This window comes from Dermacentor variabilis, unplaced genomic scaffold, assembly GCF_050947875.1.
Source record: "Dermacentor variabilis isolate Ectoservices unplaced genomic scaffold, ASM5094787v1 scaffold_18, whole genome shotgun sequence".
NCBI lineage: Eukaryota > Metazoa > Arthropoda > Arachnida > Ixodida > Ixodidae > Dermacentor > Dermacentor variabilis.
In genome coordinates, this window is record NW_027460346.1 from 7,112,157 (window position 1) to 7,178,825 (window position 66,669).

Here is a 66,669-nt window from a genome sequence, read left to right on the forward strand (position 1 = left end):
AAAACGTCTATTTCGAGGGTGTTTTCTGTCGCCTCCCTTCAAAATCGCGACGATCACTGTGACTGCCTTGACGGTGGTACCAAATGACGGCGGAGCCTATGTAGCGGGGAGCTGAGGCCATCGTGTCAGTGGCAGAGCAACGCAAATCGCTGCGTTGTTGACTGAAAATCGCGCCACGTTAGACAGCCTTGACGCAGGGCCCGCCGCTTCGCTCCGAGATGGACCTCGGATCTACGGGAAGCCATGACTCCTAGCGTCGATCCCAAAGTTAAGCCCACACGGAGAAGGTGTATTTATCTGCTCTGATCAGACACGTTTAACGACTGAATGCACCATTGTGTAAGGATGACCGACCCCTGCCTTCTTTATTTATGTTGTCTATGTATTCTATGCCTTTTACGACTCGCTGTAGCATATTTAAATGTTTGTCTGTCGCAATAGTGAGTCAGCTGACAGGCAGCGCAGCAAGTCGTTTTCCATGTGCTTTCACCTGTGTTTATTTCTTTAGCGCAGTTGCCGCCTGAAAATGAATGAGCAACTAGCCGATGATATCACGTTATTTAACCATATATAGCCGTTTCTACCGCAATGTACAGGGTGTGCCCACTCTCATGCACCAAGATTCAAATATATGCAAATACTACATAGCTGGACCAAAACATGGTAATGTAGTACGCGCGTCGCTTTCCGAAGGCCACACCACTGCGCCATGACTGCGCGTTCGCGGTCGCCATGGAGGTCGCGGAGAGCGGCGGGCAGTCGAGAGTTCTCGCCCTTTCTCGAGATGCCTCGGGAGCCCGCGAGAATTCCCGCGCGTTTCAGTCGTTGTTCCGCCCCGGCTGCTAGGGTGCCTCGATGCGCGCTACCGGCTGCTGGGAGACAGCGCGCGCGCCGGTCGGGCTCGCCGGCGAGAGCATTGACCTCACCGCCCACGTGACGACTTCGGCGCCTGTGATTGGCTTGCTCGGGTTTGCGGAAACGTGACGCCGCGAAAAAAATGGGTTCGGGAACCATCCTCGCGCGGCAGAGAATTTTTGACGCGAAAGCGCCTGTCGCGGCGCGCGTTTATTTCGGCAAGTGAGGACGTACAGGCGCCGACAAAAGTGGTATACTCCACGCAGCGGGAGCCGGAGCAGCGGCCCACATTGAGGGGCTTTACGGCCCACTGCATCGCGACGCCATCTACATTGACACGAGTCAAGCGACATTAAAGGGCACCCATTGGCTGTCTCGATCCGAGATGCTGCCTGTAGATGGCGTTGCGATGCAGTTTGCCGTAGAGTTACTGTGTGGGCTACCGCAGGTAGCACATACAGTAACTCGGTAGCATATGCATACGGTAGCATATACGGTAACATACGGTAACATATACAGTAACTCTAGTTTGCCATTGCTCCGGCTCCCGCTGCGTGGAGCATACCACTTTCGTCGGCGCCAGTACCTCAACGCGCAGCTAGACGAGGACTTCAGCGTAGCAGAGGGGAAGGCGGCACTGCACAAGCTCAACAGAAAATCGGCGTCGTGCCCGGACTGGATAAACAATCAAAACGCTCCGTAACTTGGACGACGAATCGATAGAACGGCTGACGGATTACATGAGCGGCTGCTGGAGCGCGGGCGCGATACCGAGCTCGTGGTAAACGGCGCGCATAATTATGATCCCCAAACCGGGCAAACGGGCACAGCTCGACACTCTTCGACCAATATCCCTGACGTCCTGCGTCGGCAAGGTTATGGAACACGGGGCTCCCGCTGGCCTTACCAACTACCTCGAGGACCGAGACATACTACCGCACACGATGCTGGGGCTCCGTAGCGGCCTTTCCATGCAGGACGTCACGATTCAACTCAAACACCAAATTGTAGAGAACCCCCCGCGATCCACAAAAGTGATACCAGGGGTCGAACTCAATAAGGCGTTCGACAACGTAAAACATGACGCGATACTTGAAGACATACGAGCATTGGAACTGGGTGAGAGAACGTACGACTACGTACGGGACCTCCTTACTGGTCGCCTGGCCCGCATAGCGATCGGCGGACTGGAAATCGCGAGACAACAGACATAGGTTGCACGGGCACGCCGCAGGGCTCGGTCATCTCGCCCATGCTCTTTAACCTCGTGCTTCTCTAGTTACCCCGGAAACTAGCCCAGATAGAAGGCCTCTACCATAGCTTGTATGATGATGACATCACGCTCTGGTTTGCCGAGGGAAATTATTATTATTATTATTATTATTATTATTATTATTATTATTATTATTATTATTATTATTATTATTATTATTATTATTATTATGAGGATCTCACACTATAGGGCCCGCACCGACACTGAGGGATTAGCCAAGAATTGCGCGTGAACTTTTACTTAATGCTGTGAAGTATTACATATTCCATTGAAGAAAAAACAACAAGAAACAATAAAACAAGAAAGAACATTCAGAAGATTACTCGTTTAGTTGATCTTATGTAACCGCAAACGGCATCAAACACGTCCCTGTTGCTAAAACCCAGAACTGACGCGCCCAATGTTAGCATTATTTCTGATTGTAAAATTAACCCTAATTTACAAAGCGGAATTTCTAGAAGTCTTCTTCCTAATAATTTGTACCGGTGCCATAACAACAACAACAAAAAAAAGTAAGGCCAGTTCCACCCACGCAATGAAAGCTGTCAAAACAGCGAAGCTTGTAGTCTATTTCTTAAATTTGAACTCGTGTTAGCGCGATTTTCATTAGTCTTTTGTCTCGTCATCGTTTTGCTAGATTAGAGCTTCGGTTCCGGATGGCGCACACTCCTCATTTGTGTGAGGTTGTGACCAAACCGCAGTGTATCCCACACCTTGCAGCTGTGGCCGCACTCACAGTCGAGTGCGGCCACAGCTGAACCCTATATCGGCACGCCCCGCGGGAGGAACCTCACTGCCATCGACATCTCTACTCGGCCTCCTACTCTCGAAGTTGGGGGTTAGCTTCCCTCCGGAGGCGCTTTGCTTGCGCTTCTCGCTCTCGAAGCTCGGCATTTACGCGACGTCGGCGCTGCCGCTCTCGCGCGAGCTCCGGCATTTACTGTGGACTTCATCATCTGTATATTATCATCATCATGTCATGTTCATGTCACGTTCGTTAATTCACAGAGCTAATCAAAAGCTCAGGCGTATCAGCACTGACCACGCTTATCCGGCAGTAGACACGATGAGTCTCACTACATTTACATGCATGTAAACTGTGTACACGTTTGCTGTTTCGGAGAACAACGCGTGCATTACCTCGCCTAGAGCAAAAGCAGTTCTAGATTTGAAATAAAGACATCGCTCGCATCGATTGGGAGACTAGAACGAAAGTAGCGTGGAAACAGGCACGCATTCATGCGAAAGGTCAATGTCTGGCTTTTTATAATATTCCTCTCCACACCCTGCTGTGATCACGTAGTACATATTCCTTACGTTAATGTTCTGTAGAAATCTCTCCTTACGGTGAAGTAACTCACCCGCTTGAACGACGACAATGCAGAGAACTTCACCAGCCATCTCAGTGAGTAAATGAAGTCAAACCTAAGAACTCAGTGGCAACAGAGGAAGTAACGGTTCGGTGTCTGTTTCAAAAAAGGAACGAAAAGCTTCCTTATTTATGGTGCACAATGTGAGTACATAAAGAAAGGAAAAAAAAACAAGGGAATTAACGCGGCTGTGTGGTTATACTTTATCTTAGTCGTTTGCTGAGGAATTTCCACCACGACTTGATTCTTTGCCTTCAGTCGAGGTTTTACTTCACTATTGACTCAGTGTCATCTGGGGCACTGAATATAAGGATTCCCGTGGAAGCATTATAGAGACTGCCGCAGAAAAAAGTAATCTGGTCGTGTTAAATGACAGCTCTCCAACGTTCTTGCGGGGGTTTCGTTACTCAAGCAGTATAGATGTCACGCTCTGCTCACAAGACCTTCTTGATGGCGTTGAATGGACAACAGACATAGAAACGCACGGTAGTGATCATTTTCCGATCCTGGTAAAACATCACCTCATACGGAGTGAGGGGACCCGGCGCTACTCAAAATATACTAATTGGCAAAGTTTTCGGCACCATTTAAGTAACTCATTGGGCGAAAATCCGAACTTTCAAAGTTTTGCAAATATATTGTGTGAGTCTTACAAGATGTGCACAAAGCAAGTCATTGTTCCGAATGAATACGCTGCAGTCGACGGGGAATATGAATGCCTAAGGGCAATTCGAAGACGCGCAGAACGGGCTTACCGCCGCAGTGGAAAGCTGGATGACTACAAGATGGCGCAGAAAGTTCAGTCAACTTCGCGCAGACGCTTACAAAAATTAGGTACGAGAAGATGGCGAGAATACTGCGCGTCGTTGTCTCCGTTTACTCCAGTTCCCAGAATATGGTCCATTGTCCGATCTTTTAGTGGTCCAGTTACCCAGAGCCATCCCTTCCGAGCCCTTGCCGTAGCTCTAAGCACTCCGGAAATATATGTTGCTGACGAATTCTGTCAACTTATATCCAGACCAGGAATTCCGTTTACTTGCCTAGAATTCGCAAATTCGACAACACTAGCAGAACAGAAGGTTCGTGCGTGCTTTATGTCACAGCATCCTCAGCTTGACTCTGAGTTTAGTTTAAATGAATTGAAAAGTGCTCTTTCGTCATGCCGTACAAAAACAACCGCAGGCCCAGATGGTGTTACGTATGTGATGTTAAAGAACCTAGGTCCAGTAGGAAGAATGACTCTTTTGGAGATATTTAATGATATCTGGATAAGAGAGACCCTTCCGGATTCATGGAAATTAGCTCGGGTAATTCAAGTGCTAAAACCAGGAAAGACTCCACTTTGTCTTGACTCCTACCGACCCGTCAGTCTCACAAGCTGTTTTTCCAAACTAATGTAGAAGATGATAGACAGTCGACTGCAGTGGTGGTGCGAACACACATATGTGTTTTCCGACCACATGACCGGTTTTCGACAAAATCGGTGTACAATGGATGCAGTATTAGACATTGTCACATGCGTCGAACATCAACGAATTTGCGGAAATGTGACAGTAGCAGTATTCTTAGACATTCAAAGAGCATTCGACACTGCAAGTCACATACACGTCCTTGCTGGTATGTTAGAGCTTGGCCTACACGGTCGAACGCTGCGATGGGTATCAAATTTTTTGAAAGATAGAAAAATATTTATGGAAACAATAGAAGGAGAAAGTAATTATCACAGCATCACGCAGGGCGTTCCGCAGGGCAGTGTTCTCAGTCCGTTTTTATTCAACTGTGTCATGGCAGCTTTGCCACAAGAACTCCCGCCTGGTCTACAGTATTCTCTGTACGCAGATGACATCTGCATATGGGCCTCTGGATCTCATATACAAGACATTAAAACTACGCTGCAAGAGGGTCTTGATAGTATCGATACTTTTTTAAAAGAAAGAGGCATGAGTCTTTCATACGCAAAGACAGCCGTACGTACTTCCTTTCACTAGACGACAGCTAAATAATTTCCAACTTACACTTAATGGGCAAAGTTTGATGTTTGTGAAAGAACATAAATTTCTTGGAGTTATTCTTGACCGCCAGCTAACATGGGCACCACACGTCCGCGCAATTGAAAAGCAGACCAATGCAGTAATAAATGTACTTCGGCGACTCGTTGGCACAACGTGGGGGGGGGGGGGGATCAGTCTCTTCGCTACTACAAGTTCATAACGCACTCATAAAACAAAAAATTGCTTACTCGGCCCCTATTCTCCATGGTTTATCGCAAAATTCTGAGGAACGTCTTCAACGTTTACTGGCGAAAGGGCTACGAGTGTGTCTTGGGGTTCCGCAGGCTACCTCGAGTTCTTTAGTAATTGCTGAAGCTCGTCATCCCCCATTTCCAGTCATACGAACGGTTGAAACATGCCGACATATTTATCGCATCTTAACCCAACACGAGAAGCATCCATTAACCCTCGCGCTCACCGAAAGAAACAAAAGCAAAATTCACGATGTTGTTCGAGAACATAAAGCGTTATTACCAAGATTTGAATTATGCAAAGTGGATGTTAGTTACCGTCCCTGGATGTTAACATGCCCTAAAATAGAATTATCGGTTGACGGGATTATATCAAAGAGAGACATGTTCATAGTAGCCGCACAGCAACTGGCACTCTTCCAAATTTACTCATTATATCCCCAGTACATCCACGTTTATGCAGATGGTCCGTGTCATAAAAATTCCTCGACTTCAGCATTCGTCATTCCACATTTAGCGCTAGAGCAAACATTTCAATTATCCCGGGAGACATCTTCCACCATGGCAGAACTATTTGCAATCCTGTGCGCTTTGCGTTTCATAACGTCAGAAAAACATTCGCAAAAATGGGTTATCTTTAGCGATTCGCAAGCCGCTCTCACATTACTGCAGAGCAATAAGAAAAATTCATTGAACACTTCGCTATTGTATGAGACACTCAAAGAACTTACAAAAGCAAGCGCAATGAACCACGTAATTGCATTTCAGTGGATACCTGGGCACTGCAATATTCCTGGTAATACTGCAGCGGACGCAGCTGCGAATCGAGCGCACAATAACGCAGAGGCAACCAATCTTCCACTATTGCGTAGTGAAGTCCGTCTGATCCTTAGACAGATTTCTTGTCGCCTCAGCGAAAATACCTGGTTTGACCAGCAAACTAAAAACTCGGAGTTATACTCTATAGACGCATGTATAAACTTATCAATGCCGGAAGCTCTAAGAGACAACAGAAAATTTGAAACATTGGTACACCGGCTGCCTCTTGGTACTGCATTTACGAAACACTTCTTGTACAGGATAAAACGTATCTCTAGTCCGCAATGTTCTTGTGGCCATCCAGACGAAGATGTGCATCATCTTCTTCTCGAATTTACGAGATACGATACACAAAGAACGTTACTGCAAGCTAATTTGTTTATATTAGACAGAAGACCATCCACTTTTAAAAAGATACTTGGCCCATGGCCAACTGCGGGCCTTCAAAAAAGAGCACTTCTTGCTCTGAAAAAAGTTTTTAGAGCAGACCAACATTTTGGGAAAATATTAAGTATCAGATGATCCGAATACGTTAATGAGTTACATAAACGTTGTTCGTGGTTCATAATTGGGTTATGGGGTGATCGCATCTTTTACGCAACATGTATAATTCTGTTCTATACTTGTAGTGTATTACATGTGTTGTGTGTTTTGCCTGTTCAAAACATCTGACTTTATATATGCGTACGTGGACTGAACTAGTGCACAGAACTTTGCGACTCATGTACTGCTGGACTGTATATTTTTTATTGATCCGGTGTTCTATTGAGTGTTATATTTTGAGTCGCTATTCTTCTTTGGACGCAAATTTGTTTCATTTGCCAAGTGACAAGGAGTAGCCGGTGCCACCATAAAGGCGCCAACCTCTCCTAACATTCACTTCAATAAAAAAAATGAATGGTGTTTGCTGAGCGCATGTGTCTGGCACGTGCGTGTTTGCACACGTGAGTGTATATGCACAGATGCGTGTCGGCTTGTTCCTGCAGTGCGAGCTACGGGCTTATTTGTTGAGGTAGATTATTCTGAGCCTGAGAGTTTACTCTTCATAACCGATAGTCATTGTCGTAATTACTCTTCACAAGCGTAAAATGCGGACATATCGCGAACAGGAAACTTCGATAGAAAAGAATATTCGATAGAAAAAAAAATTACTTTCACAATTAGTTACGACGCAACATTTTCCCTGACTATACGTGAACCATTGCTTGTATCTGGGAGCGAGGAGGAAATACCCGCGACTTATCGTTTTTCTACGATAATATTATGTTACTACGCGCCGCGTAGTGTTCGGTGTGTACATAGCAGAGCAGTTTTACAGGAGCTCTGTTCCGACAGTGGGCTCCGGTTGATAGGATAGCTCAAGCAAGAGCAACCTACGCGAGCTGATGTGTCAAGTAAACAGGACGACGTCGGAGCTAACTGTTTTTTCATATCATGTAGTGCGGAGAACTCGTTTGACCCGGCTGTAGGGCGCAAGACCACGAGCGCTTATTTGTCCCGTGACTGTTTTGAATATTGGCGAGGTTTGGGATAATCGTTAATGGCGTTCTTATCTTACACGAGAAATGACGTCATGTCCAACAATCCCGTGGCGCGCAAGATCTTTATTCTTAGGTCCTCTTGTTTATAACTGTTGTTCCTAATATTATTATTAGTACTAATAGTACAATTAGTAGTAGTATTAGTGGTAGTATTGGCAAGAACAGACGTGTGAAAGTGAGGAGACCGACAACATTGGCGAGCACATAGCAGGCTTCAGAAAAGGATATAAAATTAGCATTCGCTATAAAGAGACCTGATTTGTTCTTGATGTACCAGCCTTCAATGGAAGTCCCTGTTTAAGAAAAGATTAGAACCCAGAATAATTTTTTTTGGCCTCGATCACGTCCCGCATCGTACAAGTTGTAAATCGTGGACTTGTACAACGCGTATGAACCATATGTACACATTAAAGAGGCGGTTTCGGAGGTCGAAACGCGCTGTCGCTTAATCTGCAACACCGATCTGATAGTTGTCTACAGCGCTTAAAGCACAACACCTAACCACGCACATCAATACAAATAATTATATTAGCCAATGGTGCACTGCAGGACTCACATGTGGTACTCTCTCTTACCTCTTGACATGGGGGGGGGGGATACTCCGACCTGTAGTAACTGCGGTAATAATCTCACAGTCTTCAATGTTCTTATTCAATACCCTGTAATAGAAACAGAGAGTAAAAAGTATTCGTCTTCTGCATATCGCGAAAAGTTACTTCTCCACGCGGCATTTTTTCTTAGGAATGAACCGCCTTTTAATCTGAAAATAGTATTCGATTTCTTAGCTGAAACAGACGCCGTGAAAATCACTTGGACAGGTAATCTTTAGCACGTGATTCAAGGGCTTTAGCCTGTATTCAAGGGCTCTCTAGAATCTCTAGTATCGCTGTTATGTTTTGTTGTATCATGTATGTTTTTAACGAAACCTAATCACCCTATCCCACATCACTAAATGATCAGTGTCATTATTACAACGAAACTGTATATGGCTAGCCGATTCTTCCCTCCGTCCGTCTGTCAGTCACCTGTACACCGAAAACTCCTCCGGCGCAACCGCGTGCGCATGCGCGCAAAAAATTAGAGAGAGAGAGAGAGAGAGAGAGAGAGAGAGAGAGAGAGAGAGAGAGAGAGAGAGAGAGGCGTGCGATTGGCTGAGCCAGTAGTGACGTCGTTGCTCTCCGTCGCAGCCGAGTGCAGAGTTGCCAGATTGGGCTATTAATAGCCAAATTGGGCAACTTTTTATGTGGGTTGGCATCGAAAATTCCGAGTTGGCTGGATGGCTATATTTGGGCTATTTTTGTCTTGAGGACTTTCGGGTCCCGAGGGCAAGTCCACGCCGACAAAATTCTGGAAGGCCGCCGTAAAACCCAAAGCTCATTGCTGTCACAAAGATATGTAGGCAATCTTGAAGGCTTTCTTTAGCAATGCCGGCGCGGGGAGGATACCGTTAAGTCTTGGCTGCCATATATATACGTCATTCCAGCGCTGAACTATCTTCTTTTTTTTTGTTTCGGCGCCATCTGCTGCCGGTTCACGTGTGGTTCAGTAAGAAAAACGGTGGGGCTGACTGCTGTAGAGTACATGTTCCATGCCGGCCGCTATACAGCAAACTATTCTGTCGACTTAACACAACAGCTCAAGTATTCGCACGCATGTCGTAGCGAGTCATTTTCGCTCGTGGTCCTTCAATATTGATCAAGGGTTACTCAAAGCCTATTGCTTGGTTTTCCCGCGAAACACCGCGTTATTTATTTACCCAGTAAACTTACGACAAAGTCCGTAAGTCGTTTTAAACGACAAACGCAACGGTTCGAGTCGTTACGCTCAGCGAAGCGCAGTAGTCTCGACTGTCGATCAAAACGAAATGTTCTGCTCTAGTATCACCAAGCATGAACAAGCATCAGGATTGTAAAAAGATTGCCGGAAATCCAATGTTCCTCCTGCTGTCTGAGCTCGCTTTGTGCCTACTTGCGCAACGTCTTTCGAACGCACCAGTCCAACGCGTGTTCAGCCAGGTTTCATTGACAAAGAATGATTTGAGAGACCGCATGTAGGATGAGACACTGCAAGCTCTCCTTCACGTTAAGTTTGGTCTGGCGGAGAGTGGGGACTGCTGTAAAGATTTTCAGCCAGATGGACAGTTTCTGTCGCGTTTCAACTCTGCAGTTTTATATGGTCCAAGTGGCAGAAGAAGTTGATTCAAATGGGACTAGACTGTATATTGAATCTATTGCTGTAAATCCCCAGTGTGAGAAGTATCACTTGGTACTCTACGCAACGTTTTTCTTTTCGTTCTTTGTTTTAGTCAAGAGGCTACGTACTACGCGAAATTTGCGCTTGTTTCATGGTAGTTCTTGAACGCTGCATATTATTACAATAATAAACTCTATAAATATATGAAAAACGATATCCGTCCAAAGTGAAGATGGCAAGGCAATTGCTTACGAAAAGTCAGTGAGTGATTGCCTTGCCAACGTCAGAATGATAACTCGCCGGTTTTCATTCCATACTCCTGCGACACTTTTTTCCCTTGGAACTTTGTGCGTACGAGTAATTTCGATTATGGCTTACTTATTTATATGCACGTACTTTATCATCATTGTGATCCCTCTTCCTTCGTTTTAAGTCATCACAATGTGCTTTGCTCACGCATATTTTATACCTGTGACGAGAAAAAAACAACCTGCGTTTGATATACCTAATTGGTGCTTGTGGTACTGTTACGTCCATATTTCATTATTTTTGCGCGCATCGCACTGGTGCTTTGACAAAGAGTTCTTGCCAGTTTGTAAAGATATATACATTGTTCTACTGACTTCCTATTCTGATGTATAGGGCTTGAATTTGTTAGACAAAGGGGTTTGTTTTGTACTTAACTTCATGAAAGCCGTGCGCCACCAATATAAATCGATTTTGTGTGTTCCCTAGTGGAATTACATTTCTTTAGTTTTTTTTTTTCAAGTCGCACTGAAAGTAAGGTGCACCGTCCTCCTCGGAAATTAGGCACCACACGCATTCGTGCCTGTATTCACAGAAACTTAAGTACAAGTTTTCGTATTGCGCCGTTATACTCTTTTCGATACTAATACCACCTGGATTATTGCCAGCGCAGTAATGCAGGGGGAAACTAAAACCATAAACTTTAATTCACCTCTTTTGTTATGGGCCAGCCAGTCGTTCTCTTTGTTCCCACTCAAAGGCGAATTGTGGTCACAACTTGAACATGCTTGAAGGTTTCAAGTTTTCTCCAGAGTCCAGCATGTCTCCAAGCGGCAGCATTCGCTGACTAAGCATCGAGCTGCTTTCGAGTAAATTCAAGAAGAAAGAGAGACAGCGGAAGAGAAATAACATGTCTATTTCATGAATGAGGCTTAGGAAAAGCATCCCTCATTTAATGCCTTGAGCTCGGACCGCCTCTTCGGCACACAATCGTGAACAGCCGAAGCGGATCCTCGAGGTCGGAGCTGGCAATATTTTGCCCGACTGTTACAGAAAAATGCCTGTGGTACAGCGAGCCGTGAACTTAGAACGAGGCTCAGTATATACCAACAACGTCATGAGTGAATCGGGAAAGAAATCCCTCGGTTCATTGTAACAATAAGTGGTCTCCAAATCCACGTCTGAGTGGCAACCCTGACTAGAATTCGTTACGAAGCTCTTGAGGCCAGTGTTGTGCTGGTTGCATACGGCGGAGATAATTTTGGAACCGGAAATACGCGGTGAAATTTCGACACAATTTAAATCATCTACAAGGCACCTGCAGAACATCATCAAGCGTATTGGCTATATTTTTGGCTACTTTTCGCTGACAAAAAATTTAGGTCTGGCTATTTTTGGGCTAAATTTTGAGATCATTTGGCCATTTTTTGTTGGTGCCACCCGGCAACCCTGGCCGAGCACGCACACAGCAGTTTCTTTCCGGCTCCGAAATGGGTAGGCCACGCGTCATACGTACTTCTGAGGAGCAGGCAGCTTCCGGTCAGCAACGCCGCGAGCAAAACCGGGAACGAGTTCGTCTACGCCGTGCAGATGCTGCAGCCCGGGCACAAGAACAGGCTCATGCAGCCGAGCGCAAGCAGCAACTGCGTACGGAGGATACGGCAGTCCATACCAAGCCTGTACGGATTGCTTGGCTGATGATTTTTTTAGTACGTATGTTTTACGCAGCCACAGTTTTTAAGTCCTTTTTCGCCATTAAACACCTACCATGCGGAATTCATTGTCCACGCCACACAATATGCGTCCATAACAACACCATTTGTCATGACGCTCTTTCGCCATACCTGGTCCTCGCGCCATAAAACACCGCACATCATCATCATCATCATCATTACTTAATTTCGCGATAATATGGTGAAGGGAGGTGTTGATGATTGTGTAAGATAGTTACCGTGGTTTTTTTCTTGGTCGGTTTCTTGGCAATTGGTTCTCTAAGTATAGCACATACCTGTCTGTTATAAGAAATTTGCCGAGAATTGTGTGGCATTTGAAAGTACATTGACTCCTGTTTAAAAAGAAAAATACATTTGGGAAAGAAAAGGAGAAGTAAAACGGCTAAATGTAATTAGAACTTAGCAGACAAATCGTCTTGAATCATACATAAATACCTCGTCGCCGTAGCGCACATTCCCATGAAAATCTTCATGAAATGAAGCTTGCAAAGATAGATCATTAAGAATGGAAAAATAGCCCCTTCTTCTTGCGTTCGTCTTGTTGTTAAGGCAATTGCCTGAGACGGCTCACGGGACTAAAAATCCGATGTTGGGCCTTACGCCGCCTGGCGTTATGACACCAAAATTAATAGGGAGTCGAATTCTCGATCTTTGATGGGAGTCAAACCTACGACCTCTGGTGTTAATTAAGGCGAGTTAGGCCGTTAGTTTATTTGTAAGCAAGCATGAAGCCGAGCTGGAAAAGAAGCGTCAACAGGACCTGTGGTGTTAATTAAGGTAAAGCTAATTAAAGCAAGGTTGATTAAGATTTTTAATTAAGACACTTGAACTCGTGACCTTTGGTGTGAGTCGAACCCACTTGGATATATGGCGAACCGGCCATATCTCCAAGTTGGATTCCGATTGACATTGTGAAGGTCGACAGTCGAGACCACTGCCTCTGGTGGGAGTCAAACCCACGACCTGTGGGGTTCATTAAATCAAAGTAAGGGACGGTTAATTAAGATAGAGTTAATTAAGCCACCGTACCCACGACCTTTCGTGGGAGTCGAAACCACTTGGAGATATGGGCGAACCGGCGATATCCCCAAGTTGTATTCAAATTAACATCGGGAAGCTCGAGAGTCAAACCCACCAACTTTGGTGGGAGTGGAACCCTCGACCTCTGGTGGGAGTCAAACCTATGACCCTTGGTGTTAATTAAGGCGAAGATGATTAAGACACTTGAACCCACGACCCAACATGAAGATATGGGCTAACCGGCCACATCTCCAAGTTGCATTCGAATTCACATCGTGAGGCAGGAGATTCGAACGAATTTCTTTTGGTGTTAATTAGAGCGAAGTTAATTAAGGCATGTCTAATTAAGGTAGAGTTAATTAAGGCAATCGAACCCACGACATTTGGTGGGAGAAAACAAGTAATAGGAAGTGACAGCGCATTAGAATGTATATGTCAAGTAATGTAATAAATGTCTCGTGAGCGGTGTAATGTAATGTATGTCTCGTGTCTCATCATCTTTAGCGTATGCTAAAGTGACTGTCAACTTTATTCTTGCGCCTTGCCCAGAAATATTTAACAAGGCCTTTCAACAAGGCCGGCTAAAAAAGCATTTGGTTGCTTTGTTTTTTTTTTCTTTTTGTCGCAGAGAAATGTAAATTAATCGTTGCGTTTCACGAGATAAATTTCTTAGTTATGCGACGTACAAAACCTAATATTTGTGGTAAAAAAAGTAGTTCTTATAATAATTAGCACATTCAGTCGGCACCCAGTGGACCGTGGTTTTAAATAGTTGCCGGGCTGAAATCTTTTTTTTTTTTCATTTTCACTCTTTTCAGCGTACGTCTAATATTTGTCGCGTCCAGCAACGGGCACGATGTCAACAAGCATAGAGCCCACAACAGATTCCGTCGAAAGACGGCATTTACTAATGAAAACCGCTCTGATTTTCAAGTTGTAATGACTCTAGAGGTGCTGCTTTTTGATGTACCTGATTTGTTGATCTGAAACGCACGAGGGCGGCGACCGAGTTAAATTGCGACGTTCAACGTCCCGAAACAGAGTGGGTCGCGAGGGACGCCGTAGTCCAGAGCTCTCGATTAATTTTGTCCACTTGGGGCCCTTTTGACGTGCACCCAAAAACATGGCACACGAGCGCTTTTGCATTCCGTTCCCATCGCAATGTGGCGCTCGCGGCATGAAGTTAAAGCAGCAGGACGCTGTAGCCCCTGAGACACAACGGTGAGTCCCGACTTAGTTAAGCCGTCGTGCACATTGGCACCTAATGCCGTCCCTCGTTTTAAACAAATGTGAAAGCGTGCGAGGTGTATTTTTTCTTTATTTAACAAGAGAGAAGAACAGCAACTCCAAAAGAAAACGTAATAAAGACCGGTCCTTCAGAACAAAGCTCTCGCCGTCGTTCCCGTATACGCGCGCCCTTCGCGCGCGAACGGTTGCGCGGCTCCGTCTCTCGATCTCCGTCGAGCACAGAACTTCCCTGGTCGTCGCACCCGGTTGCACAGGCGTCGATCTCAGAAAGGTATGTGGGCCCTCACTCCGACCTCTCCCTGCGGTTTTCCCCGGTACGAGTGTCCGTCGAAGCGGCCGAAGCTCTGCGAGCCCTGGGCGTAGCCGGTCACCCGGCCGCCGTTCTTGGAGCGGTGGAGGTCGTACTCGCCGCGGACACCCACGTTGGCGTCGAAGTTGCGACCGCTGTTGCCGGACGCCGATCCGAACACGTTCAGCCGATGCTGCGGGACAACCAGGAGGGCAGGAGGCGAGCAATTAGGTGAACAGACAGGGCGACACTCGCGAATGGTAACGCCGGCTTTTGACTCGTTCTTGCCCGGCGACAAGAGCGAGACTTGCGAGGGATCGCGTTCAAACGGTCTAGCCCAGGTAGGGATCTACAATACTTAAAAAAGAAGAAGGAACTTGCAACGGCATCAGAAGCAGACGGGCGGCCAATGTCAGCAGATACCGCGAGCCAATCGTGACAGAAGAAAATGTATGAGCGAAGTCTATAGCGGTCAACTGCAAACAGCGCTTATGAACGATAACCTCCGTGAATTCGGGCCTAAATTATTTTTAATAATGTAAGCTGCAAGCTGTATACTTGTAGTACGCTGTGAGCAAAGCTCAAATAAAGAAACCGTGCTTCGTGCATATAAAGAGTCTTTCATTAGTAAAAAATTATACATTGCGCCGCAGGTAAGAAAAAAGTGATAATGACATAATAACAGAGTTAAATAAAACTCCTTTATAAAATGAAACGAACATGCTGCGACTACTTAAGTCCATATTGTCCACTATCTTCGTCACGCTTGCAATGAATAACGCGTACATATTAATTGGCATTGGTTTCGATAAAAACTTTGAAACTGCCGACGTGACAGGAATATTACGCGGTGTTTTCCAAGTTACACACGTTGGGAGCACTTACTCGGGGAGCTTCGGGCTTGAAGTCAAAGTTTGGACGTCGTCTCTGTAGAAAAAAAAATTGTTGTTCCTTATAGTTGTGTAGATTGCTGTAACACTTTCCCAGAAACACTGATAATGTGTACGAAAGATATCGCAATGTTTTTTTTTTATGTTCATGCAGTTTTACCTACCGGCGGTCAAATAAACTCTGCTGCCTGCTATGTGTAATAGGTAAAAAACAGCTCATTTCAGCAGGTTTAGTAGGATTAACAGGTTACACAGAACTTCTTTACTTGTTTTCAGCGCGTTTACATTCGTTCGCTTGGCCTGTCGTAGTGACTCACTGGCCCCGACATTGATCTACTGAGGTCATGGGTTCGACTCCTGGTCGCGGCTGCCTCATTTAGAGTTGGGAGGAATGCAAAAGAAAAAAAAACGTTCTTGTACTGGTTTCTGGATGGACGTTAAGGAACTGCAGGAGGCCACAATTAACTCGCAGCCCTCCTATTAACTCGCAGCCCTCGCAGCCCTCGCAGTCCGTCATAGGCCACGGTGCAGTTTCTGGTATATGGTTAAATCCCACAATTGGTCTTGACTCATCACTTTGGTGGTTGACATAATTTCTTGTTTATGAATAGTGTCATATCAGACTGCAGGTGGTTACGGTCATATAAGAACACAACGTATAGTGTGAATGAGAAATTACAAGTGACCACTTGAAATCCGAATTAAAATGAAAAGAAAGATGTACTCACCTGTCCGGAAACCATGGCGACAGCTTGAAAAAACAAAATGGGCGAAAGGACAGTTAGTAGATCCTTTCTTTTATACAAAGCACAAGAAAAAAACATGCATAAAATATTTAGGACAGTTATGTAAAATCGCTCTGATTTAACATGAAGGCTATGTCGAAAATATTACGCGGTGTAATTTCATTCTATTTACATAAGTACAAATGTTTTCTTTTCTTATTTTCTTTCTTAGTTTTTTTATTATTATTACGAAGAGAAGTATTATTCCTGAACGACTTTACAAGCTACGAAAATGCTGCTTAAACACAGTAAAATTACGTTAATGTTTTCGCAAGATTCTGGTTTATATTTATAGGTTTAGAAACAAGCATGCAATGATAACTGACCGTTATATTCGGGCTCACTGAAGCGTTAAGTCAAAGAAAGCAAGTGGTCTCTGAAACCATACCTAAATATGTGTTATCAGGGGTCGAATGTTGGGAGCTTTTCCGTTCGTAAGTGCTCTTTACTAAGGGCCAGTCGCCTTCGCTAATAATGTGCCCGGCATAACGAGTGGGGGGAATTTGTTCTTAAGAAACAATTCTACCGTAGAAGCCTTTCCCAAATACAGGCCCACGATATTCCATCGCTTACGGTACGTTAAAAAACAAAAAAAACAAAAACAAAAGAAGAACAAGAAAGAGAAAACAAAAGCACATGCATGAAAGCTTACCTATCAGCAGTACGAAAACACAAAGTGACACCCGGCACATGTTTGCAGGATACTGCCCAACAGAGGACTCTCCAAGGCGAACGTGGTGTGCGTAGAGCAGGAGTGAATGGCGGATGACGGGCGTCGCTCAGACATTTATACTCGATCCGCCTCGTAGAGCAAGGAAGGGCGGATCAAACTTCATTTGGCTATGCCTCTCTTTTTTTTTTCTCTCTTGATTCCGCGAGCTCGCATCAGCTCTTGTTGGTTCCGTTATTACGTCCCGCGTATAGCTGCATCCGGACAGACCCAGAGGCGCGTTGGCACGCTACCGGGCAATACACCACCGACCACGAGCGCGTGCGGGATCATCGGGCAAACGTCGAGGCGGCTTAGGTTTCCTCGATGGGTTCGCACGAGCCGCGCTGTCGGGATTCCCCCCTCCCGGCAAGCGCTTGCCTTTCGGTTCCGTGACACGCGTCTGACGCGGGTCGGTCATTCAACGCTTAGCAGTTCCTCGTTTGTCAGGAAGATAAAAAAAAAAAGGGGGGCGCGCTCATCTTCGAAACCGACTGCTTGAAACCAACGCGGAGCCTTGCCGTAATGATCGAGAGTGATCGCTTCTACTATTTGCCGCCAGTTAGCCATGCTGGGGCGCATCCTTTCTAGAGAACAGTGCTGCTTAGTTCTTCTGTAAAGTTATTTCGTTGCCACTACGCAACAGCGTTGGCAATGCTCAAAATGTGTCTTAGTCAAACCACCGAGCATACGTGAATGACGTGACAGGTTGTTTCGAGCTGTAATAAGGCGGTTTAAGTACGTGCACATTAATTGTTTCTTCTCGCCTTTATGAAGCCCCCTCTCCCTCTTTTATTAGCCGACAACTAAGTGATCTCGTTATCTTCCTGTATTTGTATTACTGTTTTTTGCTGGTTACAGTGTTCAGTACAGGGATGCCAAAAAATACCGGATATAATGGGCCGAGAAGCATACATTACCCATATAATGACTAAATCTGATATTCAAACAAGTGAGCGGAATGGCAGGGTGGTCAAGCAGACGAGCGTTCGGTTTGCTACCCTACACTGGGAGTAAGGGAAAGGGGGAATAGAAAGGGAAAATAGAAAGAGACTGAGCCCTGAGTGCACGCCGGAGTATGCAGAGGGACACTATAAGCGGTCTCAAACCGGTGCACATCAACAAGTGTACTAGTGCACGAATCGCTTTTTGTGCAGACGAGATTTTCTTGGTTACTACCATGTACTTAATTGTAGCGAAAGCTAAACTCTTTAAATGGGCAGAAATGGTTAGATAAAACTGCAAAGCTCGTTAAGTCGGAGTTCGCGTGTTTATTGTGCACTCACTTCTGCGTGAGACACGCAGGCGAATCAGCTTGCTTGTATACGTCAGGAATGTTGTAGCTCTTAGCGTGATGAATGTGTCATTGTCCGATAGTAAGAGTGCCATGAATAGAGCAGTAGATTCTGGAATCGAAGCGAACGCCACCGACTGCTCTGTGCTCCAGCAATGCGATTGTATTGGACGACCTTAAACCTTTCTGTCTGCATCGCTGCTATCACAATTCAGTGGCGCTTTCTTTCATGGGCACCAAGTTCGCCCATTAATATTTTCGTCTTTTAAGTTGTTGACCGTCTGTCAGCAACTTAGAACAACTTACATGTAGAAGTGGCTTGTGCTAGCCACTTGTACATGTAGCCTTGAGCATACCGGCTAACAATCTTTGTCGTCTGGAGAATGAGCGGTTTAATAAGCGTCCTTGACGTCTGGCAGGTTGAACCGGAAAGAAGTCTGCTCCCGGGCCTCGACGTCCTTTACTGACGGCGTCGTGAGTTCGACCTTGACCTATCTGTACATGACCGCGTGCGCTGCTCAATCGCTTCTGCTTCGACATTTTAGCAAGATTTATCGCCGCTTCAGCGCTCATTGTGAAGACAGGACATCAGGGCAGAAACTGGCCCCCCAGTGAATTGGTAACGTATGACAAAAGACTCATGCTGGTAAGCCTTGATACAGGCCTGTATCGCGCTCGGTCTAACCAGTTGCTCAATCTCTGGCGTATGATGGGAACAAACGATTAGAGAACGGGAGCTGTAACGGCTGTTTTGCACACCTGTTCATATTCCGAATCAAAGGTAATTTTTTTCTGTGCATAATTATTATTTTTTATCTACAAATACATGGATGAGAGAATGAGCATATAGAGAAAACCCATTAAATTTCGCCGCAAGTTATGAATCAAAGAGATGAGCATTTTTCTGAGCATATTGAGCGACGATGATCGATCAATTGATCGATATTTGATTCCTGAACAGTGCTGCTGTTACTCTGCTAAGTCGCCAGTCCGCGGTACACGTTACCATTATCACAATAAACGTGGCTACTTATTGCATATTTCGTTGATACTTGTCAGAGCTGTTCGATTCGGAATCGGTGAATAAATCCAATAACTAATTCTTCTACCGCCCTCTCTGCATTTGTATAGCGTCGTTATTTGCAGCAGTATTCCGTGGATCTACAAGGCGGACGCATCTTTCAGTGTTTTTAGTAATTTTTTCATAGTTTTTTTTCTTTAAAGGCTAAGCACGAGTGAATACCTGTGGTGCTGAAACACTGCAGAGCGTAAATGTTACAAGGAACGAAGCCATGCTTCGTTCATTGTCACGTGACTAAGGAGCGATACTTTTGCGACATCGAATGGCGCCTTCACTGTGAAGAATGTATCTTCTTTCATTTTCTAGAAATTAGATGCATCTGTATGAATACGCAGCTCTAGAAAACTTTTAGGTGTTACTGTCAAGAGGGGAGGGAGGGGGGTACAAAATGGATAGTGTACAGCACATCAGCACTTGTTTTTACCATCTCATCGATTCAGTAATTTGTGATCTCCTGTAGGCAAGGCGTATAAAAAGAGGAACAGAAAAGTCACTGGCTTTGCTCAGGACAACTCAGGCTTGTACTTAACGTACTCTACTCCACTCAAAATACGGTATCATAAATAATTTCCAAAGTAACTTTGTATCTTTTAAATCATTTGACAACTGCGTATTTTTCAGGCTACCCCTAAATACTTTTTCAGAGTATCTTCCACTCAATATTCAAGATACGCCCTTCGTTACTGTCAGGTGCGGTATCGCTGCGCAACGAGCTCGTCGCGGCAGATGCGACGTGTGCAGATGGCCGGTCCCGCCCATTTCGTGTGTCTCAGAACCGTTATGGGCGGCAGACTTACAGAGTAAACAAATAAAGACAAAGAAAGAAAGAACGGAAACGCGGCTGTCAAGCTTGACATACCAAAAATAAACAACCGGCAGCGCCTTTCTTGAAGCAGCCGTACAGCATGCATGGTTCGCTTTAGAATAAGAAGGGCGACATTTTACAAAAGTTACGACTCTACTCAAATACTTTTTTTTGCGTGGTAATTAGTAACTCAATTTAGCTATATTTTTTGAGTATCTTGTACAAGCCTGGGACACCTCTGTGTGACTAACGCTGAGCTCGTTCACTGAAAAGTGCTTTAAAAAAAATGAAAGTGAATCAACGAAGCGATCGACTTTCACGGTCTGCCTCTTAAAAGGCCCACCGTAAGCATATTTTGTGTTCTTATTTTTCACAGCCATCCGGGGTTCGCTACAAAGGTATCAAATGTTGATTAGGATTTGAATGTTGCTGTTATAGTGTCGTCGCTTTCGACGACGCCGATGTTGTGCTTATACTGACAATAGAACACGAACTTAATGTTGCTGCATTTCTAACCACCGCACTGCTTCGTTGCCGTATTTTCATGGAAATGGCTAGTATAATGAATTGAGTTTAGCTGTGGGATGGACTATCGCTGTTTATTTGAAGTGGTTGCAACTTCGACACTTTTTCCCAAATAATTTCTTACACAACGCAAAAACCAAACTACGGCTTCCAATTCACATCAATGGGAGATCGTGTACAGTGCGAACTTGCTGTGTATTAATAAGTGCCACTCAGTGCCACTTACTTCCGAGTCTTTGCTGTGAGGTTTCCCTTATTAGAAGAATGAAACATTTGTCTAGTGTTTCTTTTGTGCAATGATTACTTTTTTTCTTTCGTTAAGCTTCACGCATGGCATTGTGAATGGCCGATTGGGAACGTTGTTAGCGACATCCATAAAGGAGTGAAGATTTCTGTTCGGGGGCAACATTCTGCGAATGTTCACGCCGTCATCGGGAACTGTAGGCGAGGTCGTGAGGCGAACCGTTGACGAAGAAAAACGCGGCAAGAAGAAATCCGCAGCAATGTTTATTACTCGCCGAACGCTTTAGCATTACCCGCCGTGGTTGCTCAGTGGCTATGGTGTTGGGCTGCTGAGCACGAGGTCGCGGGATCGAATCCCGGCCACGGCGGCCGCATTTCGATGGGGGCGAAATGCGAAAACACCCGTGTGCTTAGATTTAGGTGCACGTTAAAGAACCCCAGGTGGTCAAAAATTTCCGGAGTCCTCCACTAGCGTGCCTCATAATCAGAAAGTGGTTTTGGCACGTAAAACCCAAAATATTATATTATAACGCTTTAGCATTCAACTCGACAATGGATCGGGGCGTGTTCTGTGGCATGGGCTCCTCGCGGATGAACCTTCCCGTCCAGATATTTAGCCCCCAACATCTGTTGGCATGGGTTCAAGTGGTCGTACCGGTTTGGTATCGCACGTGCCGTCAAGAAAAATAACAATTGAAAGAGACGATAACAGTCTTTCGTAGGTGCCTGCTTTTGAAAGACTTCGCGCTGCACGGGCGAGCACCTGTATGCAGCGTGTTACGCTTGCGCGACCGTACCTGCGCGTGTGGGTTGGTTTGTTTGCCTATGCGCGATGAACAAGTGTCAAGGGGGATCACTTTGACTGCCTTTCTGATGGACGAGATAAGATACATCTGGGTTTCCCGCGGCTCAGCCTAAGCAGGCGTTGTGTTCTTCGGGCTTTACTGTGTTTTCAGACGCCACATGACACGGTTTGTCACATTGCTGCCATTTTCCAAAAACACAAGTAGAATTCGTTCTTTGTCATTGCGACTTTAATGTTCGCCACGTTTCTTGCTTTTTATGCTACTACCCCCCACCAAAAACTTGTCTCTGTCTCTCTGTTCTGTGGGGTTTAATTTAATTTAAAGTGGTTTACGAGGGAAGTCGTCGTGGGATACTCTTGATTAGCTTTGACCACCTGCCGTTCTTTAACTTGAGCCCAAAGGACGGTACACGGGCGCTCTCGCGCTTTGCCCCAATCGAATTTTGGCCCCCGCAGCCGGTACCGAACCCGCGACCTCGTGGTCAGCAGTGCAATTGCATAGCCACTTAGCCATCACGACGTGTAATCTTGTCTCTGCCCTCTGGTTATTCGTAGCAGTACTAGCGGCAGCCGAAAATTGGCGTCTATAGCAGAGACACTCGAGGTGTTCAACAGCCTGCTGCACATACGCTGATAGTTGTTAAACGTACCTATTTCTCGCTAAACACAGCACGAACACTCGCCGTGGTTGCTCAGTGGCTGTGGTGTCGGGCTGCTGAGCACGAGGTCGAGGGATCGAATCCCGGCCACGGCGGCCGCATTTTGATGGGGGCGAAAACACCCGTGTACTTCGATTTAGGTGCACGTTAAAGAACCCGAGGTGGTCGAAATTTCCGGAGTCCTCCACTGCGGCGTGCCTCATAATGACAAAGTGGTTTTGGAACGTTAAACCCCATAATTGAATTAATTTTTAACGCAGCATGAACAAATTAAGGGTTTCACATACTCAACATTTCGCGGAGCGAAGATGACTTTTCGTGTAAATGCTGTTTCTTAGAGGTAAAATTTTGCGCGTGCTCAACTTTAGTGGCCGGTGCGCATTCAATTTGCTGAGTGCTGGAAGGGACTTATTACACTGGCTAGCTTTGTAGAAGTGCCCAAGTACACCCGAACGTTTAGTGAACGCATGTATGTGCTCTCACGGACACGGTGTTGGTATAGGACTTCTGTCTGCTTGTATCGAAAATGGCCATGACTTATGAATGACATTTTTTCGTAAAAAAATGCCTCGCCAAGGTTAACTCACTCGCGCGTGCTGCTTATGTGCACCTAGAAATCCATCTGTGGGGTAAACGGGTAATTGCGCTAGTGAATTCAAATATGCGCAGCCTGATGATGCCACGCGAAGTATCGTTAAATGTAGCATAGTGCAATCGCAAACATTGTCAAGATGTATAAGTGCGTGGAGAGAAATGGGAAATAATTGCGATATATCCCATTTTATGAAAGACGAGAACCGGCGTATTCAGCATGGTATGGCCGATGGCATTTTTATGAAAGACCTTGAAGTGTTAAATCTCCATGTCCCGTGAAATCATGGCGTACGTTGCTGAGAAAAAGAAGACAAGAAAAAAAAAAACGTTCAGCGGTATAGCGAGTGTTCGGCGAAATAGTTACTATCATAAATTTAGCTTTTCAATTAACTAGCTCACTTTCACGACGATTAATATCGATTTTGTTCAAACCCCAAAAGAAGTTTTTGCAGGTAGAGCGCGTAAAAATATTCACGGTTTACCATCTCTCTCCCTCGTTCTTCGCATATATGTATGTACGCGGGGGGTGCTGATAAGTTCCGGGCGTTGGCCCCTTCCGAATGAAATAAAAAAGACAGAGTGTAGGGGCCTATTACGGCCTAATATCTTAGAATTTAACTGCGCAAATATCAGATGTTTGCCAATATTAGACCTTTTTTCTTTTTCTTCAGTGAGGAGCTGTGATTCCAGAGACACAAGGGCAAGTTTCACTTCGTTGGAGTTACGTGCCATGATGAAGTTTTGGTTTCTCTAGGGAAATTCAGCAAAAGGACATTCACACTGGGATGTCATAAACACTGGGGGAGAAGTGTCCTTCCTACAGCTCGGTCAAAAGATGCATATATCTTTTCAAGACTGGGCACTTCAACATTGAAGATGAGCTCCTCAGTGGGCGTCCTCGAACCTGAACTGGCCAAGCAACCTGCGATGCTGCTCAGTAGCTGTTTATTGACAACGGGCGAATGCCCTCCAGTAATAGACATCTCACGGGCGCGTGTGGGGTTTGTTGTCTCCGCCAATCTAGAAATGCGCAAGCTTTCAGTGAAGTGGCTGCCGAAATGTTTGAACAGTGAATTGGAAGAATGAATGAGTTGAAGCATCCAAAGCCATTTTGGCCCACTGTGAAGCCGCACGGAACTTTTTATCTAGGTTAGTGATCGAGAATAAAAACATCCTTCCACATCTATGATCAAGAAACGAAGGAACTCTCAAAGGAATGGTGCCACAGTACATCTCCACGGCCGATGAAGTTCTGCACCCACAAATCAGCCAAAAAAAAAAAAATATTGATCGCGTTCATTTTTCTGGAACAAAGATGGTATTCTGTTGATGGACTACCTACCACATGGCTCTATTATTACTAGACAGTGTTATATTAACCTCCTAAACCAATTGAAGGAGGCAATTTAGACAAAACGTCGTGGAAAGTTGACCACAGGGATCTTTTTTTTTTCTGCACGACGATGAACCTGCGCACACGCCCAACATTGTGGCTTCCAAATTTAGCTCCCTGGGTATCCATTTGGTCTACCATCCATCCTACTTCCTGACCTGGCCCCCTTCAGACAATTATCTGTTTTCAAACTTGAAGAATCACCTGAAGGGGCTGAGGGCTGGTTTGAGGCCCACCCGAAGGACTTTTATTTGAACGACCTAGAAAAGCTGCAACTGCGCTGCACCAATTAAGTGCATCCGTCTCTCTGTTGGGGGGGGGGGGGTATGTTTAATAAATGTGCTATTTCATAACCCCGACTCTCTTCTTTCTGGTCGAAGCCAGAAAGCCAGAAACTTATTATCAGCACCCCTCGTATATACATCTATAAGAGAAAAAAAAACCTGCAACAAAACAGCGCTTTGTGCAGACACTTTGAGAATGTCGTTTCGCTACGGCAAACAACACAGTATATTCGCGAGAAGGATGTCAGCGCGGTCAGCGCAACGCGAGGTGGAAAGCGGAAGAGGCGGGGTCTTTCCTGTCTGGCTCTCCGATTAGCGTCCGCTCGTCATCGAGAGCGGCTCGTGCACGCGCTGCGGGAAATACCGGCGGCGTGCAAGGTTTCAACAGATAGCACGCCGATCTCTCGCTCTCGTCCCATCTCAGCGGCGCTTTATAAGCCACCGCGGCTGAGGACCACGGGTCTTACTATTTTTTCTGAAGAGCAGAGGAACAGCCAGCGTTAGCTCAATTCCAGGCGTCATGTCTTCGAGGATAGTTGCCGTGTGCCTGCTTTTCCTGTCTGGTGAGCAAAAAATTGCGAGGCCCTCGCCTTGCAACATTCTCGCGCTGGATCCTGAACACGATTGACCCAATACCGTTTGCAACGTCGTAGGAAGCGGTTTCCTTTTGTTGTGATATTTGCCAAACGCTGTTGTAGTCGTGCCCTGTATACTGGCTGCTGACGCCGACTGACTTTTTGCCGAAGGTCAAGTGCATTGGCGCGTTTTATCTGGTGTCTGCAAAGGAATACCTCGTCTAAATTTCCCTTAGCACTGTTTTGATATATACTAAAATTAATGCGAAAAGGTTAGCCACAAAAATGATATAAGGGTGAGCATATATGGGTGTAATGGCGAAATGAGCAAGTGTGTAGGGTTGTGTAATGTCTTGAGCAACGTACCACAACGGCGAGCATTCGACTAAACATTCATTTCTCTTTTTTGTCTTTTTAGTGATTGCCCTCATCGACGCGCAGTACGTGGTAAGCGATCCTTGTCATAAAAACTGCCACTTACCGAGAATGCGACAATGCGTTGCCTCGTGAATTAAGGAGGTTATAGCATGCACAGCTGCAATGACCAACCAAAGTTGCGCTCTGTTTACGTATACAATTTTTTTTCTTTATGTAAAAACTACTGGGTGACGTCGTGGAATAACTTAAAGACATTGGAAATCTTTTTTTTATGTGTGTGTGTGTGTGTGTGTGTGTGTGTGTGTGTGTGTGTGTGTGTGTGTGTGTGTGTGTGTGTGTGTGTGTGTGTGTGTGTGTGTGTGTGTGTGTGTGTGTGTGTGTGTGTGTGTGTGTGTGTGTGTGTGTGTGTGTGTGTGTGTGTGTGTGTGTGTGTTTTTCACGTAACCATATTGTAAAGAACGAAATGATCGCGCATCCTTGGGTTACGACTGCTCGGTGCTACTAGTTTATTCCAACCTTGTGTTCTCTGGCTCGTGCGCGGGATGGTGACGCGCTTCTTTCTGTTCTGTTCTATACATTCTTGAAATGGGAAGCAGCAGCATTTTTTTTTTATTAAGAGGTGCATTTGCTGCATCTCTATAAATGACTGCTGTGCTACGCGACTAAGAGGAACGACATGATTCATGTTTATTTTGCAGAGGCCCGACACCATTCGAGTGCCGCCACCCCGCATTCACCTGCCGAAAATACCACCACCGCCAAGGGTACGTATCGACGGGTCGTGCTGGTATTTTTCAGCACGTTTATTGCTAAGGCATCGCTGTGGGAGAGTGCTCTTGAATCTCCCATTCTTGTACTGCAAAGGTGCTAAAGATGCTACCTCTACTTAACGTATCGTTTTGCGCATCTTTTTCATTGCTCCTCAAAAGGTCCAAGCCGGTGCAGTTGCTTTTGCTCAAGAGAGTGAAAACGGTGTAGCACAGTCAACGTTTATTCAAGTCCAAGCCGTGGTGGCCTCTCGGCTTGCTCTTCGTTTGTTTTATTTCCTTTATAATTCTTCTTTGTTCTTTTTCCTTGTCTTTTGCGGATGCCGTAGTATTTATAGAAATGAAGTATATCCGAAGGCAGAGTAGCAATGCTTCCTGGTCACAAAATCCAAGAAAGCGGGGTGAGGGGAGGAAGGTGGGTGTAGAAAAGCCGACCGTTTCTCATTTATGTAATACGAGTTTAATATTCACAAACAGGAAATATTTAGGCTTAACCTCATATACCGCAGAAGAAACGCAGCATTCTGATAAGTGACCTCGAAAGCATACGAACAGCTTGCGTATCGTGGAGTGAAAACTGTTAGAACATATTAAAAAAATAAAACATTACACCCGCATTGCGGCTCTATAGCCGAACTGACTTCGTGCGAAAAGCATTGGGTCAGATTACGATGGTTACCCGTGACTGACCGAAGTCCTCGTTGCCTTCTCCTTCGCTATCGTGGTTGGCCGACTGCTCGTTCTTATATGCAGGGTGAGTGTTTTTTTTTTAGATGCGCCAAAATTTCAGACTGCCTGTGACAGATGACCCAATTCTAAACCTTGATCTAAATTACTCAATAAGGCAGCCATTATTTCTACGAGTAATCGGAATGCTTAATTAAGTAAGCAACATCATTACGCTTCTTAGCGTTTTAATTAATTATTTTATGGCGCATAGTTTACGAATTGTAGCTAGTTGGCCCTCAAGTCGTATCCACTTGGAACGAATTCTCAGAACTGCACCAGTTTGGAGCTATTTATTTTCAAAGGGAATACGCCTTGCTAACTCACCGGCTGTAATTCGTAGGTTGAAATATGAGCCGTTCAATAACAATCAAAAATGTTACTTAGCGTAATTACGTTAATTATTCAATTCATCACTTTGATTTCTCGTAGAAGTAACGGCCGCCTCGTCGAGTAGTTTAGATCAAGGGTTAGAATTGTGCTGTCGTTTACACAGGCAATGTTTAAAAATTTGGTGCAGGTAAAGGAAACACCCTATATATAGCCACCGGCGTTGCGTGTTCTCGCCACAGGATGCACCAACCGTTATTTTCGCAAGAAATTTCGCAAGTTTCGTTTTCTCGCCGACTCCTGTTACCGTCTTTAGTTGCAGTTACACAAGGCTTCTTATCTGGCACGCGTTTCCGCGCACTGGAAGAGTGTTTTACTTACGGGCAAAAGCCATAATGATGAACAAACGAAGCACCGCAGGGCTGGACTTTCCCACGACTGACTTCTCGTTCATGTGCAGACGCGGATCGATGTGCAAGGAGGTGGTGGGCGGTCCCAGCACAGCGTGAGTGGTAGCATTCACCATGACGTGTACCGCCCCAACCGTGGTCCCACAATCTCCATCTGGGGTCAGGGCTCGCACCAGCGGCACCCAGCCACGGGCACACAGGGCCAGGGCCAAGTTGGAGTTGGTGTCGGGATCCCCATAAAAAGGCGCGGATAAACATCAGCGCTTTAATCACTTGCGGGCCAACCATTTCCGAAATAAACATATGCTAGTCTACCTTTTGCATTGTTTGCTTGCATTCATTTTTTTTCCTTTATACTTTGCTGAGGTAGCAAGAACATCGCTAGATCCGTTATAGAATCCCATGTGGTCAAAATTTATACTGAGTCCCCGCTACGGCGTGCTTCATAATCATGTCGTGGTTTTTAAACGTAAAACCCTAGAATTTAATTTAATCGATAAGTCGGAGGATCCGGTAAAACACACTCGCCAGCAGGCCCACACGCCTGCTGCATTGCACCCCCATCGAAATATAGGGCCACCGCTGCCGGGATTGATTCCGCGACCTCCAGCGCAGCAGCGCGACGGCATAGCCGCTAAACGACCGCGGCGGGTGCCAGTGGCCCATCGAAAGGTGTTATTCGTCACTGAACGAGCGCACCATTTCTGTCTACAGCGACACCATACCTGACCTTAAGTTCATTAAGAACATAGAGCATGTTCCATGGACTAACACAAACATTAATTTTGGCAGCGATCATTACACAATACAAGTCAAATTGGTAGTTGACAAAGGCCAAGCTCGAGAATTCCAAGTCGTAGATTGGGACCTTTTTCGTAAGAAACCCAAAGCGGAAAAAAAACCACCAAAATCAACCTCAGAGAATGGTATGAGGGAATCAGAAGGCACATCAAAACAGCGTCCAAAAAGATTGTTACAGGCAGTAATATGGAGGTAATGGAGTCTAAACTTGCCCACTTAATAGACGCCAAGGAAGCCGTAACCTTAAGGTGGTGGGCCCAAAGGCTAAATCGTAGGCTGAGAAAAAGAATCGCAGAACTTAACAAACAAATCGGACAACACTATAACACCCTCTGCAAGCAACAGTGGGCTGAGTTTTGTCAGTCAATCGATGGGCAGGTAAGGAACGGCAAGGCGTGGAAACTATGGAGCAGCTGCTTGACGAAGAAGGCACTAAAGCCAACCAGAGACACAGCCTTGCCCTAGCTATACACATAGCCCTTAAGAATCGGCTCATCGAAACAGTCACCAAGCAACTAATTGACAAATACCTACCAGCTAGAAATGAGCAGAACCAACCACTTCCATCAAAATACAGGGGAGCCCCTCAACCTGAACTCGACCAACCCTTCACCACATGCGAAATCCAGAGTGTGTTGAGTGAATTAAATCGAACGTCAGCCCCTGGTCCTGATGGAGTAACAAACAGATCACTCAGCTATCTCGACGAGTCGTTAATTGAATCACTAACAGACCTCATCAATGAAGCATCGAGTTCAGACGAAGTCCCAGAAGAATGGAAAACCTCACAAGTTATACAAATACCGAAACCGGGTAAACCCCCAAGCTTGAAGAGCTTACGGCCAATATCACTTACATCATGCATGGGAAAGGTCACTGAACACTCAATCCTTAACAGGCTAAAAGACAATAATATATACACACACAACATGCTGGGTTTTAGGTCTGCACCTTCCACGCAGGATGCAATGAAGCAAATCAAACACCACATACCTGACGGATATTCTAGAGATACCGAGGCCATCTCATATTAGACTTGGAAAAAGCGTTCGACAACATCAAGCATGAGTACATCCTCAAAACAATAGAAGACATTGGACTCGGGTTGACGATGTACAACTACATCAAATCCTTTCTCGAAGCATGCACGGTGAGGATAAAGGTCGGAGACAAACTCGGAAGCGGTTCAGCTCGCAGATCGAGGAAACCTCAAGGATCCGTCTTCCCTCCCGTTCTTTTCAACCTGTGCGTGATTGGTCTGTCCAGAAAGCTGGGAAATGTTATTGACATTGACCGTACCATATATGTGATGATCTCACTATATAGTGTGCTGGTGGCAGTGAAGGACACATACAGGACGCGCTTACTGAAGCGATCAGGACGGTGGAGGAATACCTGAGACCCACTGGACTCAGGTGCTCCCCACATAAATCGGTGTTACTACTTTATAGACGTAAAAAAGGGGGCAGACCTAAGGGCTGGAAACCTCTATCGGAAAGCGATATACACCTACTTACAGAAAATGATGTCAATATGCCCAGAGTCAGCGTCATCAGGGTACTAGGCTTTTTCATTGATGCAAACGGTGGAAACCATACGGAGCTCGAGAAAATCACCCTTAAAACGGATAACGCGTACAGGATGATCAGGCACCTGGTAGGAAGCCACAAGGGCACGAAAGAAGATAACTTCATCCTGGTTAATCAACTCTTTCGTACTCTGTCATATTTCATGCGCCACTGCCATGTACAACTGGACGCAGGTTCAACTCAAGAAGCTTGACACGCAAATCAAGAAGGTTGCTCAAAGTGCATTGGGGCTCCCAATTCAAACCAGTACTGAAAAATTGCTCATGTTAAGAATACACAACACGACCATGGAGATCGCGGAGGCTCAAGAAATATCACAATTAGCGAGACCATCTACAACCAGCACGGGAGGATCGATCCTAGACAAGATCATGATCAACCCCCTTTCGGATCTAGAGCAGAGAGTACATTAAAGTTCATCAATAAATCACCAACAACATAATTGTCGCACCACTACCCAGGAATATGCACCCAACACATAACATCAACAGGAGGGTTGGATGAGCCAGGGCGTTAATCAAGAAAATGGATAAAGGGCTGCCTACAAGGATCGAACTAAGTTCGCGGCGGCGGTAGTGGGTCATCAGGGCGAATGCACCAACTGCGCCACGGTTTACACTAGCAAACCTGAAGTCCCTGAACAAATTGCCATTGCATTGGCACGGACAAATGATAGATACACTGAAATATGTATATAGTGACTCTGAAACGGTTATTAGAGCTTTCAAAAGGGGCAAGATTGCCCCACAGGCTGCGAGGATAATTAACACAAGACAAACAAATGTTACATATTACATTTATTGGTTCCCGGGGCCCCTTGGTTGATTTGATGACATTTCCGTAAATCCAAATGAATCGGCCTACAGCGTCACCCTTACAGACCGGGCCGCTTTCACATATGTCTTTGATTCTGCTGGATTGGAGAACCTACAGAGAGATACGCTCATGACATACAGTGCAATTAGAAAACATAACTACATGGGAAGGAGGGAGTTTTCAACCCCTCGCTATAGACTAAATAGAGCACAAGCAGTTACACTTAGGCAATTACAAACACAGTACTATTATTAATCTGCACAAGTGAAATAATGGTATAACACTGCAGACATGACTAATATATGCAAAACATACAGAAAGGAGATATGCACGCTTGAACATATGCTCTGGGAGTGTGGGTCGTTCGTCCCTAGCATTTCCTGGAATCGGTTTTCAGGAATGATCAAATCCCACGATCATATCTCTCAAGTTCTGGCTGTCCAGTACGTCCGTGATAGGGCTAGGAGACTTGACCTCCCGGTCCCAACATGGGACTAGCCAGGTAGGTGGCAACACTTTGTACAGGACCTGAATAAAGTTTTTTCCTCCCCCTCCTCCTCCTCCGAGAGTATCAAACTAACCACGTCGCAACCATTTTTAAAAGATACAGTGCCTTCAAAGTTAAACTATCAATTTTTTTTCAAAATTCGGCAGCAAAGCTCCTGTAACACGTGAAGGCGAAGACGTGCTGCACGCTTGGTAATGCACCGTCTCGCATCGTCACCTTGCTGCTTTCGCAGTTCGGCTTCTTCGGCTCGTTTTCGACGCTTAGCTCAAACTCGCGCCAACGATATTTCTCTTCGACATCACGTTGCATCCTCTCAGCAGGGTACTGAAACGTATGCTGTTCTGTGTGTTGTATGGGTGATTTCAATGGATGTATGCACTGTTTGCTTCACTTTGGTGAGCGGCGCTTGTGAGCCATTGCTTACGGTGGTATGAGCCATCGAGAAGGTCACTTGGTTTTTTTGTACCACTCGCCTAGACGCCGCGTTTCGGTACGTTGTATGCGTGATTCCAATGAATGTATGTACTGTACGCGTCGCTTTGTTGAGTGTTTCTAGCCTCTGCATTGCAAAAGGGCTGAGCCATTGCATTTTCTGCTTGCTTAGAGGGGTAGGATCCATTTCTGATTATGGTAGTTTTTGTACTATTGGAACGGACGGCGTGTTTTTTTCCAAGGCCATCGGAGGTATGAGCTACTTAAGGCTTTCGCCGTAATAAAAAATGCCATGCCGACTTTAGCGTCCACTTAATGGACAAGTGTGTCCACTTTAGTGGACGTACAGTTTTCGCAAGCAAGTTCACTCAACAAATACATAATTATCAAACATTTGTCGATTAGTTATGCTAATTTGTCGATTATGACATATACTTTGTGGGGATTTACGAATTCGCCGGCGCCATCGCGCGGGCGCATTCACCTGTTATGCCGCCTGTTCTGCCGTCGACACAAAGGCTAACCCCCTTCCCCTCATGGGATGAAGCTCATTCCTCACTGGTCGTTTCACTCTAAAGAAACAGCGGAGCTAATAGCAGCTGCGCTTCCTCTTTCGGCATGGCAAAAACAAAACTGACTTCCACCTTTACCTCTCGATCAGCTTGTGTGGCGTTGGGGAGTTTGTCTTTGAGTCGAGACTGCGTGTCTGAATGCGAAATCAGTGTATTGAGTGCCTAATTTAATTATGAATATGCTGAAACAAAAGTGTCTGGGAGCATTAAAAAAATGAAGCTGTTTTCGAATTCGATTGTCAAGTTTCGAATACATAGCATAATCACGAAAAAAATTAATTAGCATTTTTTATAAATGTGTATTTACGTACATTATTAGCTGCACTTGTTCGAGAAAGTCGTGCCCGTCAAAGCACATACAGCAGCGTAGAAGGAGCATGTGCGTAGCCAGTGGAGCTTTCTTTGTTAGTAAATCTAATTTAACTTTGAAGGCCCTATACATACATTCATATTATAGTAGAAAGCTACCAGTGACTGAATGTTTTGTGTGTGGCTATATGTACACAGAAAACAAAATAGTGAAACATTTTAGTCCAGCTGCCACCAGAATAGTCCGTCCATTCATGCAGCAAGCGCTTAATTTCATCCTAAATTCTATTCTTTCATGCAAGATACTTTCAGGTACCGAATGTACAGCAGAAAGGAATAGGGAAAGTAAAAAAAAAGGGGGGCATGCAGCTACCGATAAAAAATATTTTAAAAATGATGCAGGGCTTTTTGCAAGGCGTTCTTGAATTTTTCAGCAGTCATCGAGTTATGGCATAATTGGTGGCGCGAATAGGGTTCCATCCGAAGCTTCCTTTAGGGACAAAATAATCGTTATACACATCTGTGCGACAAGATTGTAAACCCACGTTGCAACAGTGATCGGTTCAACCTAATATGTATAGCAATGGGGATTAAAATAGCGCCCTTGAGAGCACGGTTGTAATGTTAGATTTTATTAAAAACATTCAGGCGATAGAGTTTACCACGGAGGAAAAGTTCAGGTTAGTTTAGTTTTTGCTTCTCCAATTGGCATGACTCTATAACGACGTGGGCAATTTTATAATATGAAACGTACTGCTTGATTCCATCTGAACGGCTTCCATGGATACAATGTGTAGTCCGACTGAGGCCACTTATGGCGAACGCACATACTCTAATTTAGAGCACGATGGGATCTTTTTTGAATTTTAAGTTCAGAGAGGCTGGCACAGTAGGATAATTCCGACGCAAGTGAGCGTGCGGTTTGCGTTGCTTGTCACGTGTTCGAAATGTACATTCCAGGAGAGATGAGAGGAGAGATGAATTCCAGGGTAGTTATGTCACTGTCAACAGGGCGTAACGGAATGTTGGCGAGGAATCAAGTACGCGCGCTTTGGTTAGAAGAGTGAGGAAAAACAGGCATGCCTTTATATTTGGTTGTGTTAAGTATTATGACCCATTGACTGCGCCATTCAGATAAACTATCTAGATCATGCTGAAGGTTGAGGGAATTCGCGTTTGGTTAGTAATGTTTTGGTAGGTTGCACAATTATCTGAGAAAAACCGGGCACTTGAAGAAGAAAGGCAAGTAGGAAGGTCATTAATGTAAATTAAGAAAGGGAGAGGGCCCCAAACTGACCCTTACGGGACACCGGATGTTGAAGCACTTGCAGTGGAACAAAAAGCACAAGCCTTCGGTCGCAAACTGACTATATGGTTAGACAGAAATTCTTTAATCCACGCTAGCACATTAGGATTAGTTAGCAATAAGCGGACTTAGTTTGAGAATAAGCAAGACATATGAAACCGAGTCGACCGCCTGATCAAAGCCAGTAAACATGCAATCACTGTAAAACTTAAGGTTAGCCTTACTGAACAGGTCGTTAGCAAAACAGCAAAACATCACACATAGCATCTGCGTTTCGCATGAAAACGTTTTCCGGAACCCCACGCTAAGAACTCCTAAAAAATGCATTCGACTGGAAACAATCAACTAAATTATGGGGTTTTCCGTGCCAAAACCACGATATGATAATGAGGCACACCGTAGTGGGGGACTCTGGAATAATGTGGACCACTTGGGGTTCTTTAGCGTGCACCTAAATCTAAGTAGACGGGTGTTTTCGCAGTTCGCCCCCATCGTGGCCGGGATTTGATTCCGCGACCTCGTGCTTAACAGCACAACACCAAGAGAGAGAGAGAGAGAGAGAGCTAAAAGAAAGGCAGGGATGTTAACCAGTCAAGAGTCCCTGCGCTGGAGGAAGGGAGGAGGGGAATAGAAAGCAGGGAGAGAAAGAGAGCGCAACACCTAAGCCACTAAGCAACCACGGCGGGGAGGAAACAATCAATTAAGTGCAAGTGTATTTTCGCCGTTCAACCGTTCACTCGGTGTGCTTAAGCGTAACATAAAACAGGCACCTATGCGCGTACACAAACACGTGTACATTACACTGGTTCGCCCTGAGATCGAATATGATTTGTTCTTTGGAATCTTGACCAAGCATACCTAAACAATGACACCGAATCACTTTAAGACCTTGCTGTACGTTTCATCGTTTAAGATTACTCGCGCTACACCAGTGTGTAACATATTCAAAAGAACGTGTCGATTTGGACCTTTTATCAAACCACCGTGAAATCGCTCGTCTTTTGCTCTTCCATAAATTATACTATCATTAATCTCTGCGCGATGACATCTTTAAACCAACCTCAACTATCTTCCTGGGCCACGATCATTCATGTAAAGTCAAACGAATCACTTGTCGCACATCGTCTTTCCCCCGTTCATTCATACTTCGAACCCCAATTGACTGGAACAATGTACCATCGCATACTGCCACTGAACGTGATGTTACCAAATATCAGGGACTATTGCGCACTCGCGCCATGTATTACTTTACTTTAGCCCATGGTATGCATGTGTATTTTGGTAATATTTGCGTGCGTAATTATTTTTTACTATATTGGGGGGAGGGGGTACTCTCACCTATGCTATCTATCGTATAAATACATCATGACACCCTAAATATATATATATATATATATATATATATATATATATATATATATATATATATATATATATAAAGAACTTGAGCGGTGCTACAAGGTAAACAGAACAAGTATTTAATTTCACCAGTTTCGATCGGTGGACCGATCTTCATCAGGGTTTACAACCCTTTTGGAAACCCTGACGAAGATCGATCCACCGATCGGAACTGTTGAAATTAAATACTTTTTCTGCTTACCTTGTAGCACCGCTCAAGTTCTTTACGTTTGAAAGGTAGCCTGAAGAATTCCTCTTTACCTACTATACACACATATATATATATATATATATATATATATATATATATATATATATATATATATATATATATATATATATACATATTACCCTGTAACTTTATTTTGCTGCAGCACTTGTATCCTGCAATCATCTTGCTATATTTTCTTACTTTTGTTTTATTGTAAACCACTCCTTTATCGAATGTCCCCCCTCCCTTTCCATGTAATATCCTCCCACGAGGGCGTTTAGGAGTACTCTGAATCAATAAATATAAACGAATATAATGTGCTCTAACATACGTTAACAGGAATGGAAATGAATGAGACGGGATGGCAGTTATTGCGAGAATGCACATCACCCGATTTATGCACGGGAACCGCCTTCCTTACCTTCCAGTCTGAGGGCAGTGCAGACGTCTTCAACGACGATTCAAAACGTTTTTGACGGAATTAGTAAAAATAGACTTGCACTTCAGCATTCTTGATGAAATGCAATCTGCACCAATGCGGCAGGGTTTTCCTTTATGTTTTGCACCCGCTTAATTTTGAAGATTTCTTCGGTCGATAGTTCCGCCAGCGCCCAAACACCAATATGCGCGCCTTTTACGATGGGCAAAAGAAGAAACTGAAATATAGATATGAAGATATGAAGAGACACGTAGATTCGAACGTCTAAAGTAGTCTACGAACCAAACGATCAGCACTGAGCCATCGTTGAAGCGGTGTCGACCGTGCTTAGTGCTGGACTAACGCGGTTTAGTGCGTGCCTCGTTGCAATAAACAGTGCGTGATTTCCCTGGGGCCCAACCACTTACCGTGCATGAGCGTGCCCAAAATCGAAAGTTGTCTGCACGTATACCTTAGGCTCAGCAAAAAGCGATAAAGTGGTACGAGGATTGCGTAGGATCGCATAACGATGAAAACCTTACTTTCCTTAAAGTGTGTCTGACGTGCAAACGTACGCAGGTGCATTGGTGTTGCGCTGAGTCAGAAATCACCTGCGTGAAGTGGGGAAAGGAGTTTCGTACCTCTATGGACATTAAAGCGACAGAAGGTCGCAGATCATCGAAGGTCTAGGCAGTCGCCGCACTTATATTTTCACTCTCTCTTTCCCTCTCTCTGGTATTCGGTTTGGGTTTGGCTAGGTACAATACGCACAGCTGAGGCAGTCTCTCGCTCGAGAGTCTTAAAGCCCAAACCGCATGTGAGTGATTTGTCCACGACAGCGACGGGCGACAGCTTCGAGCGACGAAACGGGCCATCGCGCGAACAGATCGCTCGTTCTTGTCGCTCGCTCGCTTGGGTTGGGAAAATCTAGTATTCGTCGCTCAGAAGTGTTATGAGCTACGAGCCAACAGCGCAAAGCCGGAACAGTATGTAACGTCATTGATATACTACCGGTTGTCGCACGAAACTAGCAAATGACCGAATTTTGAAATGTGCAAGGATAATAATAATAATAAAAAAACTTACTGCAAAACCTACAGAAATATTTTATACTGATCTCTGCAGCAAAACAAGCCAGTTTCGACGCGTATTTGCTGCCCTCATACCGGCAACACGGGGGAGACATCGCTTAAAGTCGTCACTCGCTCGGTGTTCGACTTGCAGGCGACGAGTGGACGTGACAGCCATGTCTATCACGTCGGTTTTCACTGTTGCGTGCAATATCGCTTACACGGGGCTTATACTTGAAGCATGTGCCCTCGGTTAGCGGTACTGTTTTGTCGATCCGCGTACGAGGCCACGAGATATGTCCGGTCACTCGGTTTCTTGGCGCATGCAATGATACGGTGGTCGCGAGGGGCATAGTAGTGATCTAAAGAAGGGAAAGACAAGAAAAACAAAGAGACCCGTGGGCCGCGACCACGTGTTTTCTCCGTTGTGCAGTTCGTGTGCAAGGGGGGGGGGGGGGGCTCTGGCTGCGGAGCGTCTGGCTTCGGTCCAACACGTGCGTATCGTGGCACGAGCGCGATAAGCACGGCGGCAGGCCGGCGAACCCAACCACGCTATTTCGCCGCTCCCAGGAAACCTGACCGCGCGCGTCTCCATTCATGGTTGGCAATGAAGAAAGATCGCCGACGCTTCTGCGACTACTCATCACTAGAGGAAGTAAGAGTTGCTGTATATATATATATATATATATATATATATATATATATATATATGTGTGTGTGTGTGTGTGTGTGTGTGTGTGTGTGTGTGTGTGTGTGTGTGTGTGTGTGTGTGTGTGTGTGTGTGTACATACTCCCACAGGCTCTATAGAGGAGGTCTGCTTTCGGCCCGAAGCTATACCGAGATCTCTCCTCCTGCGCGCCATCCTTCATGCACTGCTGTCGTGACAAAAAGCAAGAAAAGGAGTAAGGTGGTGTCCAGAACCGTTTCAGGAAGCTGCCTGGCGCTCACTGTCCGTAAGTTGCTGTCCGTTACATGTTTTATGGCGACGTGTCGGTCGCTTTCTGTCACGTATGGCAGCAAAACTGCCGGCGAAGTCATGCGTAAATTAGAGAGTTGCACAAGGACCCGGCATTCTGCCATTCTACCGATTTCTCACCTTTCTGTGAGGCGTCTGTGAAAACTACATCGTATGAGGGAAAACCTTCCGGATACTTCTTCAAGAGAACGACTTGCGTCTGTTTCGCCATGAATTGAGCGTTCTTCTGAAAGACGTAATCAAACTTACAAGTATCACATGTTTTTATTGAAGGGCCACATTGAAGTCATCGTAGGTTAACGTTTATTTATTTATTTTTTGATAAAGGACACTCCTTAAACACGACCTGGGGGATGTTGTATCGTCGCAACATAGAACCAAAAAATAACAAAAACAAGCCCTGGGTAACTTGTCCCGGGAATACGTTCGTACGCTCCCAAATTTTTTTTTACTATTAGTTACTGAAATATTGACGCTAAATCTGGTATGTTTGCTTCTAGGTATACCACAGAGTTCGCAACATAGTTAATGAGGCCAACACACTGACGCAGGGCGCGTGTCTCTATCATAAATAAAGGTTGCAACTTATAATTTGGAGAGCCAGATATGAACACAGAACCAAATTCAAGAACCGGTCTTACACATGCACGATAAATGTAAAGTATGCATACTTCCATACGCATACCATACTTCCTGATGCATTTTCTCGTCAACCGGACGAGAGCTACTTCACTTTTTCTCACAACATATTTTTATGCGAGGGTGCCAACGTAGGCCCGGGTTTCCAGCATGGAACTGTGGCAGCCGCTTCCTCTTTCTCTCGACTGTGACAGGCGAGATCTGGTGCCGCGAGGCGTGCTGAAGCACAATCGCAATGACATCGTGTCCAAGAATCGGGATGAAGTGCAGCGCAATTTGTGGTATTTTTCGTTTCTTTTGATCTTATCAAAATTTCTCATTGGTGTTTCTTTTTACATAGCGCTAATCTTCTTGCCTGCTAGTCCTCGTCCGATTCTTGGCCAATCCCCCATTGTGTGTATAAGCCATTCATTAAGGCAAAAACAACAAACTGATAAGCCGGTGCGAGCCAGCCGGAGTTAGCACCCGGGGCTGTGACTCGCATCACAGTCACCCGGGCCTGAGGGCTGTTTCACATGCAGCCACCGGGGTGAGAAACAAAAATAGGTGATGTCCCTCGAGTGGAACAGTGATCTATTTCCCGCCGGTCATCTTGTCCAGGACCAGATGGAATTAGATACTCCGCGATTTGTCATCTTGGAGTAGAAGAGCGAGGAATTCTCCTGACGCTCTACAACTCTAAGTGGGGCACAGCAACTGTGCCTGGCCACTGGAAGTGCAGTTGACTTGTGGCTTTGCTAAAACCGGGGAAATGCCCACATGGTCTCTCATTTATCGGCCAATAGCCTTGGCAAGCTGTGTCCCTAAAGTGATGGAGCGGATGGTACTGAGCAAATTGGAATGGCTACTCGAGAAAAGTGGTGGACTTCCTGATATTAGCAATGAATTCAGAAGAGGCCGATCGTCCAGTGACGGCGTGATCGACCTAGTATCTTCTGTTCAACAGGAAAAGAGACGCTGTCGTCTGGTATGTGCAATATTTCTGGATATTAAAGGTGCCTACGACAACGTCTTTCACCATTCGATTCTTCGGGCGCTTGAGGATATTGGAGCTGGTGGCCGGATGTATGCATGGCTGCACAGTTACCTCATTGGCCGCACCATTTTCATGTCCACTACTGATGGCGAGACTGATAAACATGATGGTCGCAGGGGTGTTCCGCAGAGTGGCGTCCTTAGTCCAATATTGTTCAATGTCATACTGGTGGGCTTTGCAGACGAGCTGCCTGAAACAACGAATATCAGCACGTACGCGGATGACATCTTTATCTGGTCATCTGGGGTCACGCGTCCACATGTGCGTGCAAGGCTTCAACGTGCGGCTACCATTACGGCAAAGTACTTGTGCCGTAGAGGCCTGCAACTCTCAGCAACTAAGTGTGCAGTATTGGCATTCACGCGCATATCAATGGCAAAACATCCAATCGTTGTCGACGGAATGGCGCTCCCTTTAGTCACCCACCATAGATTTCTTGGCGTGATAATGGACCGGAAGCTTTCTTGGACGAAACATGTTACTGCGCTTAGGGCTAAACTGACCAACTTCATACACGTTCTTCGTGTAATATCTGGACTGAGATGGGGCCCCTCTGAGCGAAATTTGCTCCAAGTGTACCAGGCACTTTTTGTGGGCTACAGCATGCCTGTGCTATCTAACATGGGGTCATCTTGTATACGCACACTGGAGAGCCTTCAGGCACAAGCACTGCGGATATGCCTTGGTTTGCCACGCTGCACGTCAACTAAGGGCAATATAGCGGAAGCACGGGCTTGTCCAATCGACATATACAGGTCTTGTGAATCTGTGGGAGCCTATCTTCGCCTGCTGACGGCACTCACACCATGCTCTGTCAACACTTCCAAGAACCAACCTTGACTGTGTTTTTTCTAAGGCAGTTGCATGTCACGCAAGCATTATACCTGCCAGGTTCCGGGCCACCAACATCCCAGAGACAACTCCATGGACATTGCCAAGACCACTGGTGAGGCTTCAGGTACCCGGAATTATGAACAGATCCCACGTTTCCTCCATTGGCTTGAAACAGCTCACCCTGTACCATATATTTACATTATATAGTGAGACTGTACAAGTATATACCGATGGTTCGGTCACGCCATCTGCCACAACGGCCGCATTTGTCATCCCACAACTTGGAATTACTCGGCCATTTAAATTAGACCACAAATCGACATCTACGGCTGCGGAACGTGCGGGAATACGGGAGGCTGTCCGTTTTATGAGAACACAGACACCTCATAAATGGACGGTATTCTGCGCTGCCAAATCAGCGCTACAGGCGCTAAAATGCTTTTTAACTAAAGGACCACACTACCTGCTACCATACTACCATACTACCGCCGAACTTCATCACAGTGCTGAGTTAAGTGGCCACGTGATCACTTTTTAGTGGGTGCCAAGTCATTGTGGTGTGATTGGCAATGAGCTCGCTGACAGTGACGCAAGATCGGCCTTCTCCACCTCTGATGAAGTACGGATTGCCTACACATGACCTGACACCAACTCCATGATCAAGGCACTCATGCAGGACCTTATAAACGCATACAAAGCCCACGATAACAACATTCACATACGCCTACATATGATAGACCCAGACGGTAAATTCTGTTTGCCTCCGAAGGTTACACGGAGCAAAACGTCATTGCTACACAGAATTTGGCTGGGCGTTGCTTTCACCCGTCGGTACACGCACCTCATCAGCCAATCGAACAGCTCTGATTGTGAACACTGCCAGGTGTCTGAAATACTGGAACGCATACTGTGCGATTGCCCAGCATATATGCTGGAGCGAAGGACATTAGAGAGTTTCCTAGCCAGCGTTGGCAGGCAACCACTGCCGGAGGAAGCTATCCTCCGCCCCTGGCCTGACACTGAAACTTCAGTGCGTGCAACTAAAGTCTTGTTGAAGTTTCTGCAGGACACCAAGCTTGGCGAGCGGCTCTAGAAAGGCAACTGTCTCATATACACAAGCACTGACCACTTCTCTAATCATCATCATCCATCCCAGCACTTTCACATCCCTTCCCTTTTCCCCAGTGCAGAGTAACAGACTAGAGCGCACTAGCTCAGGTCGACCTCTCTGTCTTTCCTGTCAATAAATTCTTCCTATTCTCCTTTCGGACTCGACCAAGGCCGGTACTTGTAAGAAAAGATAAAATATTAAACACCTAGAGAGGAAGGCCCATACGCCATAGGGGATGCTCTACATATATAGGTATTTCTTTCGGAATTACATTTTATGCAATAGAGGAGGAAATGGTCCTGGATGATACCCTGGGTCGATGTTATTCGGGTCCTGGGTATGTTTGTCGAATTCAACGGCGGAACGGAAAGGCTCTGCGCAAGATCATCGCAAAGACGGACAACGCTTTCGGCCTCGTTCCCAGAATCGTGAACCGGCACCGAGGCATGAAGGAAAACAATCTCCTCAGGCTGATCAATGCATTCGTACTATGCCACTTCACGTACACGATTCCTATGCACAATTGGGTGAGAGCGGAGCGAGACAAGCTCAACGCTCTTATCCGGAAAGTAGTCAAGAGGGCTCTCGGGCTACCTATCAGGACTCATACCGAGGATCTCCTCAAGCTGGGGGTACATAACATCGCCGAAGACATTGCCGAAGCCCAAGAACGAGCGCAACTCACTCGCCTGATCACCACAGCGGCAGGTAAACGCATCTTTGAAGAGCTGGGTTACCACCCTGCGGGATTCCCGATGGTCAGTACCCCTATCCCTAGGTGCATTCAAGACAAGTTCGAAGTGACCCCTGTGCCCTGAAACGTCCATCCCGTCCACAACGAGGGCCGACACAAGGCCAGAGCAGCAGCGATCCTCAAACAGATCAAGCAACAAGACATTAGTGCAAGTTTCGTCGACGCCACGGAGTACAGCGATGGGAAGACCTTTGCCGTCGTTGTAGCCGACTCCAGTGGCAAGATTGCCCATAGCGCCTCGATTCGCACTTCAGACCCCGGAGTCGCCGAGCAAGCCGCCCTCGCCCTGCCGTGGGTCCGAGATCTATAGAGATTCCAAAACGGCAGTTATGGCTTTTCAGAAGGGTTGCAACGCCAAGGAAGCTGCTTGTCTTCTTAGCGGCTTGAGTCCACATGCACTCACGCCTCATTCGATTCACTTGTTTCCCGCTCACGTAGGGTTGGTCTAGGGAGTTCCCCCGAACCTCAATGGGTCTGCTCACGAGGCTGCGCCTGACCTCACTGACCGCGCCACAGGGACGGCCACAGGGACGCTCTCGCTACTGACAATGAGGTTATTAAATTCTTCTACATGTCTAGAAGAGTCTTTCCACTCCCTCCCCCCAAGTTGAATAGGGCGCAAGCCGTTTCGCTTAGACTTCTACAGACCAGCACATATCCGTGTCTGTCCGTTCTACACGAGGCTTACCCCGACGTAAATCGCGACTACGTATGCTCGTCCTGCGGGCAGACCTCCACTCTAGCACACATGCTCTGGGAGTGCGGGTCGACATACCCCGAGTCCATCAAGGAGGAGTATGACTCGTTTCTCTGTACAAGCCTCGCTGTCCGGCGTGCCCGCGACCGGGCCAGTGGGCTAGACCTGCCGGTCCCGACGTGGGACTAGCCGGGTGAGCGACGAGTTCGCGTTCTCGCCGGACCCGCAATAAAGTTGCTTTACTCACTCACTCACTCACTCATGGTCCCGTGACTACATCTTTACAAATGTTGGATAGGATGAACCCACACCTACTCATGTACAGATTTAATTGCGGTATTCGACATCGCAATAGGGTAATCGAAATTTTGCATTGCCAACAGGGTCACGACCGGACATTATTGATTATTATTTATTACTGACATAACCATATGAAACCAAGAAACACAGTGGAAGTTATTTGTAGATTTAGAAATGCGAAGGTTGTGGGCTCGGCTCCCGCCTGCGGCAAGGTATTTGTTCGTCTACTTTCATCTTCCTTTAATTTGTCAGTTCTATACTTCAATTAAATCTGCAAATAACTTGCCTTATGCTTACCTTGGATTCATTACCTGCTGGCTTCCTACTGTTGTGATTAACAAAAATCGGGGCCCTCGGTTCTCCTTCTTTTCGTAAAATATTCGAGCTAATTCAAAATTAGCCGTTAGATTAACTTTTTCGTGTTGTTGCACATGTAAAGGCGTTTATTTGTCACCGGCGTTTGGGACCAACCGTTAGAGCAGGGCACGGACTGTCAGGACGAGCGGCTTCTCCCGAGAACAGCACTGGAGAGCTTGACCTACTAGAAAACGCTGGAGAGGATGGCCCAATATAGTGTTCCTCTTCTTCGCCACACAGAACCCAATCAGCAACAGCATTGATTCGAAAGGCTCATCTTCATTTCTGGCTACCTGAAGAAAGCTAGCGCACTTGAAGTTGTTTGAATGCGTCAGCGTTAGAACGCTCATGCCGACAAAAACCCGGCGGCATCCGTCGGTTACCTCGATGCGTGGCAAAGGAGGAGGGAAGTGTGTGACGTCACGATGAAGAGCAGGAACGAAGGAGGGAGGTGTCACTGAAGAGGGTATGTCAAGGACGGAAAAAGGTGGTATGATGTCACATCTTATGGGAGCCGATCGGAATACAGGTGGCGCATCGGCGCTCACACATGTGTCATTCCACGCGAAACGTCCCGGACCCAAAAAGGGACCATCGCCGATTCTCCTAGAAAAAATTAGCCTAGGTGGCTATTGTGTGAATGAGCTTTCACGAAAGTATCTTTTTAGAAAAAAAATTTCGTAACGTAAGCATTCTTTAAGCAAATGTGAAGACATTTCCAGTTTGCAGGCTATATATCGTAAGCTGTGAGTGCGCCCGGTCAAGCTTCGTTTTCGTTCTGTTATGAAGCAGCATAGAATAAATGACAGTGTTTTCTGCCTCTGCGAAATAATAATAAATCAATTATAAACCGCTTGTCCAGTTGCTTGTCCAGCGTGTGTCGTCGCCCCTTTCTGTCCGTGTCAGTACGTTCTGCTGGAAACCAATTGTGCTATGTGCAACCAACGAGCTCAGGCAAACATTATTCTGATGATTAACAAATCGAGCACTTCGTTTCCCCTTCTTCTCGTTAATTTCATAGCGAGCGTCTCGAATCCGGCAGGTTTGATGGTAGCATACGATGATTCATTGAGATGAGTTAAGTTGAGTTGAGTGGTTGTAGGTTACTGGTGGGATTAGCCTTGCAGTTGCTACCGGCAATTGCTCCACCGTAGCGACACTTAAAATACATAAATCATATAAATCAGACACAGACCTCACAACTACACATAGTCACTCCTAAGGTCACCATGTGGAGGCCAAATCCGTGTCCTGCAGGTAATTTAAAAGAAGGCGAGAAACCTCATTCCTATCTAACTGGTTCCCGCGCGGCAAAACAATGTCGTGAAGAGAACTGTGGGAATTCCCGTCTTCTTGAGGGACCCGAATAACACACTCCTTTCCGCGTTATACAGAGTACAGCACATAAGGTAATGTTCTATGTCACCGTACACACCCTACGTTGAACATAATGGAGACAACACCAGGCCAGTCTTATACATCCACGCAGGGGTACGAGCAGAGCCCGCGCGAATGCGGAGCAGTAAAGTGGCTTGGTTTATTTTGAGACCCTTGGTCACACTTGGCTTGTGAGGTGAGCTCCACAAATAACTGAAGTGGCACGACACCACTTCTCTGAAGAGTCTTTTGTCCTCTTGAGGCACTTTTCTCAATGGATTCCCAGACAGAGCTATATGGGCAAGGCTGTCCGCCATCTCGTTGCCTATGATACCAATGTGCGAGGGCACCCATCGGAATCGTATGGAGAAGCCTTTGATATGGAGGTTGTGCACCGAGCGTAGGGAGCTTAGACATAAGACATCAGCAGGGAACCCGTGCTCTAACCTTCGAAGGGCCGATTTCGAATCTGTAAGGATGACCTAGTCGCTTCACAAAGGTTATTGATGCAAATTGGCCGCCTCAAACACACGATAGCCGGGCGAGCCCTTCTACAGAGCCTTCGAAAGAGATCTGAGTCCCGAGCGTACTTGGCCCCTAATACTCCTGGTTAGCTGGGTCTTGACGCTAGAGGTCGAACTAAGAGGTTGAAACCACCTTGGTCTTGAGGATTCATTGGTCCGCTGTCTGCTCATAAAGTTCACGTACTACGTGGCGCCTTGGTTCAAAAGGATGTTGCATCCACCGCGATGGTCCCACTGGCGCTAGTTAACACTCCCGGGGTTACACGACATAAATACCCAAGAATGTGGACGTTGTAACAACCGCCGCCGTAGCGCAATAGGTAGTGCATCGCACGCGTCATGCTAATGCTATTGATTTGGCTCCCACCAGCGCCAAGTTGTTCTTTCGTACAATTTCATTTTCCTTTAATTTATCATTTGTACAATTCAATTAAGACTACAAAACTCTTGCCCGATGGCTTCCTTGCCTTCATTGTATGTTGGCTTCATAAGGTCTTGATCACTTAAGTGCATTTTTCGCTGTGACGCTCCGAGACTATATAATTATGTTTTAATGCGGATCGGACAATTTTCTTGTATGCTATTATTATTGCATCAGGCGCGTCATCCTTCAGCTCACGTCACAGAAAACCAGGCTCATTTTGAACGGATACAGGTATGTTTTTTGTGCTTAATCCAATTAAGGTGGCCAGTGATTGCTACATCGAGATACCTTGAGTAGAACTTTCAATTTCAATATACCTTAGGGCATATGTGTAGAATTAAATGCCATTTTTTTGTTGTACATGTTCATGCTTACTGTTTTACATAGTATATACTAAGTACATGCTCTTTTATTTAGGTTGACCTCCGTGGCAAATTTACCCCACCCCTTTTCAAGAGTTATCAGTGATTCGTTGAGTAGGATTTGTTCTGAAACACTTCACATTTCCAAAACGAACACAATCATTTGCAAATAGCCTGACATCAATTGAAGGGGCCATATCCTTAATATATATTACAAATAAAGTTGCCCCTAATATCGATCCTATGTAGTATCAGCTGGAGAGCTTTCATGCAATTGCTGTGAAGGCTCTGGAGCACGTTGGCCTGGCTTCGCGAGCCTTTCGCTATGGCCTTCTCATCGCAGCCATGGCTTGTCCACCTGTCTCGAACCCGGCCTCTAGTTCCCTCACCGGGGCCTCCTAATGGTCGATGAGCTTTTCTAGCTCCGCTGAGTTTTCTTCATTGTGGAGGTATATGCGGATAATATTCAAACAGTGAAGCCCGGTGTGGCTGGTCACCACTAGCTCTGTAAATGTGGGTGGTGACATGTTCTCCCGAGGCCCCTAAAACGCATCCTTACCAGAGGTGGCAGTCTTATGCAGGCTGTTGCGGATAAAAGTATAAGCGCGAGTGCTCTGTCTCAAGAGGCACTGAACGTCCTCGCTGTCCGAATCCGAGTCAAACTCCGTAGTGCCTAAGCGCTTCCTGGCAAGGTGAGCCTAGTGCGGGAGTCGTCTTGGGAGTTCTCTGGGCTGGTCGCAGAGCAAGGACGTGTCAGATGGGCTCCAGATGAAGGCCCAGTAGTGGTCCCCAAAGTCCAGTAGCTTCTTCACCTGGCCCTCACCTGCAGTCTGCTCGGAGTAGGTGGAGCAGGGCTCGGTGAAGTATAGTGGGTCCTGGTTTTCACGCCGCTCTTGATCCGAGACTGAGTTCGACTCCTCCAAGTGGGCCAGGGTGGGCGACCGCGAGAACAGGTAGCTCTTGGAGCTGATGTACGGAGGGCAGTGCTTGTAGTTCTCTGTGCATGAAGACGAATACGCATTCTGCAGAGAGCCAGAGGTGCCTGTTGAAAGGTATGGGGACGAGGCGCGTCTCAGGTGGCATCCGCTGTCATCTCCATTTTTCTGCCGCTTATGCGCCGACGGAGAGCAAGAGAGCGGCTCGTAATTCGAGCCAGAGCGCAATCTGCGCAGGCCACGGGACGTTTCCGGTCGGCGATGGGGGGACGAGAGATCTTTCTGAACACATACTGAGCCTGTACGTGGCCGAGCCTGCACCCTGACTGTTGACGTAGGTGCCATCAAATTCAGAGCTATACCTGACGTCGAGTGCGGGCTTAGCTGTAGAGCTTCACGTGGACCCAGCTCTATGACGCTCGAGCAACGCTCGCATGAGCGTTTCTTACACAGGCCTTGGCACACGACAATTCTCGGTGCGGCCACGTCGCCTACAGAGTCGGCTGAGCCAACTTGTACAACGGTCTCCACAAAACCAGTCCAGGACTTGCTGGACTGGTTTTGTAACATCTCGAAGCGCCGCCTTCTCTTGCGAGCCATCTTAAGGTCCGTGTTGCCCGTCTGCCTAACCATGATGCCATTCTCGAGCTTTTCGGGTGGCACAGACTCGGTCAGAGGCACAAAGATTGAGGAGAGCTGATCCTCATCGCGGGGTTCCTTGATGCCATTGTTTCTGCTGCTGCCGATTTCCATGGTTCTGTCGCTTGCTGTGCTGCAGCCGCCGTCCCATCCACAGATCAGGCGCGGCTGCTTGGGCTTGGGCTCATCGCCGAAGCAGCAGTCACCGCATGTCTCCCAGAGACTTCGTAACCCATGCAGGAGCTGTTCGAGCATGCTTTGCCACTCAATACAACGGAGCGACACGGCATGCCGACGCTTCTCAAGGTTCGCGTTGATGCGTCTGATCCACTGGACATCGTTGGCGAATAACGGCTGTAGCGAGGACGCGGGACACTCGGCGGCGCTATGTAGGGCCGCTGGCTTGACATGGGATGGTGGGAGCTGCGACGGAGTCAGGGCTGAGTTCGTGGCAGCGCCGTTCTTTCCCGCGCAGAGTGCCTCGCAATGCCTAACCATGGCCTTCACCAGCACGGTACCACACTCGATCTCTTGCTGCAAAACGCGGAAATGAGCATGCGAGACAGCCAGACTAGAGCAAGCAGCAGAAACATGCTTGCTTGCCTCGTTTGCTTGCATTTCTTCTTCTTTCAACTAATGCCCCGCACCAACGATGGGGGGGGGAGTGAGCATTGGTCATGGTTCGGAATGGATACGTAATATGAACTCCTTGCTGCCTGTTAACTTATTGAACAGCAGTCAACCTATATTTAAATAATAGTCACTCATTCAACATCTTTACTTATTGCCCTGCAATTTCGTGGCGTGGGCCGGCACCCCACCTAGGTTTCGGCCAAGGGTTGTTGGGCCTTTCCGGCTTCCTCGGCTCGCTGGACGGCCCTGGGTTGGTGCTGCAGGTCCTAACTGAGTAACGCAGACTCCCAGCGCGCGTGGATTCTGTAGCTGTTTGAGGCTGCATTAGCGTTATTGTGTATTATACCCGCATATTCCCACATGATATGCTCTAGGGTGACTCTAGAGTCGCAATTTCTGCACTTGTCAGACATGTATAAATGTGGGTGTATTAGGTGCATGATAGCTGGATTCGGATTGAATCCGGTTTGTAACTGCCGCCATTCGACAGACTGATTTTTGCTTCATTGTGGGTGCGGGGGCGGAAATGTGCGCCTTTGCAATCTATGGTGTTGTGTAATTTCGTGAAATCTGTTCATTCAATCTTCCGACTCGCTCTCGTCCGTAGTCGGTAAGGAAGTGCTAACCGAGGCTCGGTCCGTAAGCTCTCGAGCAATGCGGTGCGCCGCTTCATTGCTACTGTCTGGTAGTGTGTGAGCGGGTGTCCAGATAAGATGGACACTTTAGTCAGGGTTATTACCTAATTTTGGGAGTCGTATAGTGCACCTGGGGAGCTTCTACCATTGGCGAAGTTTCGTATCGCCGTCCGGGAATCACTGATCATTATGTCCACTTGTGTTCGTGCTATGGCTAACGCGATAGCAATTTCGTCGGCGGTTTCTACACGTGGAGTGTTTACTTTAGCGCACGTCGTGCATTTTCCCTCGTAATTTATCAACACTGCTGTGCAGGCGCGCGTGCGTCTTTATCTAAGTGCGTCTACAAATGTGGTTTCCTTGCTGTTACCGAATTTCTTCTGTATATCGCGTGCTCTGCTTTCCTGCCTACCCTGATGGTGGTGGGATGCATATTCTTGTGTATTGGAGGACCGGTTTTCATGTCTCTGATGTGTCTGGGTATATCTACTTTCACGCCATGTTGGCTACGATACCCTATACTTAGGCGATCCAATATTTGCCTACCGGTTTTAGTTTTGAACTGGCGTTCGTATTTTACTATGCGTTGTGCCTAGAGTAGCTCAACCAGTGTATTGTGTAGGCCTAGCTGCAGTAGTCTATCGTTGCTGGTGGTGATGGAGAGTCCGACTGCTTGCTTGTATATTTTTCTGATTAAGCAGTCTAATTTGTATTTTTGTGACGAGCACCATCGAAGGTACGATGCCACGTATACTATTCTGCTTATACGAACGCTTGTACTAGTCTAAGGAGATTGCTTTCTTTCATTCCACTATGTTAGCTACTCGTTTGAGTAACATGATATGAGATGTTATATTGTGTAATTTACGTATGGTCTCTCCATTGTAGCCGTTCTTTCCAATGATGATGCCCAATACTTTGATCTTGTCAACCTTGTGTATGGGCGGGCCATCCGCCGTAGTTAGGTGAATTTCCGGATTGTATCGTTCCTCGTCGCATGGTTTTCGGCCACGTCATGATGGTGTATAAATGAAGAGCTCAGATTTCTCTGCCGAACACGCCTGTCCGGTTGCTACTAGGGATCGTTCAACTGCGTCTATTGCACGTTGTAATGTGTTTTCAACCTGTCCATCGTTTCCATCGCTCACCTAGAGGGTGATATATTAGCGTACATTGTATGACTGATGCTATCGATTTCCCGCAGCTTTGCTGGTAATCCGATCAGAGCCAGATTAAACAGCATCGATGATATTAGTGAGCCTTGGGGCGTACCTGCGCTTCCGATCTGTAGTTTTTCGGAGTTATGGTCTCCTTAACTCCGAATAAGGTCTCCTTAAGGAAGTCTCGTATATAATTGTATACTCTCGTGCCTAGGCTCAGCTCGTTTATTCTGTTTAATACTGTTTCATGGGTAACACTGTCAAAACCTTTCTTTAGGTCCAATCCTAAGATAGCTTTGGTGTTCCGACTTGTTTTATGTATAATTTGATGCTTAAGTTGAAGCATTACATCCTGTATAGACAAATTTCTCCGGAAACAAAACATTGTAGGGGGGAGAACGTCGTTTTCCTCGAGATATTTGGTCAGTCTCGTTAGGACAACGTGCTCCATGAGTTTGCCCACACAGGACGTGAGTGAAATGGGTCTTAGGTTCTCCAACTGTAACCGCTTGCCTGGTTTAGGTATTATAATAACATTGGCTGTTTTACATTGTTGTCGTATTGTACCGGTTTGCTAGCATTCGTTTATATACTTGGTAAGTTGTTCTAGAGAGGCATCATCGAGATTTCGGATCCTCTTGCTTGTTATTCCGTCTAGTCCCGGTGCAGGTGTAGTGTTAAGCTTTAATAGAGCTGCTCTCAATACCTCTTCGGTAATCTCGCCTAATTGTCTGTTTTTGGTGTGTGTATAATCTAGGTGAGTTGTTGGCTTAGCCCAAGATAAATACCTTGTGCCTATCTAATCGATAAAAGCTTCTTCAGTTTTGTCATATGCATCTAAGGTTTTGTTTATGTTTTGACTGTACGAGGCTTTACATTCCTCAGGATTCAAAAGGTGCCTGAGGAAAGTTATCCATATGATTATCCATATATAATAGTATTACAAATTATCTTTCCTTTGTTTCCTTTTCTTGAAAAGTGGTCATGCTAATTTTACCGAGCATGTTAGGCTATAAAAATAATGCTATCTAATGCTAATAATGAGGAAAAGGTGTCAACATGAGAGTTTCCCTGTAGCAACCACGTATCTGACACTCTTACTTTCTGACTCAATCAAGGGTACTTGTTCCAAAATAAAAAAAAATATTAATCACCTACAGAGGAAGGCCCATACGTGATAGGGGCTGTTTTAGGTAGGTCTTTCTTTCGGAATTATATTTTCTGCAATAGAGGAGGAAACACTACAATGATTCTACATCCCCACATAACGCACAAATGTTCGATGGTGCAAACCCACAACCACTCATGTACAGATTTAATTGCGGTATTCAAAATCCTTATCGGATAATCGAAACTTCAGAATTGCCGAGGAGGACACCAGCGGACATTCCACCTTAACGCTAAATGTCCGTAATTCGGTGCAGCAAGGAGGGGCTCATTTTTTCTACCTAGGACTTGTTGTTGCCTTGGGAATCTTGTCGCCGCCAGCAGAGTAAGGATGGGTATAAAGAAACCTACTGGCCCACCAAACGCTGGCTTTGCCAATCTGTCTGTAATCTCATTAAGTGCTAAACCACAATGTCCAGGTATCCACAAAAACCGAATTTATTTAACATGAGGTGGCATTGAAAAGTGTAGCGATCGGCGCAATAGGGAATCATTTGTGCTTTCTAGTGACATAAGAACTGACTAGTAGTCTGCGAGCAATATTGTATGCGCCACATTGTTTGGAATATTGTATAGGGCCAAGCACATGGCCATAAATTCGGCTACATAAATTGCAGTATAATCCGTAAGACGGATATGAAATCTCCATGATAGCGTTTTAGAGCAAAGGCCTATAGCACCGATTTCTCATCTTTGTGTGAGGCGTCCGTGGACACTACATCGCATAAGGGAAAATCTTCCAGATACTCAATCAAGAGTACGACTAGCGTCTGCTTGGCTATGAATTAGGCATTATTCTGAAAGACGTAATCAAACTTACAAGTATTACATGTTTTTGTTGAAGTGACACGTTGAAGTGATCGTAGGTTAACGTTTATTTTTGCTAAAATACACTGCGTAAACACGACCTGGCGGATCTCGTATCTTGGCAAAATAGCGACCAAAAATAGCCCCGGTACTGGGACAAACACCGGGTAACTTGTCCCGGGAACATGTTGGTATGCTCTAAGAATTTTTTTTTACTGTTAGCAGCTGAGATCTCGACGCTAAATCACGACGCCATCTCCATTACGGTCCCAGGACGATGTTCGCTCGAGCAGTGTCATCTTGTAGAAGTCGAGGTGCGAGATGATTGACTGGATGAGTGGTGACGCCTGATACTCCTACTCTTAATAATATATGGGGTTTTACGTGCCAAAACCACTTTCTGATTATGAGGCACACTCCTACTCTTCGTCGGCCACTTTGTACACGGCAGCACTAATATCACAGACGCCAGTGCCACGTTCGTCGATATCGTCCCTTGCCAAGTCGTCGCAATGCTCCCGGAAGACCGATTCCGCCAACTCCGGGATGTAGCTGTAGATCCGGATGCAGTCCTCGCGGGAGAGCTGTGCCGAGCTCTCGGTGGAATTCCCAACGTCGTGGAACACCTCGAAGCACCGCCTTCTCTTGCGAGCCATTTTAAGGTCCGTGTTGCCCGTCTGCCTAACCATGATGCCATTCTCGAGATTTTCGGGTGGCACACACTCGGTCAGAGGCACGAATATTGAGGAGAGCTGATCCTCATCGCGGGGTTCCTTGATGCCATTGTTTACGCTGCTGCCGATTTCCATGGTTCTGTCGCTTGCTGTGCTGCAGCTGCCGCCCCATCCACAGCTCAGGCGCGGCTGCTTGGGCTTGGGCTCATCGCCGAAGCAGCAGTCACCTCCTGCGTCCCAGACACCTCGTAACCCACGCACAAGCTGTTCGAGCATGCGCTGCCACTCTATAGAACGGAGCGACAGGGCATGCCAACGCATCTCGAGGTTTGCGGTGACGCGGCTGGTCCACTGGGCATCGTTGGCAAAGAATGGCTGTAGCGAGGAGGCGGGACACTGGGCGGCGTTTTCTAGGGCTGCTGGCTTGACATGGGATGGTGGGAGCTGCGGTGGAGTCGGGGCCGCGGTCTTGGCAGCCGCGTTCTTTCCCGCGCAGAGCGCCTCGCAATGCCTCATCATGGCCTTGACCAGCACGCTGCCACTGTCGATCTGCTGCAGAATGTGCAGATGAGCAAGCGAGATAGCTAGACTAGAGCAAGTAGCAGAAACACGCCTGCTTGCCTCGCTTGCTTGCACTTCGCCTTCTTCTTTCAACTTCTAGCACGTACCCACGAGACTGGGACGGGATTGGTCATGGTTCGCAATGGAAACATAATATGAAGTCCTTGCTGCCCGTTTACTTCTTGAGCAATGTACTATCTATATTTAAGAATGGCGACCACAAAACTGCTTTTTTTGTTTTCTTTTGTTAAAAAGTGGTCAAACCAATGTTGAAGAAGTTGTTAAATTATGAAAATAAGGCGATTTCATTTTAATAATGAGGAAGAGGTGCTAACATAAAGAGTTTCCCTATAGCAACCATGTATCTGACACACTTTGTTTCGGACATGACCCTTGGATACTTGCACCAAAACATAAAATTTTAATCACATAGAGAGGAAGGCCCATGCACGAAAGGGGCTGCTTTAAGTAAGCATTTCTTTCAGAATTATAGTTTCTGCACTAGAGGAGGAAATAGTCTAATGATTCTACATGGCCACATGACGCTGAAATGTTCGATGGTGCGAACCCACAGCCACTCATGTACATAATTAATTCCGGTATTGGATACCCTAATGGGATAATCGAAACTTTGGAATTGCCGAGAAGGACACGACTGGACATTCGACATTAACGCTAAATGTCCGTAATCCGGTGAAGCAAAAAGCGGTTCATTTCTTCTACCTACGACTTGTCGTTTTAAGAATCTTGTAGCCGCCAGCAGAGTAAGCTTGGGTATAAAGAAACCTACTGGCCCATCAAACACTGCCTTGCCAATCTGTCTGCAATCTCATTAGATGCTAATCTACAATATCCAAGTATCCACAAAAACGGAATTTATTTCGCATGAGATGGCATGAAGAAGAGTATCGACCGGTGAAGTAGTGAACCCTTTGCGCTTTCTAGTGACTTAAGAATCGACAGGCAGTCTGCGAGCAATATTATGTGCGGCACATTGTTCGGAATTTTGTATAGAGCCAAGCACATGGCCATGAATTCTACCACATAAATTGCAGTATGATCCGTAAGGATAGCAAAGCTCCATGATAGTCTTTCAGAGCAAATGCCTATCACCGATTTCTCATCTTTCTGTGAGGCGTCCGTGGACACTACATCCTATCAGGGAAAATCTTCCAGATACCAATCATGAGTACGACTAGTGTCTGTTTGACCATGAATTAAGCATTCTTCAAAAAGAGCTAGGCAGTCAAACTTACAAGTATTACCTGTTTTTTTTTTATGAAATGACACTTTGAAGTTATCGTAGGTTAACGTTTATTTTTGCTAAAGTACTCTCCGTAAACACGACCTTAGGGATCCTGTTTCTCGGCCACACAGAGCCGAAAAATAGCGCAGGTTGTGCGATAAACACCGGATAACTTCTCCCAGGAATATTTTCGTATGCTCTAAGAAATGTTTTTGTCGTTATCATGTGAAATCTCGATGCTAAATCTGGTATGTTTGCTTCTAGATACAGCACAGAGCTCGCAACACAGTTAGCTAGGGACGCCAAGACAGTGACGTAGGGCCCGTCTTTCTATCTTAAACACAGGCTGCGACTTATAATTTAGAGAGCCAGATATCAACACAAAATCCAATTCAAGAACGTGTCTTACATAAGCGCGACATATGTAATGTATCCCTACGCATACCAATGTTCCTGGTGCATTCTTCCCTCAACCGGCCGAGAGTGATCTCACTTTTTCTCAGAATGTTCTTTATACGAGGGCGCCAATTTAGGCCATGGTTTCAGCATGGAACTGCGACAGTCACTACCTCTTCCTTATTGCGGAGACAGGTGAGAACTGGGGCCGCGAGCATGCTAAAGCACAAACGCAACGACATCGTGAACAAGAATTGGGATGCAGGGGAGCGCAATTTGTGTTATTTTTCGTTTCTTTTGATCTTACCAAATTTCTCATTTGTTCTTCTTTTTAGATAGCGCTAATCTTCTTGCTTACTCTTTGCATTCTAGACAAATCTCCCATAGTGTAATGAGCCATTTATTAAGGCAAAAGAACAAACCGAGAAGCCGGTAGCAGCCAGCCGTAGTTAGGACCCGAGTCGACACTAGACTGGCGCCTGAAGGCTGTTTCACTTGCAGCGACCGGGGCGAGAAAAAAAATCCATGATGCCGCTCTAGTGGAACAGCGATTTTTGTTGAAAACTTTCACATGGGTCGACGACGGCGTGATTTCTGTAGCAGCGACCCCGCAGACTTTGTGCCTGCCCTCAAAGTATTCCTGTCCCCAGTACTGTTACAATAAAACAACACGGAAACCAATCAGATGTTTAACTTTTGTTATTTATTGGGCAGTACAGTAAGCACAGCGTGCTTTGAGGTCTGTGTCTTTAGGATTGCTGATTCCTTAATTACAGAGACACGCTGTAATAATAAATTTGGCGGAAAATTTATCTGTTTCGAGGGCGTTTTCTGTAACCCCCTTTCAAAATCGCGTCGCTCGCTGCAACTCCGTGAAGGCGGTACCAAATTTGCGGAGCCTATGTAGCGGACAGCTGAGACGCTCGTGGCGGTGGCGGAGCGACGGAAATCGCTTTGTCGCTGACTGAAAATCGCGCCTCGTTAAACAGCCTTGACGTAGGGCCCGCGGCTTCGCTCTTAGATTGACCCCGGACCTGCGGAATACCATGACACATGGTGTCCATCTCACACTTGTTAAGCCCTCACGGAGAAGGAATATTTAACTGCTCCGACTAAACACGTTTACCGACTGAATGCACCATTGTGTTAGAATGACCGACCACTGATTTTAAAGCGAAGCTTTTGTTGCTTCTTCCTTCGACTTTCCAACTGCTGCTGCTGTTGGTGTGGCTGCTGCTGTTTGGCCCACCACGTCGGCGGGTTTTTCAGAGCGTGGGTATACATGACAGGAGCGAGTCAGAGCGGAAAGGCTACCCAAAAAACTCGTTTGGACCCGACCGCGTCGAATGTGCACAATGCCCTAAAGACCTCGCTGGGTGAAGCTACGTTAGCGTGTTGACAGCTGTAATTATCCGTTACTTCTATCAAAAACATTGCAGAAACTACAGCGCTTCCCTTTTTACTAACGTGCGAGTCCAGAAGGGACGTAAATAGAACTGTAGAGAGCAGGGAGGAGAAGAGGCAGTTCCACACAAGGTGGGGGTTGGGTGACGTGAAAACGCAAGGAAAGCCTACTACTATACGACAGCGGTTGCTTGGAAACAGGATAAGCTTAATAAGCTTAAGCGCAAGGTACGGTACAGTACGTTTATGCTATTTCTGAAAAATGAATACCATGCATACATGTCAAATGGACAAATTACGCAATGCGTGCAGAACAAGAGCTGCATTAATTAAAACGCACCGCAGGGTTCAGGTGACACTACGGAAGCTGTCGACCGGACCGTCGGATCAAAATTTGTGTGCCCGCCGCCGTATCTTTATTGCTAGAGGTCGCGGATTTGATCCGCACCACAGCAACCGCATTTCGACGGGGGCGAAGTCGAAAATGCACGTGCACTTAGATTTTAGGTGCACTTAAATTTCCGTGTCAAAATTGATCAGGAGTGCGCCACTACTGCGTGCCTCCTAATCCGATTGTGGTTTTCGCACATACAGCCCCATAATCCAATTAGAGTTTAATACTTCTGCTACGATGCGATGTACCATGCAACGCAATTACAATGCTGAACCCTCTCAGAAGTTATGAAATATGGCACACAACAACGCCTCAAGCAAACACCTCTCCCTGTGTGTTCTGTGTACTACGCAGACAGACAGACCGCAATGCTGCATGCAAGGTAAGGTTTAACATCAACTCACCACACTCGTGATAGACTGAACGTTGAAGTAATTAAGCTTTCGCCGTCCACATCACCGCTAATTATCATCAATCAAAGCAACCAGCAGACAAATCTGTTTTCATCGATTCCCACAGTGCGTGGGGTCTGCGTATTTTTTTTTAATCTATGCATTTTGTGCCTTTGACGGCTCGCTGTAGCATATCTAAATGTTTCTCTTTCCTAATAATAAGTCAGCTGATAGGCAGCGCAGCGTGTCGTTTTCCATGTGCCTTCACCTATGTTCATTTCTTTAGCGCTGTTCCCGCCTGAAAATGAATGAGCAACTAGCCGATGGCTTCACGTTATATAACTCCATAAAGCCATTTCTCTTTTGCTGCATCTCTTTTGCTGGAAATCCCCATGCTTACTGTTTCACATAGTATATACTAACTATATGCTGTTTTATTTACGGTGACCTTCGTGGCAAATTCATCACTCAACCTTTCTAGAGTTATCAGTCATTCGTCAGTACGCATTGTTCTGAAACACATTTCACATTAAAAAAACACAATCATTTGTAAATAGCCTTACTTCACTTGAAGGGGCCATATCGTTAATCTATATTAGAAATAAAGTTGTTTCTAATATCGAACCTAAATATGTACTGCGAGCTAGGCAACCTTCGTACAAGTGCTGCGAAGGCTCTGGAACACGTCGGCCTGGTTTGGCGAGCCTTTCGGCATGACCTTATCATCCCGGCCATCGCTTGACAACCCCTCTCGAATCCGGCCTCCAGTTCCGTCACGAGGGCCTCCTAATGGTCAATGATATTTTCTAGCTCCAGTGAGTCTTCTTCATTGTGGAGGTAGATGCAGAGAATCTTCAAGCAGTGCAGGTTGGTATGGCAAGTTGCCACCAGCTCCATAAATTTGAGTGGTGACATTTCCTCCCGAAGCTCCTGAGGCGCATTCTTGCCAGAGGCGGCAATCTTGTGCAGGCTGTTGCTGATGAAGGTATAAGCACGAGTGCTCTGGCCCAAGAGGCGCTGAAGGTCCTCGATGTCCGAATCCGAGTCAAACTCCATAGTGCCTGCACGCTTTGTGGCAGGGTGAGCCTTGTGCGGGGATCGTCTTGGGAGGTCTCTGGGCTGGCCCCTGAGCGAGGACGTGTCAGACGGGCTCCAGATGAAGGACCGGTAGTTGTCCCCAAAGTTTAGTAGCTTCTTCACCTGGTGTTCACCTGCAGTCTTGTCGAAGTTGGTTGAGTAGGGCTCACTGAAGTATGGTGGGTCCTGGTTTTCGTAGCGCTCTTGGTCCGAGACTGAGTTTTGCTCCTCCACGTGGGCCAAGGTGGGTGGTCGCGAGAACAGGTAGCTCTTGTAGCTGATGTAAGGAGCACAGATCTTGTAGTTCTCTTCGCCCAAAGGCGAAGACGCATTCTGCAGAGAGCCAGCGGTGCCTATTGAAAGGGGTGGGGCCGAGGCGCCTCTCAGGTAGGATCCGTTGTCATCGCCACTTTTATGCCACCTATGCGCCGAAGGAGAGCCAAATCGTGCCTCGCAGTTTGAGCCAGAGCGCAATGCCCGCAGGCCATGGGACCTCTGCGGCCGGCGGTCGGATGACGAGAATTCTTTCTGAACACATACTGAGCTTGTACATGGCTGAACCCGTGCCTTGGCTGTCGGCGTAGGTGCCATCAAATTCAGAGCCATTCCTGACGTCGAGTGTGGGCACAGTTGCAGAGCTCCACATGGACCCAGCTCTATGACGCTCGAGCAACTCTCACGCGAGCGTTTCTTATACAGACTTTGGCATACGACAACTCTTGGTGCTGCTGCGTCGCCTTCCGAGAAGGCCGAGACAACTTGTACTACAGTCTCCACAAAACTAGTCCCATGCTTGCTGAGAAGCGATATACTCCGTGACGTGTCCAGGCCCTGACTGCCGCTGCCACAAGAACAATGGCGAGATGAGGCGGCTCCATCGGACTCGTCGCCGGGTTCCTCGGACACGTCGTTCGTTGTGTGCTCGCCGTTGGCATCGAAAGGACTGTCCACGCGACCTTCATTGCCTCCTGTCACGGATGTGTCTTCTTCAATGTCATCATCTGCGGGTGACATCAAAGGCGCTACGTCGCAGTTCTGAAGACAGCGCTGTACGCGTTCTGACTTGCCGTCGACACCGGTTGCACAGACATTTGCATTGCTACCAAGCTGTTTCAGCTCCACAAAATTCATCAACTCGTCATCCAGCTGCGCTGCAGCGCCCACGACGTCATCTCCACTACGGTCCCAGGACGATGCTCGTTCGAGCAGTGTCATCTTGTAGAAGTCGACGTTCGAGATGTTTGACTGGATGAGTGGTGACGCCGATACTCCCCTTTCTCGTACTCTTCGTCGCGCACCTTGTACACGGCATCACTGCTATCAACGACGCCGGTGCCACGTTCATAGATGCCGTCTCTTTCCAAGTCGTCGCAACGCTCCCGGAAGACCGATTCCGCCAACTCCGGGATGTAGCTGTCGATCCGGATGTAGTCCTCGCTGGAGAGCTGTGGCGAGCTCTCGCTCGAAAGCCCAACATCGTGGAACAACTCGAAGCACTGCCTTCTTTCGCGAGCCATCTTAAGGTCCCTGATGCCCGTCACCCTACCATAATACCATTCTCGAGCTTTTCGAGTGGCACAGACTCGGTCAGAGGCACGACGATTGAGGCGAGCTGATCCTTAGCGCGGGGTTCCTTGATGCCATTGTTTCTGCTGCGGCCTATTTCCATGGTTCTGTCGCTTGTTGTGCTGCAGCCGCCGTCCCATCCACAGCTCAGGCACGACTGCTTGGGCTTGGGATCATCGCCGAAGCAGCAGTCACCTCCTGCGTCCCAGAGACCTCGTAACCCACGCACAAGCTGTTCGAGCATGCGCTGCCACTCCATAGACCGGAGCGACAGGGCATGCCAACGCATCTCGAGATTTGCGGTGACGCGGCTGGTCCACTGGGCATCGTTGGCAAAGAATGGCTGTAGCGAGGAGGCGGGACACTGGGCGGCGTTTTCTAGGGCTGCTGGCTTGACATGGGATGGTGGGAGCTGCGGTGGAGTCGGGGCCGCGGTCTTGGCAGCCGCGTTCTTTCCCGCGCAGAGCGCCTCGCACTGCCTCATCATGGGCTTGACCAGCAATCTGCCACCATCGATCTGCTGCAGAACTCGTAGATGAGCAGGCGAGATAGCCAGAATAAAGCAAGTAGCGGAAACACACCTGCTTGCCTCGCTTGCTTGCATTTCTTATTCTTCTTTCAACTTATGGCACGTAGCCAGGAGAGGGGGCTGGGTTTGGTCATGGCTCGCAATGGAAACATAATATGAAGTCCTTGCTGCCTGTTTACTTCTAGAGCAATGTACTATATATATTTAAATATGGTGACCAGAAACTGTTTTCCTTTTGTTTTCTTTTGTTGAAAAGTGGTCATGCCAATTTTGACGAAGTTGTTAAATTATGAAAATAATGCGATCTAATATTAACAATGAGGAAGAGGTGTTAACATAAGAGTTTCCCTGTAGCAAGCACGTATCTGCCACACTTCGTTTCGGACTTGACCATTGGGTACTTGCACCAAAAGATAATATATTAATCACCTAGAGAGGAAGGCCAATGCGCGAAATAGGCTACTCTAAGTAAGCATTTCTTTCAGAATTGTAGTTTATGCAATAGAGGAGGAAATAGTCCAATGATTCTACATGCCCACATGGCACTGAAATGTTCGATGGTGCGAACCCACAGCCACTCATATCCAGATTTAATAGCGGTATTCGATACCCTAATGGCATAATCGAAACTTCGCATTGCCGAGAAGGACACGACTGGACATTCGAAGTTAACGATAAATGTCCGTAGTCCGGTGAAGCAAGGAGGGGTTCATTTTTTCTACCTACGACTTGTCGTCTTATGAATCTTTTAGCTGCCGGCAGAGTAAGCTTGGTTATAAAGAAATCTACTGGCCCATCAAACGCTGCCTTGCCAATCTGTGTGCAATCTCATTAGGTGTTAATCCACAATGTCCGGGTTTCACAAAAACGGAATTTATTTCGCATGAGGTGGCACGAAAAAGAGTGGAGCGAGCGATGCAGCAGGGAATTTCTTGCGCCTTCAAGTGGCTTAAGAACTGACTGACAGTCTGCGATAAATATTATGTGCGACACAATTAAATTTTGTATAGGGCCATGTACATGGCCATGAAATCGGTCTCATAAATTGCAGTAATGCCTAAGACGGATAGCAAAGTTCCATGATAGTCCTTCAGAGCAAATGCCTATCACCGATTTCTCATCGGTGAGGCGTTCGTGGACACTGCATCCTATCAGGAAAAATCTTCCAGATACTCAATCATGAGTACGACTAGCGCCTGTTTGACCATGAATTAAGCATCCTTCAGAAAAAGCTAGGTAAACAAACGTACAAGTATTAGCTGTTTTTGATGAAGTGACACATTGAAGTTATTGTAGGGTAACGTTTCTTTTTCTAAAATACTCTCCGTAAGGACGACCTGGGGCATCTTGTTTGTCGTCCATGTAGAGGAGCAGGAGAAGAAACCTTTATTAAAAAGAAGGACAAGCAGGTGTCTTTCTGAGCCGAAAAATAGCGCCGGTTGTGGGACAAACACCGGGTAACTTGTCCCGGGAACATGATCGTATGGTCTCAGAAATCTTTTTTTTTACATTTAGGAGCTGAAATGTCGACGCTACATCTAGTATGTTTGCCTCTGCATACAGCACAGAGTTCGCAACATAGGTAGGGACGCCAGGACACTGACGTAGAGCCCGTCTTTCTATCTTAAACACAGGCTGCGACTTATAATTTAGAGAGCCAAATATCAACACAAAACCAAATTCAAGAACGTGTCTTACATAAGCGCGATATATGTAAGGTATCCCTACGCGTACCAAAGTTCCTGTTGCATTCTTCCCTCAACCGGCCGAGAGCGATCTCACTTTTTCTCAGAATGTTTTTTATACGAGCGCGCCAATTTAGGCCATGGTTTCAGCATGGAACTGCGACAGTCACTACCTCTTCCTCATTGCGGAGACAGGCGAGAACTGGGGCCGCGAGCATGCTAAAGCACAAACGCAACGACATCATGAACAAGAATTGGGATGCAGGGGAGCGCAATTTGTGTTATTTTTCGTTTCTTTTGATCTTACCAAATTTCTCATTAGTTCTTCTTTTTAGATAGCGCTAATCTTCTTGCTTACTCGTCCGATTCTTGACAAATCTCCCATAGTGTAATGAGCCATTTATTAAGGCAAAAGAACAAACCGACAAGTCAGTAGCAGCCAGCTGGAGTTAGGACCCGAGTCTACACTAGACTGGCACCTCAAGGCTGTTTCACATGCAGCGACCGGGGCGAGAAAAAAAAATCCATGATGTCGCTAGACTGCAACAGCGATTTTTGTTGAAAACTTTCACATGCGTCGACGACGGCGTGATTTCTGTAGCAGCGACACCGAAGACTTTCCACCTGCCCTCAAAGTATTCGTGTCCCCTGTACAATAAAACACGGAACAATACGGAATACAATACAATACAATACAGTACAATACAATACAATACAATACAGTACAATACAATAATACAATGTAAATACAATACAATGTGCAATATAACAACACGGAAACTAGTGAGATGTTCAACTTTTCTTATTTATTGGGCAGTACAGTATGCACAGCGTGCTTTAAGGTCTGTGTCTTTAGGATTGATCATTCCGCAATTACCGAGACACGCTGTAATATATATTTGGCAGTAAATGTGTCTGTTTCGAGGGCGTTTTCTGTGGCCCCCTTTCAAAATCGCGTCGATCGCTGCGACTCCGTAACGGCGCTACCTACTTGCCGGAGCCTCTGTAGCGTGGAGCTGAGACGGTCGCGGCGGTGGCGGAGCGACGGAAATCGCTTTGTCGTTGACTGAAAAATCGTGCCACCCACCGTGGTTGCTCAGTGGCTATGGTGTTAGGCTGCTGAGCACGAGGTCGCGGGATCGAATCCCGGCCATGGCGGCCGCATTTCGATGGAGGCGAAATGCGAAAACACCCGTGTACTTAGATGTAGGTGCGCGTTAAAGATCCCCAGGTGGTCGATATTTCCAGAGTCCTCCACTACGGCGTGCCTCATAATCAGAAAGTGGTTTTGGCACGTTAAACCCCATAATTTAATTTTTAAAAATCGCGCCGCGTCAAACACCCTTGACGCAAGGCGCGCGGCTTCGCTCTTAGATTGACCCCGGACTTTCGTAAAGCCATGACACTTGGTGTCAAGCCCACACTTGTCAAGGTCACACGGAGAAGGCATAATTACCTGCTCTGATCAGACACATTTACCGACTGAATGCACTATTGTGCAAGGATGACCGACCCCTGCCTTTCTTTTTTTAATGTTGTCTATGTATTTTATGCCTTTGAGGACTTGCTGTAGCATATTTAAATGTTTGTTTGTCGCAATAATAAGTCAGCTGATAGGCAGTGAAGCGTGTGGTTTACCGTGTGCCTTTACCTGTGTTCATGTCTTTAGCGCTGTTCCCACCTGAAAATGAATGAGCAACTAACCGATGCTTTCACGTTATTTAACGCCATATAGCCATTTCTGCCACAATGTTGAGGGTGCGCCCACTATCATTCACCAAGATTTAAATATATGCAAATGCCACTTAGGAGGACCTAACCAAGCTAATTTTGTTTGCCGTCGCTTGGAGAGGCTCAGATTGTTTTTTGCATTTCACGTAATTACATAATTATTCTATCTTAATTATTAACCTTCTCAAATATTACAGTTAGATGAAAAGTGACAATGAGAAAATTGCAGAGCGACACGAAAAACTCCCGATACAGCTTTTTGTTACTCGATACGTGGTACATAAATGTGTTTTTCCGAGCGTGAAAGAAGCCCCTGGATACACGCAAGATAACCGAGCGACCGGCCGCTCGAAGCACTTTGCGTGTCTCTATGGGCCGTTTCAGCGAACACTTTCAAAAATTTTTAGAGGTTTCCTATGGTAGATTGCACAATTCTAGTTGATGAGCTGGTCTACTCGAAGAGGCGTGCACTACTTGCAAAAAACATTGAAAGGCATAATTGCCTAATTATCAAACATTCAATAATTAAGAAGGGCGTTCTCTTAATAATGTAATATATATATATATATATATATATATATATATATATATATATATATATATATATATATATATATATATATATATATATATATATATATATATATATATGCAAGTAACTTGAACCAAGGACTTAAAGAGAGGTATTCAAAATTGCAGCGCTCTCAACCGTGCTTAGAGCCTCTCACTTATCAAGGGCGACGGTGCTTCCTTTCCTTGTGCCACCGCCAAAGATGTGAAGCCGATGCCTAGAGCCGCGGCCGCTCACTTCGCCACGGTCCGCGCGCAGGGTTCTTGCTCGAAGCACAGTTGAGAGCGCTGCAATACGACAGCGCATGAGCGCGGTCACGTGGTTTTACTTCACACTTTTCCGACTTTCTTTAAACACCCCCAAAAAAATATCACCACGCAGCATGTATACGTTGCCACAAAAAATTGGATCGGTCGTTTCTCAACCCTCTCTGCAACGTAACAAAACGCACTTGGCCCTAAAGTGAATGTTGCAAATTTCGCATAAGTAATCTCAGTTAACTTATTAAGTGGAATATAAAAAAATACTCTAAGGAGTATTTTGTATCACGGCAAACCATATGTCTTTGGTTTCATTCAACTGCGGTTAACCCCCTTTTTAAATCCTTGGCTCAGGTTACGTGAAACGCCCTGTATACAGGATGTCCCACCTAACTTTAGCCAGAGTTTAAAAAATATGTCGTTGCACTCTAAGACGACGCGACCGAATGCATGTTGCTGGTTATTGTATGGAGTAAGTCACAATATTTTTGTATTCTGCTTGATTGCACATAGTCAACCTTAATCAACCAGCTTCGGTTGATTAAGCAACGAAGCTAGGCAAACAATTCTACTTAGAAAGTTGTAGAGCGCTTTGCAAAACATCCGATTAAACAGTTTCCGACTTTCTATCTATTAGGCACTAGTGTTTTTCCGCTTACTGCAGGTGCCCGCGAAATACAACAAAACAAACCACGTGGCATGTCCGCTTGTGCTCTGTGATTTCAGCGCTCCCAAACGCTCTGCGTACAAACGAACACAGCATTTAGGCGGGTGTGCTGCAAAGGAGCAAGGGATCAGTAACGGAGATCATTTGTTCCGTTCGTTCGTCGATCTGGACAGAAACTAAAAATGTGTTGCACAAAAAGTGCACGACCCGCCGCGGTAGCTTTTTTGGTGGCCACCGTGGCATTGCGCTGCCTTGCTGAGCTGGCGGTTGCGCGTTCGATCCCGGCATCCGCATTTCGATGGGAGCGAATTGCGAAAACGCTCGTGCGCTTGGATCTAGGTGCACGTTAAAGAATCCCAGGTAGTCATAATTAACGCTGAGTTCCTCACTACGGCGTGCCTCATAATGAAGTCGTGTTTTTGGCACGTGAATGTCCACAATTTAATTTTTAATTTTACGAAGCGGGCGCGTAAAATTCTGCCTTGTCACACAGCAGTCTGGTTCGTACTAGAGGTCAAACGGGTCCTCTCGAGCGTAGAGAGAAAAAGAACGTTCCCACTACAGCCTCTCCATATTGTTTTGCTGACTCACTGCATGAACTTTTGGAACATACCTCGTGCAGTACAACAGGTACAT

General features: G+C 46.2%; 2 protein-coding genes across 2 annotated transcripts; one reads left to right on the top strand and one right to left on the bottom strand.

Moving 5' to 3' along the window:
• Positions 1-14,590: 14,590 nt before the first annotated feature.
• On the bottom strand, positions 14,591-17,280 carry LOC142568366 (uncharacterized). The gene is made up of 4 exons (XM_075678362.1): positions 17,157-17,280; positions 16,448-16,470; positions 15,715-15,756; positions 14,591-15,022 (listed from the first exon to the last, which is right to left on the bottom strand). Exons 1-4 carry the CDS (start codon positions 17,194-17,196, stop codon positions 14,804-14,806), a joined length of 324 nt encoding a protein of 107 aa, XP_075534477.1. The 5' UTR covers positions 17,197-17,280; the 3' UTR covers positions 14,591-14,803.
• An 8,001-nt stretch (positions 17,281-25,281) lies between these two features.
• Positions 25,282-28,396, top strand: LOC142568364 (uncharacterized). Its single transcript, XM_075678361.1, has 4 exons — positions 25,282-25,459; positions 25,890-25,918; positions 26,548-26,613; positions 28,133-28,396. The coding sequence occupies exons 1-4, from the start codon at positions 25,417-25,419 to the stop codon at positions 28,334-28,336; spliced, it is 342 nt and encodes a 113-aa protein (XP_075534476.1). The 5' UTR covers positions 25,282-25,416; the 3' UTR covers positions 28,337-28,396.
• The last annotated feature ends 38,273 nt before the right edge of the window (positions 28,397-66,669 follow it).

Excerpts from the sequence above, each read along its gene's own strand:
- LOC142568366 (XM_075678362.1), bottom strand. The coding sequence starts at position 17,196 with ATGTGCCGGGTGTCACTTTGTGTTTTCGTACTGCTGATAG. Across the intron at positions 16,471-17,156 it reads TGTTTTCGTACTGCTGATAG|CTGTCGCCATGGTTTCCGGA; the intron begins GTAAGCTTTCAT and ends TGTTTTTTCAAG. Across the intron at positions 15,023-15,714 it reads TCAAGCCCGAAGCTCCCCGA|CATCGGCTGAACGTGTTCGG; the intron begins GTAAGTGCTCCC and ends GTTGTCCCGCAG.
- LOC142568364 (XM_075678361.1), top strand. The coding sequence starts at position 25,417 with ATGTCTTCGAGGATAGTTGCCGTGTGCCTGCTTTTCCTGTCTG. Across the intron at positions 25,460-25,889 it reads GTGCCTGCTTTTCCTGTCTG|TGATTGCCCTCATCGACGCG; the intron begins GTGAGCAAAAAA and ends TTGTCTTTTTAG. Across the intron at positions 26,614-28,132 it reads AAATACCACCACCGCCAAGG|ACGCGGATCGATGTGCAAGG; the intron begins GTACGTATCGAC and ends GTTCATGTGCAG.